The 72,089-nt window shown below is 39.0% G+C and overlaps 2 protein-coding genes across 6 annotated transcripts; one reads left to right on the top strand and one right to left on the bottom strand.

The window, feature by feature from the left end:
• The first annotated feature begins 26,917 nt into the window (after nucleotides 1-26,917).
• On the top strand, nucleotides 26,918-40,486 carry Cdkn3 (cyclin dependent kinase inhibitor 3). Of its 4 annotated transcripts, none has more exons than XM_046461151.2 (8): nucleotides 26,918-27,027; nucleotides 29,297-29,379; nucleotides 31,283-31,338; nucleotides 31,855-31,899; nucleotides 34,168-34,390; nucleotides 37,234-37,265; nucleotides 38,158-38,258; nucleotides 40,127-40,486. In XM_046461151.2, the coding sequence occupies exons 1-8, from the start codon at nucleotides 27,019-27,021 to the stop codon at nucleotides 40,211-40,213; spliced, it is 636 nt and encodes a 211-aa protein (XP_046317107.1). In that variant the 5' UTR covers nucleotides 26,918-27,018; the 3' UTR covers nucleotides 40,214-40,486. The 4 variants fall into 4 exon arrangements, with proteins under 4 accessions (XP_046317107.1, XP_046317106.1, XP_046317109.1 ...); XM_046461150.2 differs by having other exon boundaries at nucleotides 38,155-38,258; XM_046461153.2 differs by lacking the exon at nucleotides 40,127-40,486 and adding an exon at nucleotides 38,478-40,101 and having other exon boundaries at nucleotides 38,155-38,256.
• Nucleotides 40,487-42,001: 1,515 nt separating this feature from the next.
• Cnih1 (cornichon family AMPA receptor auxiliary protein 1) lies at nucleotides 42,002-58,574 on the bottom strand. Of its 2 annotated transcripts, XM_058584649.1 has the most exons (6): nucleotides 58,404-58,574; nucleotides 53,639-53,707; nucleotides 53,346-53,393; nucleotides 49,484-49,596; nucleotides 48,070-48,213; nucleotides 42,002-46,010 (listed from the first exon to the last, which is right to left on the bottom strand). In XM_058584649.1, exons 1-6 carry the CDS (start codon nucleotides 58,482-58,484, stop codon nucleotides 45,983-45,985), a joined length of 483 nt encoding a protein of 160 aa, XP_058440632.1. In that variant the 5' UTR covers nucleotides 58,485-58,574; the 3' UTR covers nucleotides 42,002-45,982. The 2 variants fall into 2 exon arrangements, with proteins under 2 accessions (XP_058440632.1, XP_046317110.1); XM_046461154.2 differs by lacking the exon at nucleotides 53,346-53,393 and having other exon boundaries at nucleotides 58,404-58,566.
• Between the last annotated feature and the right edge of the window lie 13,515 nt (nucleotides 58,575-72,089).

Raw genomic sequence — 72,089 nt, 5'->3', positions numbered from 1 at the left:
AAGCAGAGCCAGGACAGATTGCTTCTTGAAAACCGAGGGAGGAAAACATTTCAAGAAGAAAATAACACAGAGAAATGTTAACTGGATGTGAAGGAGGGTGCCATCAGGGTGACCTTCCCCCAGCATGTCACAAAGATGACAGAGAAGCAGCTCGAGTCCTGAGTGCAGCTGGCATGGAAAAAAAAATGCTTAGTCAAATAAGACCTGTGTTGAGTTTAGGATTCAGGGAGGAGATGATCAGAAATTACAGAAGATTCTACTCCCAGAGGAAGAGCATGTTTAGAATTGTTTCCTTTAACCAATTTATACTGCACTGTTTATGCCTTTGTCAATAAATAATTCACCTTCAAAACTTCATTCCCATCAGCTGTTCAGCTTGAGAACCATCATTTTTTTCCCCCACATCTAAGTCCATCAACCTTAAAGCAAATTCCAATATAAGGAGACTTAAAGAGGCCCAAGCTTACATTTCCTCTTGGATTATGAACAATTGTCCCTATTTTTTCTCCTATGTTGTCAAGAGATTTCATCAAAAGAAAATTCAGTAAAAACAAAACGCAATCTGATTTGGGGCTTATGTTCTTATCCCTAAGATATTCAGCTGGCAAGAAAGAAAAAAAAATCTGGTTTTCATCTTAAGGAAGAGATGTATTTCTGATGTTATGATTTTGTATTTTACTTCTAAAAGAACTTTTACTTGCTTAATTTAAAAAAAAATAAAATAAAAAGAAGTGAGAAAGAGTCTCTGAGTTCAGAGCTTCCTATTGAAAAACTTGGTTGTGATGGAAAATATAATACGGAGCTAGATTTTTTTGGTTTGAAGGACCCTTTTTTGCTTCATTTTTGTGTTTGTTTGAATATTGTAGCGATGCGTTCTCCTGTGGACTCTGAAGAAGCCAATAGTGAAGAAAAAGCCAGAGAGAGGGGAATTGCTGGCATTGCACAATTCCACAGAAGAGAAGGAGTCTGCCTTACAGAAGAGATGCTTCATTCAGACTGAAGGAAAGAGGTCAACTTTGATGTGGCCACATCAAATCAGAGGTGCCCAGAGAAGACCAGGCCACTCACTGGAAAGCAGGGGAAGGGGTGCTTCTTTCGGAGGGAGCAGTGAAGTTCATGGGAAGAAAGGTGGCAAAGGGATTAGAGAAAAGATTAAGTGTACACAAGACTCCAGTCAAGGTGGCCACATTTGCCCTATTTATTCAAGAAATGCCTTTAACTGTCCTCTGAATAAATTGAATAAAAAGAAAGTGAGAAAAAATAAAGGGAATAAGGAATGGACAAGATGTACAAATAAGGATAAGTTATACTCATCCACTTATTCATTCATTCAGCAACTATTAGTAGTTAAAAATCAGACAGAATTCCTGCCTCATGAAGCACACATTCTAATCCTCTTCATTTATACCAAAACTATCTTTGCAAAAGTTCCTAAAGCCCTTTTCTGTTTCTTTTTCCTTTTTTTTTATCCCCCCTCTTCTTTTACCAGAATCCACTGCTATACAGAATGTACAATCTGACAGACTCTCTTCCTGATAAAGGGCGAAAGCACAAACAAGTGTAAACCAGCTACAATTCTGACAGATTGGCCAGTACCCCTTCAGATACACTTGCAAGGACATCTCAGGCAAAGAATGTCATTAATCAGTTTGGAATCTGGCCAGGCCTCCAGACTTAATAATCTCTGAACGAATTAGTGTTTTTTTAATAATCCATCTGACAGGTTATGTTTGAATGTGATTTTTCTGATTAAGGCACAAAACTACTTCTGGACTGAGCAGCAGACGGACACTGTAAAATCAATGCAAGGTCCCCCAGGTGTTTGCTACGGAAGCTGAAAGGGGCACAGGGACGTGGCCATATCCTTTCTGGTCAAGTTTCAGGATAAATAGATTTAAAGGACAGAACTGTAACCAGGATTTGGCTACCTTGGGAAGGAACGTGGTGTCAAACAACATCCTTCCCAGACTGAAAGCTGCTCAGACGTGGATTGTCATTCCAGGCATTTTGGCAAGCCAGCTTATACTAGCAGCCAAGTGCATAATTGCCAGGAACTGGCCAAATCCACAGAGACACCAGTCACTTCTGAATGCTGAAAAATGTTTGTAATATACCGTAATAAATGTAAGCCTGACTCATTTAATCAGATCTGAGTCCCAGCCTGGGAATTTCTGCACGAGAGGGAGGTGTTTACTGAAATCTCACTTTTCTCCACTGCCATCTGCCATTCCAGGAAGAACACAACTATCATCTGGATGGCCTCGCCAATTTCTGTTTCGTATTTTTGGTCATTAGTATGGATGTGTATAACATACATGCCCCCGACTCGTTCTGAATTCACCTCAGTATGAAGTGATGAAAATAATACTTTTCCTCCTTATTTTAGATTATATTTAAAGTGAACTCAATATCACAGAGTTTTGAGTGTCAAACTCTTCTCCATCCCTAGCAAATTGCTTTACCTCTTTCCCTGAAACCAATGAGATGGGGTGGGGAAGATGTCAGTAACTTTCCTCTGTGAGAAGATGCAAGACCTCTAGGCTTGGAACACTGTAGGGGCAGTGGTGCATAGCCCCACTCCAAGAGCTGCCCAGACTTCCTCTGAAACGAAGACAGGAAATCAATGCTGCTGCTCCAGGCTGTTCTGCCCTTCACTGTGGCTTTCCCTGCATGGACTGCCCACCCTGTTGTCTGCCCCACTGCCAGTACAGTTTGTGCTTTGGAAGTCATGTTTTAACAACTTCTTTTCTTTCTCCCAGCTTCTTTCACAGACAACTTTGGTTCCTCCAGTTCATAAATCCGATTTTCCCAGCCTCGGATACTGATTGCTACTGAACAAACTAGGAAATTCTCTCAGCAAAGAAGTCAATTTATGCATTTCATGAGCAATTTCATTCCACGTACTATAGATGAGGGGGGTGGTAATTCAGATATGTCCAAGGTCACACAGCTAACTATGAAGGTAGGACTTGAACCCAAGATTTCTGACTTCAAATCCCCCTCTCTTTCTGCTAGAGCACCCTACTTTCCCAGTGGAACCTCAGCATGCAAGTGCAACAAGAATTTAAAACATGCAACACTCCCATGCCTGTAATCCCAGTGGCTCAGGAAGCTGGGGCAGGAGGATTGCAGGTTCAAAACCAGCCTCAGCAATTTAACAAGGCTGTAAGCAACCTAGTGACACCTGTCTCAAAATAAAAAATAAAAAGGGCTGGGATGTGGCTCAGTGATTAAGTGCCCCTGGGTTCAGTCCCTGGTACAGAGAAGGAGAAGGAGAAAAAGTTAAAACATAACTTCCAAAGCACAAATTGCAGGGCAGGCCAGAGACTGGGAACAAGAAAAGAGATCATCAAGGTGTCGTTAAGGACTAGAATAGACTAGAATACAAACGAAACAAAGAACTATCTCAGGAACACAGCAGAAGCCCAGGAAGGAAAACTGGGCAGAAGGGCCTGTTGGATAAGCCCACCACCACAGTCATTAACCTCTAGGGGGCAGCACCCTACTTTAGTTCTTTCCATCTCTCCTGAGGAAAGGAGAAACTGTGTTGGAACAGAGCAGAGCTGGGCCTGTAGGTGGAGCCAAGAAGCTGCTAGCTGCAGGGCTGATAGAAGGCAAGGGCTGTGTGCTGGGCAGGTCCTGAGTCCGTAATTCTCAACAGTGTATTTCTTAACCACTCTAAAGGGTATTGATTCTGTTTTGCCCCCAGACACTTTCCTAAAGATGGCTTGAGAGAGGATGACCATATAAAATTCACCATCCAAACCATGACCCCCTTGAGAGTGAATGGGTTTTTTCTGAATAATTATGCCAGTACAACAGTCATAAACCAGGTCCAACCCAGCCTGAGCCAGATATATGGTCACCTTTAGCTAGAGACCAAGCACTGGGAACTCAGGCATGCCTGGGCACAGTTGGCAGAGGATGAGGTAATCTTGTAGGATTGTTTACAGGACAGAACAGGGACTCCTGGGAAGTAACTCACCCCCAAGGGATAGGAAAGTCTAAGTACACAAATTGATTTCAGTGACATTGTGTCAGGGCCAGAAGGGAAGATAGCTTCTCATGCCACCCCGTGTTGGCTGTGCCCAACATGTCCCTTGGACCATGTTCTCTGGATTTAAAAGGCCAACGAAATTAAAAAGAGCTCTTTCATTAACATTTCCATAGGACCTTGAAAATGCAAGGGTTAGCAAAATCCCATGCCAGCTTTCAGCAGCAACAGAGAAGGAACAGTTGGCTGCACCCTGGGTGGGACATCAATGGGAAGTCCTAGCGCTAGTCTGTAAGGTGTGCTTCAACTTGACTGCAGGTTTAGGCAGCATCATCACCCCAGCAAGGCAGAGCAGGCGAGCTGGAAGACAGAGGTGTCTTGCTTTTGTATCTCAGAGTACACAACTCCTTGAGGATTTGTTGAACTACGACAAGAAATGGAGAGGACTGCATTTTCACATACTAGACAGAGGGACAACCAGAGAAATATTCTATAAGAGACAGCTATCGAATGTATGAAAGATGATATGTCATGAGCTTTGTAATGTTTTGAACAACCAATAAAAAAAAAGAGAGACAGCTATCGTGACTTTAATTTCACCCCCAAGTTGGTGATGCCTAGAAAAAAATATAATTCTTCCATCACTGATGTTATGTCTAAACTTGATAACCTTAATAGTAGCTTTATAGTTCATAAGTTGGCAATGCATGTGTTCTCTCTAAATACACACATTGCAATGATATGTGTATTTCTAAAATAGCGCCAAAAAATATTTACACTTCGTAATTGGCATATCAGACAGAAATATTTTCTTTAAAAGTCCTAAAAACTATAAACTTTCACTACCTTTTAGAGAAAGGCATCTCCTGATTCTGATGGTCAAGTGATTAGTATTATCAGTCTTTTCACAATCTGAAATTAAAAGCTTCTTTGAAATAAAAAGACTCACCAAAGGATTAAAATGAAAATACCGGCACTATCAAGTGTTGCAAAGAGCCTGGCATAGAGCTCTAACACAGTCCCCGTGGGAAAATGAATTGGTGTAACTTCTTTGGAAAGCTGTTTGGCAGTATCAACTAAAGGTACGCATAAGCACTTCTGCTACTGCTACAGACCTATCAGCAGTGTATACAATATGTTCAGTAAAAGACAGCGACCAGAGTGTTTAATATCAGCCCTATCCATAATAGCCCCAAACCGGAAACTACCCAACAACAGACTGGATGAAAAATTATGGTATACTTATACGATGGAATACGGCCATAAGAACAAATAAGTTCAACCACACACAACACCTCAAAAGAATCTCACAAATACCAAGTTGAGCAAAAGAAGCCAGACACAGAAGATTCCATTTACATAAAATTTATAAACAAGAAAACTGAAGCTATAGTGTCAGAAGTAAAATTGGGCATGAGCTAATGAAAAGAGGCTAAGAACTTTGTTTGTTTTGTTTTGTTTTGTTGTACCGAGGATTGAACTCCGGAGACACTCAACCACTGAGCCACATCCCCAGACCTAGTTTGTATTTTATTTAGAGACAGGTTCTCACTGAGTTGCTTAGTGCCTCACTTTTCCTAAGGCTGGCTTTGAACTTACAATCTTCCTGTCTCAACCCCCTGAGCCACTGGGATTACAGGCATGTGCCACCAGGCCTGGCTTTTTTTTTTTTAACTATAATTCCCATTGTTTTTTTCATTAGATCACTTTTCTTCACTCATTAAGGACCCAGCTTCTTACATGGGCTTTGGTGGAGGTCATGGGGCAGCACCAGCAAGTCTAAAACCGGGTGGAGGTGTTCAGTCCTTCCGGGCTTCATGAGATCGATTCCTTACCACCTTGCTGTGAATGGCACAACTCACAAAGTATTGCAACTTCACATACAGATTGGGAAGCACGTAAGCATCAAAACACTTGCTTTAGAAATGTCCCTGATGGCTGCAGCCTCTATGATGCTTCAAATGGTGAACTTCTTAATGGCCTTATCCTTGGGCAAGTTCATGCAACAAGTGGGCTGCACCTGTCTGCAGCCCTTTTTGACATGACCATTGTTCCCTCTTTTTTTGGTCGTCTTGGAAGTGAGGACCCAAGAGAGCCTCTTTCTTTCCTTCTTTCTTTTTTCTTTTCTCTCTCTCTCTTTTTTTTTTTTTTAATCTGGGTGCTGGTTACATGGGGATGAAAATTAGTTGAGCTTATTATCTGTCCCTTCTGCCATATTCTACTTACTCAAGCTAGCCACAAGGGTAAGCCCATATTCAAGAAAGGAACATTAGACTCCACCTCTTTATGAGGAGTGGCAAAGTCACCTTACAAAAGACCATGCAGAATGAGTGATATTATTATAGAAAATGCAGTCTCTTCTAATCATAAAATACATACCTTCTTCATTTTTAAGTAGTATTTTAAGTAAACCTCATAATCTACTCCAATTATTCAATGCAAATCAGAACTAAGCATCATTCTGGAGTTAAGCTGAAAACTTAAGAAGGTGAAGAAAAAAAAGGAGAGTGCCCACAACCAATGCACACTAGGAAAGACGAATGCTCCAGTTGGGTCACACACCTTCCCTGGATCTAGAAACTGTGATGAGCACACTGATGGATCAGTGAGGATCCCATAACCTAGACCACATGAAATGAGAGAAGGGCAGTTCACCCATGAAGAAGCAATTGGGAAAACAACAGATGTCTACTGCAGACATCATTTACTGTATCTGATGGTCATGACTGGAGAAATTCTTACACCTGAACTGTCAAGAATGAGGAAGTGTGTTCTCTTCATATCACCTTCAACCCTAAGATTCCAGTGTTTTCTCCCTAACACACATGTCAAATCCATTAGTATTAATATTAAAATATTTTTTAAATATGGATTTACTTACAAAACACACATCCAAGTGCAACTACTGAGAGCATTCGTGTGTACTTTCTCTCTCCCTTCCTTTCCTCTTCTCTCTCTCTCTCCCCCCTCCTCTCCTCTCTCTCTCTCTCTCTCTCTCTCTCTCTCTCTCTCCCACCTTCTCTCCTCTCCTCTCTTTCCTCATGTGATGTCCTGAGACACTTTCCTCTGCCACACCCTTCCACCATGATTTTCCACCTCACCTAATGCCCCAGAGAATGGAGCTGGCCATCTATGGACTGAGACCTCTGAAACTATAAGCTTTATCCTCTAATTGTTCTTGTCAGGTCTTCTGATCACAGTAACAAAAAGTTGACAAAAACAGATGTGACTTAACTAGATGGTTCAGCCAGAGATGTTGTCAGTTTGTGTAAGACCCTTTAAAATGAAGGGACCTGAAAGAATTCCCCACGCAAAGACACTTCGCCTGGAGAATTCCAATTTAATTGCAAAAAGCTGTGTTCTTATATAGAACTAAGGGGGAGATGGTAGGGCTTAGATAAATGGCAGGCAACCTGTTTATTGGCAAGTTCTTTCAGATATCAGCTCCGGAGCCCAGGAATTAGTTCTCATTGGGGCTAAGGTTCCCCGCCTGCGAGATTTGAAATTGGCGCCCGCGGGAGAGTTCACAAGGGTGGGAACTTTTCGCGCCACTGCAGAAAAGAAGAAGGTAGGAAGAAGAGGTGCTTAGGCGCCATGTTGGGGTTTTTTCTCTGGGGTATGGCTGCCGTTTATACTTTTCCCAACAGGACCAAGCCAAGCAAAGGAGAACACCTTAGCCTAAGAAGGCCAGCATTGGTGCTTTGCAAGAGGCAGACTCGCAATCGTGTTACTAGAAGAAATTTGTATTTCTCTCATAGACTAGTTCAGGGATGGACAAACTTTTCTGCAAAAGGTTTATACTAAATATGGCAGACTTTTCAGGATTCGTCTGGTTTCTGCTACTGTTACAAATACCTAAGATAATCAACTTAAAAGATTTCAGAGGCTTCATTCCATGGTCATTGGGTCCCATTGCTTTGGGGCCTGTGGTAAGGTAGGGTGTCATGGTGGGAGCATGTGCTGCAGAATGCTGCTTGTCTTGTGGCTCCCCAGAAGCAAAAAGAGAAGAAGAAGAAGAGCCAAGGTCCCCAGTCCAATTCAAAGACATGCCCCCAAGGCATGTAACTTCCTCCCCCTAGGCTCCACCTCCTCAAAGTGCCACCACCTCCCAATAGTACCATAGACTGGGGACCAAGCTTTTAACATATGGGCCGTTGGGGCACATTCAGGATTCAAACTACCATGTAGACTAGACAGTGTTGATTACAATTACTCAGCTCAACTTGTTATAGTGCAAAAATGGCCATAAACAATACCTACTGAATGCATGTGACTGTGTTCCAATGAACAGTCCCGTGGTAATGGCCCATGGGCCATAGTTGATCATTCTCTGGGCCAGACTCCAAAAAAAGGTTATATCACAGAGGTGAATTTTTTGTCATTGGGCAATTAAAGAGAAAACATGGGCAAAGCCCTGCTTATTGAGAGAACAAAGAGAAGCTAAAACACCCCTAGTCTACCCTGGCCCTCCATCCCTTCCTGCCACAGGACCAGACTGTCTCTGCAGAGTCAGCAGGAGCTAGCACACCCACTGAGGCAGAGATGGCAGGTTCTGCCTGATACTCAAAAAGACCAGGGCTTTACTCATCCCTGGGGAGTATGTTCTGAGAAAAATGGATGGGACACTTAATGCTAAAGAATAAAAAGGAGGTCTGTGTAGATAACCCTGGGAGGAATCAGGAGAAGATGAGAGCTCTAGAATGGGGGAGTATCAGACATCCTGAAGAACACTCAGAGAGAACTTGCTCCCCTTTGTCACATGGACCTGGGACTTAGTTTACCTGGACCCTCCCTTGAATCCTTCAGCAAAAGAAGGATTTTGTTTGGGGGTGGGGTGTCTAGTCGAGAAGTTGACCAGCCAGGACTGGGAAGCCTCCTCACCATGCCCTGCTTCATTTCCTTACCCCCTCTGCCTCACCGAATCAGCTCCTGCCCTCTGGCTTTCTGGCCCTTCCTTGAACCCATCAAGAACATTCCCACCTCGTGGCCTTGGCACTTCCTTACTCTCAAATGGAAAACTCTTTCCCTAAATATCCAAGCAGTTCATTCCCTCTTCATATGACATCCGAAAGGTGTCGTCTCCAGCTTTCTTTCCAGAATGGCATGCTGCTCAGGCTCCACCTTGTTTTAATTTTCCTTCATAGCACATATTTGACTCTCTCCCAAGAGCACACAAACTTCATAAAGGCTGTGATTTTGTTTGTTTGGTTCACTCCAGTATTCTCAGCACCTCAAATAGCACCTGGTATACAGATGGTTCTGGATCAATATTTACAGACCTAATGGATGAATCAAAGTCCAACATGCATACGATGGCTAATTTTAGGTACCAATTTGGCTGAGTCATGGGATCCAAATATTTGTCAAACAAATCTGGATGTTTCTGGGAGGGTGTTTTTGTATGAAATTAACATTTAAATTGGTGTATTTTGAGTAAAACCAATTTTCCTCCATAATGTTGATGGGTCTCATCCAATCAGTTGAAGGCCTGAATCAAACAAAAGACTAATAGCACCAGCTCATCTGGGTCTCAGCCTTCCCTGCAGATTTTGGACTTAAAAGCCTCCTTAAATCATGTGAACCAAGTCCTTAAAATAATAAGTGTACACACACACACACACACACACACACACAATCTGTTGTGGAATATTAATAGAACCAGTCAGTTTATAGTGCATTAAGCCAATCCCTGCCTCCTTCCCCATTCTCCTACTCTCAAGAACAACTGGAGATGTGCTATGGGACATAAAGAGGGGACATTTGATTAGCTAAGGAATTGTCTTCAATATTTGTTTTATTTTCTTGTATCAGTTTTTGTTAGAGGGTGGTTGTTCTTAAAGGGAAGGACTTGCCTTATTAATTAAACATGAAGATCATACAGTACAGCTTTATTTCAGAAACCTCCAATGTCGGTGGCTGTTGAACTTTGAGAACATAGCCAAGCAAGGCATGATGGAACCCAGCAGTGGGAAGTGCTGAGGTATATGGACAAATATTTGGCCTACAAAATGTCTAAATGGCTTTTCAAGAAACTAAAACGAGAGAAGGAAAGAAAGCAGTTCCAGCTATGGTCTCCATGCAGGAATACAGATTCTTTATTGCCACATCTGATTTTTTAAAGAAATAACCCCCACCATCTCTACCTCTGTATCTTTTTTTGCTTTTGCTTTTGTTTTTTTTTTTTTTCCTTCTTTCTTTCTTTTTCTTTTTTCTTTTTTTTTGGTTTTTGTTTGTTTATTTTGGGATTGAACCCAGAGGCGCTTAACCACTGAGCCACATATCCAGTTCTTTTTTCTTTTATTATTTTGAGACAGGGTCTTGCTAAGTTGCTTAGGGCCTTGGGAAGATGCTGAGGCTGGCCTTGAACTTGTGATTCTCCTGCCTCAGCTTCCCAAGTTGCTGGAATTACAAGTGTGCATCACACACCTGGCTCTTTTTTAGTTGTTGATAGACTTTATTTTATTTATTTATTTATTTATTTATTTATTTATTTATTTATTTATATGCAGTCCTGAGAACCAAACCCAGTGCCTCACACATGCGAGGCAAGTGCATTACCACTGAGTCACAGCCCCAGCACCTCTCCTTTTTAATGTAGAATTTTTCATCCATTAGAACAGTATGCAGGGTAAATGCAACATATCTGAAGACCAGACTCAGCTTGTTGGCCATCGATTTGCACCCTCTCTTTGATCTTTAATGTAAATCCCATATCTATAGCAATTAAACAGAGGAGGGAAAGTTGAGAAGAGAAGCAAGGAGACAGAAAAAAAGAACAAGAAATTAGAAAAGGAAGCAGAAAGGAGAGAAAAAGAACAAGATTAATATAAAAGGAAATGAACAGAAGTGTGTGTTTATTAAAACGCTACATTTGGGGGTGATCTGTTTCATAGTAATGGATAACAGCCACAACACAGGTTTCAAGATTAGGATATTAAAACCAAACAACATGGAATAAAATGAGATCTTAATGATGATAACAAGAATTTTAAAAGTAAACAAACACACAACAGAGTTTCAACAATCCAAAAGTTATTTGAGAAGAAGAATAAAATCAACTTTCAAGTAATAATAAACGGTACAACACTCTTTAAGTTCTGCATAGCTAGTTGAGTCTCATGAAATATTTTGCTGACTTTTGCTAGCTCCTATAAGGTTGCAAGTGATGAATGAGTTTGGCTGAGGTCTGAATGTTGACATTTTCATTTATGTTAATGAGAAAGAGAGAAGTGAATCAGCCGAATCATCCATCAATCACGTGAGCAAAGTCTGCTGAATCAGACAGCAGTTTTCAAATACCAGAGAACACTTTCTCAACATTTTTGAGCTATTCACAATGTAACAGTCATAGGTATAACATACTTAAACTGAATTTGCACTTTGCCCTCCTGGGGACATTTGGCAATGGACATTGTTATGACTGAGAAAGAGTTATGGGTGTCTGGTGGGTGGAGGCCAGGGTTGCTGCTAAACCTTCCACAGTGCACAGGTCAGCCCCTCAAACAAAGAATTATCTGGTCCAGAATCTTGACAGTGTTGGGGATCAGAAACCCTGCCTAGACTATAAGGGTAAAAGAAATTGAAGTTAAAGCGTAAAAGTTAAAGGGTAAAAGACCTGGTGTTGTAAAGTTTCTAAGCTGCAAGGTCTGAGTTAAAATGTAAAGGATTAGGTATTGTTAGGTTTCTATGCTACCTGCGAAACCTGAAATTTCTGCAGCTGTTAAGACAATGCTTAGAACCGCCCAGTAAACATTTCCCCTGTTTGGTTGTTTAATAACTGAAGGGCTCTGTGTGGTTGCACGTAGGCCTTGCAGGGCCTGAACCAATCAGTTTGAATGTGTACCCCGTTTAGAAATGACCTATCACTCCAGCCTGACCTGTTCCCGCCAATGAATGAACTAATCATGTTTAGGAGTTGTTGTTCAATTTTCCTGTGCCTCATGATGATTTGTTCTGGTGTATACAAGGCCCTCCACCCTCCCCAAAAAGTGTACTTAAGCAGTGCTCAGCCCCTGCTCGGGGCTCTGGGCTGCTTTCCCTTCTTGAGTGGGCACGGAGCCCCAGCATGCTGGTTCAGTAAATCCCCTTCTGCCAATTGCATGAGTGGTCACTTGGTGGTCTCTTTCTCCGACGTTTCGCGGGACACTTACAGACTAATGATACATCAAGGCTTGATTGGTAGTGCTTTAGCAATTCCAGGTCATCTTCAACCAAACAAGGACTGAGATTATTCAAAGTTGGCGTTATACTCTCTGGAAACTGCTCTATGATCAGTTCATTCTTACTCCTAGAGTGTGACCCTTTTAAGTAATTGTTGAAAGCCTGGGGTCCTTAGCAAGCCCCTCATCTTTGACAGCCCCCAAACTCAATTTTTATCCACTGGCTTTATGAGTCTGTGGAAAATTCTGCTCAGTCTCTCCGATTTTCAGTTCCTCTTTCAAAACTAACAAGAACCCTTGGGAGTAAACAACCTCAAATGCCAACCCCACCCCTCTGAGTTCTTTCCCCTCCTAGTTCTCAGTCCTACAGTTCCTCATCTCCTTAGTAGCTCTCTGATGCCTTTGAACATTTTAAGAAATATTTTTACCTGCTTCTTCAGTTGTATTAAGTGGGAATACTGGTCCAAACCATCTACCCAGTCATTGTCAGAAATGGAATCCTGGAATGATCTAATTCTTAAAACACATGTCAGACTAAGGAATATAAGCTATAAGGGGCAACAATAAAATCAGGAAGAAATCAGGAGCTATGACAGTAGTCTAAGAGGGACATGATGACGTGAAATTCAGTGGGGTCATGTGGTTAAATTACATGATTTGGGGTAATGACCGTGTCTACCTTCTAGGAACATAGTGAGGGCTAAATACATGTGAAGTACTACATGAGTCAAGACAGCCTAGGTGATGCCTCCATAACAAAAAAGAAAACTCTCCACGGCTTAAAATGACAAAGATCTCTTCTGGCCCACTTCACATGTCCATGCAAGTCAGGGAAATGTTCCACTCTGTATCATCCTCACCCCAGAACAGAGACCCTCTCTTTGGAACTAGTGCAGAAGAAAAGGGTGTAAAAATCATATGCTGTTCTTAAGGCTATCACCCAAATATGGCATATGTCATTTCCACTATCACTTGTATTGACTAAAATAGGGACTGATCAACTTCCTCTGTAAAAGGGCAAAGTGAACATTTTCAGCTTTGTGATCCACATATGGTCTGCACCATGAACTGTTTTTTTTTTTTTTTGACAACCCTTTAAAAAACGTAAATACCATTCTTAGCTTACAGGCTACAGAATGTAGTTTGCTGACCCTGGAACAAAGCAATTCAATTGGCCATCTCATCTCTAAAGAAGCAAGAAAGCAAAATCCTATCACGGGCCCTGGAAGAAAACTGAAAGTATTTTTGGCATCACCAATGACAACTACAAGTGCTAAGCAGTGCCCATCACTTATAAGATGCTTAATCTCTATTAATTCTTCATCATCAACATAATCATCATCATTCAGATTTTCTGAACATGTTTCTGAGTTTTTTTTTTCTATTTTTCCCATGGGATCACAGAACTTGTCATCGCAGCATGTCACTTAGAGCAAAAGTAGAAGAGAAATGTTTTTAATATTATTCTTCATTATTCTCTAACAAGTTTTTTTTTTCTTCTACGTTGCTCCCACCTGTTTTTATCCCAGATTGCCTATCCTTGGTGGAGACTTGACCATTCTTCAAGTTCCCACTGAAGCAGAATCAAGCAAGAACATGCAAGTCCTAGAAACAGAATTTTTGCTTCAAGCCTAAGTCTACTTAAAAAATAAAGGACCTTGGATAATGAGACGTTAATTCCCTCAGTGTTCTTATGCTTCATTGTAAAAAGATTTTGATAATGTTTATCTCATAGTGCTAGAAGAAATATTAAGTTAATGTATCACTGATCTACTGCCACAAAAAAAAAAAATAAGAAAAAGAAATGCACTGCTACAACCCCAAATCTCTATGGCTTACTTAATAGAGTGATTTCTTCTCACGGATGTAAGGCTGAGCTAAAGATTGGCTGAAGCTCAGATTATCCAGGCTGAGCTTAGCTGAACAGCCCTGCTTATCTCAACTGGGCTCTGTATGTATGAAGGTTGATAGGGTTGTTGGCTGATTTTGACATGGCTCTGCTGGGGAACTCAGCGTTATTCCACAAATCTCTCATCCTCCTCCTAAGATAAGTGTGCTATACCAGAAGTGTTTTTCTAATCATAACAGAAGAAGAGAAAGAGGATAACCCTGATTGAACTAGAATTTTTTAAGCATTTGCCATATTATATGGTGCAGCAAAAAGTTAACACAACAAATTAATTTGCTAACCTTAAAAAGGCCTGCTTGCAAGCTTGGCCCTTGACTGGCATCTGGAAATTTAGATTTGGGGAGAGTTCCCACCATTCTCTGATGAGAAGGTATCATCATGCCTAAACTTTTTTGTACAAACAGTGTGTTCATGCTGAACATCTGTTTTCCTTGTGGGAGTCTGAAATTTGGGTACCAACTAGTCCCCAGTGAAACTACTGCTCATTGTGTCTGAATTTGTCAGCAACAGCAAAGGAATCATTGCATTGAACTATAGCCTTGGACAACAAGACTGCTGAGACTGCCACTTCTGGGAATCTTTTGGTGTGAGGATGTTGGGAGAAATGCCCATTTACAGGTGGCCACTGTTAAGGGGGCAGATTCCATACCTGGTGTGGAATTTATGGGTTTGACAGCTTTAAATTCAAATGCCTGCTGCCCTGGGGTAGAAGAAATATAGGCAGGCACACTCAATAGCCTTGAGGCTCCAGCTATTGAAGCTAGAGAAGATATGAGGTAAGTAGATAAGCTCCAATTACCCCATTCCTGCCCCACTTTGCTTTTGTTTACCTTGAAGAAGTTTTTCTCACAATAAATCCTTTTGATGTTTTTTGCCTATATAATAAAGCATGGGCTCTCCCTCTTTGAGATCAGACCCCACCAGGGCTGATTCCCCCACTAAGCCCCACTTAGTGATAATTGTTCTTAGACTATTGAGACTCGCAATCCTCCTGTCTCAGCCTCCTGAGCCTCTGGGATTACAGTCATTGTCTTTATTTCTTATTTCTAATCCCCTTAGCAATCTGAATCTGGGGAAATTGAGTAAACGAAACTCAGGTCGTGACGTGGGTTTGTCCGATTAAAAAAAAAATGTACCACACATGTTGTCACAACCCATTAATAGGGGAACTAAGATTCTTGGAGGCTTTTTAGTGGTGCCCCCTTCTCCACCAAAAATCTTAATTAAGCTTCTCCAGAGACCCTCACATAATTGTTCTTAGACTATTAGGAAGAATTTCTGTTAGGCTTCCTATTTCCTGTTGCTGTGTCTTGCAATAACTAAATTTGGCTGCAGGCTTCATAATGTTATTTCTGCTTTTGTGATAAAATGTGTAAAAATCTCTGAATAATAAAAAAAATTAGAAAGCAATTTCTGTGAACTCAAAGAAAAACACCTACTTTTATGTAGGCTTGGACTTGGGTTTCAGAGGAAAGGACTGATTAGGTGAAAGCCGCCTCTGAACCGGGTGCAGCCAATAAAACTGCTTCCTGCAACTCCTCAGTGTCCCACCTTCTCTGTCCTACATTAGCTTGAGCCTAGTTTCCTCCAGAATTTGTCTCATGCACATTTATGCTTCCTGATTTTGCTTGATATCCTTTTAATATCTAATAAGTCATAACCATGAAAGGAACCATATACTGAGTTCAAATGATCCTACTGAATCATCCAATCTGGAAGAAGACATATTGATCCCACTGACTCCATTGGTGTCAGAAGTGGGATGTGCTAGAATAATCCTGACTTGCTGGAACATGACAAAGACATTCTTTGGGGAAAGGAAGAATGAAGAAGTAGAAGGTGAAAACTTTTAAGACCTAGATGGCCATGGATATTAAACAAGAGCTAAGTTGCTGTGTGTTTTGAGGTAAGCGTCTACCTATGGAATTTGAAAATGAGAGCTTCTACCCCAGGAGAGCAGGCTCGTTGGATCACCTGGTTGCTTTTGGCCATGCAGACTAAAGTGAAAGGGGGAAAACTGATGCCTTTGCTTTTTGTTCTCTCCTTCAGTTGAGAAAAGAAAGAGCCTAAAAATGTCCAAAGGCGAGTTTTTGGATAGGTCAAAAATGTTAAAAGTTTACATTGCTCTTTCCTCCAGGTGGGAAGAATATAAATGAGTTTCCAAGGCTAGAGCCAAGGTTTAGATAAACCAAGGTGGGAGCATCCCAGTCAGTGGACTGCTGCTACCATAACTAGCTGCTCCTTGCTTTCCAGCCAGAATCTTGCCTGGCAGCTGTAGTATTAACCATGCAATGCTAAATTTACTGCTGGGTGTATCAATAAACTTGCAAAGGGGAAAAAAAGAGGGGACATTTTTTTGTGAGTACTGTATCTGGATGTAATATAGAAAATGATAGACAATGTTATATACTTCAATTTCAATCAGAGAAACTGCAAAGAAAAAAAGTTAATTGAGCACATTGTTCTCTAGTTTTGCTCCAATGGGCAGAATATAAACTATTTGAGTACTGAAGACATAATCAGTCTTCATAACTGATGAGTTTTACCATGATATTGCCTATTGGAGCTGCAGGGAAAAGGAAGATAACATGAAAAGAGAAGCAATCTCCAGATGGGGATACAGTTTTAGAATTACTTTTAATACTTTTTTTAAAAAATATTTATTTATTTTAGTTCTCGGCAGACACAACATCTTTGTTTGTATGTGGTGCTGAGGATCGAACCTTGGGCTGCACGCATGCCAGGTGAGCACGCTACTGTGAGCCACATCCCCAGCCCAGACATCTTTTGTTTTCAAAACTGTTATTGGAAACTTTCCTATCTTCCCAAGCTGCTGCAGGCACTTTGAATCCAAACTCATTCCTGAGCCTGCAATTACAAGGGACAGAGGGGATGGTGAGACAGCTGGATGGCCTTGGTCCTGTACTTTCCACGAATGTTATCCATATTTCTAAGGCACACAAAGTGATGTCCCAGACAAGCAAACTATTTAAAGCTGACTGTCTCAGAAAGTCCCTCTAAAACCAAGGATCTGACCTAAATTATTTGGACTGGAGTGAGAATCCCATGGTGGGAGGCCACATTGGGGTCTTATTAACTTGCAATAGCGACCTTCACTTTTGTGCACTTTTGTGCTGGCCACATGTGCCCTCTGGAATTGTACATTGCTGTGTGTGCTCTCTCATGGCACAGCCTCAACCCTGAAAGGCTTCAGCTTACTGGCCAGAGTTGTGCTGTGTCTGCATTGATGCCTCAGGCCAGAACAAGAAGGTTCATACAAAAACTTAAGGAGAAAATACCTAGCTTTTTAAGATAGATCTTTATGGTTAATGGGATTTGTCTTAACTGACTCTGAGAATCTTGAACCTGGTTCTCCCTGGACTTGGCCCCATGCACCTTTCTCTTTGCTGACTTTGGTTGGTATCTTTCACAAGCTTTTAAATGCAGCTCTGAGTACAATCTATGCTGAGTCATGTGAGACCTCCTGGCAAATTTTTGAACCTGGGGGTAGATCTTGGGAGCCTCCCAACATCCACACCCACTCACACTCCATTGGCCAAGGCAAGTCACAAAGCCAAACCTGAAGTCAAGGAGTGCAAAAACATACTTTACCTCATTAGTGAAAGGATCTGCAAAATCTCTTGGCAAAGGCCATGGATATCAAGAGGGTTACGGACTGTGGCTATGAGTGCTATCTATCACGACTTCTGTAAATATGGAAAGAAATTAGAACAGTCCTTAACATGTTGGATACGGTTAATAAATTATTATTCCACAAAGCTTTCCCAGATTTTTCTGGTGTATTTTGATTTCTCTCTCTGATCCTTTTCAACATGTCACTTACCCATACAATAGAACTGAGCCTTGATTACATAGTTTTATTTCAAATTCCTTACAAAAATATTACATCCCCCAACAATACTATCAACCTCTAAGTAAAGTATCAGATTCCCTGAGTTTCTGGGCACCATCTTGAAAGCCTTCTATGACTAAGTCTGAGGGGAATTGGCTGTTGTGCTAGGCAAGATCTCATGGAGCCATGGCTAATCTCCAGTTTTGCGTTTATTATGTTTTGGATGTGAGGTGTCCCCAAAAGCTCATATGTGAGACAATGCAAATAGGTTTAGACAAGAAATGATTGGGTTGTAATAGTCTTAACCCAATCTGTAAATTAACCCACCAATGAGATTAACTGGGTGGTAAATAAAGGTAGATAACATGTAGCTAGAGGAGATGGGTCCCTGGAGGTGTGCCTTGGGGTATATATTTGTATCTGTCAAGTAGAATCTCTCTCTGCTTTCTGATCATTATGTGAGCTACTTCCCTCCACCACACTCTTCTGCCATGATGTTCAACCTGACCTCAAGTCTTGAGGAATGGAGCCAGCTGTATGTGGACTGAGACCTCTTAAAAACGAGCCCCCAAATAAATTTTTCCTCCTCTACAATTGTTCTGGTCAGTTCTTTTAGTCACAGGAGTGAAAAAGTTGACTAAAACAGTGTTCATTCATGTAATGAATGTTTGCTCATGTTTTCCAGGCAAACAACAGAGAACAAAATGGACAAAACTGAGTTTACATTCCAGTGATCCTGCACAAGGTATTGATCAAACGCTTCAGAACTAAGGCATTCTAACCAAACCAGCAGGAACTCAAACTATAAACTGTTGGCAACAGGTCCACCTTGGCCCCTGGAGCCCTACCTCCACTAGTTTGTTCTGCATGCCAGTGTGGCCAGCTCACAAGGCCATGGCGAACTTGCGGTTTTTCTGTTCCTGCTTGTCCGTCTGAGACATATGTATCCCACGGGAATGCCTTGACCTTTTCTGGTCTGATGGACTTATTGTTAAGGGAGGTTTCGGTACCTGACAATAATAGATGTTGAAACTAAATTTCTCCCCCCTCCCTCCTGCTTTTGGGTAGTTTTCCACTTCTGCTGCTTGGGGTATAAAAAAAAGGTGTGTTAGCAATAAAGATTATTATTGACTCCTGGATGAAGAACCTTGGTGTCCTGTGTGTCTTTTAACCTCGCCGTCCCTCGCCGGACTCGGCTCCCTTGGCCGGACGCGGCAATTGGAGGTCCTACCGAGATCCGGAAAGCAGGGGTAAGCGGACGGGGCTCACCTTCTAAGAAAGAAGGGGGAGGATTGGTTTAAAGATATTTTAAAGAGACAGGGTACGTACCATGGGTAACTCAACAGCAAAGGTTCGTCTGGCCAACGAACTGAAAGAGCTGTTAAATACACAAGGAACAGGAATAAAAACTAAGACTGCAACCGAATTCGTTGAAATTATTGCCCAGGCTTGTCCTTGGTTTCTGACAGGAGGATTTCTTAATAATAGTGACTGGGACCTGGTGAGGCATGACCTTCAGAAATTATTGAGGGACCGGGGCTCGGACAGTGTCCCAGTTGCCACCTTTTCCTTATGGAGGTTGGTAAAGGATGCTTTATTAACAGATAAAGTAAAAATCAAGGATCAGCTTGCTGAATGTGAACAGGCCCTTAATCAGGTGCAGGAAGAGCAAATGGCAGAATCCTTAAAGGATGAGGGTCCTCTTGAGGACTCGGGCTCAGGGGATAGGAAACACCTCCAGATTTCTAAGCCCAAAAAGGATCCTGAGGACCTCAGTTCTCTCTCTGAGGAAGAGGAGGGATTAGAAAGGGAGATAGAGGAACTAGAACATCGCCTTAAAAGGGCAAATGTGAGGGTGCCTAGGGCCCCCTCAATTGCCGCACCTCCTCCCTATAATCCTGATTGGAATGAGGACGCCCCTACTAGACGGGCGGGGGTCCACTGGGGTTCTAGAGCGGCTCAGGTTTTTCCAATGATTGAAAACGCCGATGCTGATGGACAGCCGGCCAGAGCCCATGTCCCCCTAGCCTTCAAGGACATAAAACAGCTTAAGGAGGCGGTCATTAATTATGGACCTCATGCCCCTTTCACATTGACCCTCTTCGAGTCTTTCTCAGCCAGTCAACTGATACCTAATGATTGGCAGCAACTTTGCAGGGCTGTGTTATCTGGAGGGGATTTCTTATTGTGGAAAAGTGAATATCATGAAAGGTGCCGCGAGCTGGCTCAGATTAACCTGAATGCGGGCCATCAACGGCGAAATGCTGAAATGTTGACAGGAACTGGGCAGTATGCCACCATAGGCCAACAAATTAATTACGACCCAGGTGTTTATGCTCAAATAGCCTCAGCTGCAGTCCATGCCTGGAAAGCCCTGCCCGTTTCTAAGACTGAAGCAAAAATTTCCAAGATCTCTCAAGGACCCTCTGAACCTTATTCAGACTTTATAGCCCGCCTAATGCAGGCTGCTGGAAAAATATTCCCTAATCTGGAACAGGCTATGCCACTTATTAGACAACTGGCATATGAAAACGCCAACACTTACTGCCAAAATGCTATTAAGTCCTCCCGGGCCAAAAGTATAGATGACATGATTCGAGCATGCAAAGATATAGATGGGCCTCATATTACTGGTCAGGTTTTGGCTGCTGCCCTTAAGACTGGAATGCAAAAAGCTGATAACAGGGGAACCCGCTCTAAGGGGTGTTTTAAGTGTGGGAAAGAGGGACATATAAGGAGAAACTGCCCGGAAAAGAGCGAGGGTGCTGGCAGAGGGATGCCTGGAATTTGTCCTAGATGTCATAAAGGAAATCATTGGAGCAGTGAGTGCAGGTCAAAATTTGACATCCAGGGTAACCCAATACCGTCGGGAAACGGGAGCAGGGGCCCGCCCTGGGCCCCGGAGGGCAGTGCAGGGACAAAACAGTGCCCCAGGGAGTGGGCGTCTCCGCTGCCTCCCACTGACCAACCCCTTTCTATCCGGGAACTCCCCAGGGGAACACCAGGAAGCGCAGGACTGGACCTCAGTTCCACCTCCCGAGCGGTATTAACTCCCCAAATGGGACCTCAGACGCTGCCTACTGGGGTTTTTGGACCCCTGCCAGAGAGGACGGTGGGACTAGTGTTGGGACGAGGTAGCGCAACTCAGTGGGGCTTGAAGATTCTTACGGGGGTTGTTGATGCTGATTATCAGGGAGAAATAAAAATAGTAGTAGAAGCTACCCAAGGAATTGTTATTCTTCCCCCCGGGGAGCGTATAGCTCAATTGCTGCTGCTGCCCTTAGCTTCCATTCCTGGGCACACCCTCCGGGGTCCCAGGGCGACGGCAGCTTTGGCTCCACTGGAACTCCCCAGGCCTTTTGGGTAGCTCATTTGGATTCGCTTCCCAACCTGACCATTGAGATACAGGACAAGGCTTTCAAGGAAATACTAGATACGGGGGCGGATGTCTCTGTCATTTCTGAAAAACAATGGCCACCTGCCTGGCCCCTCCAGAGTCCCTCAGCCATATTACAGGGGATAGGACAGACCCGACCAAAAAGAAGTGCCTCCTTTTTAAAATGGAGAGATGGTGAAGGACATAGTGGCCATTTCCAGCCCTATGTAGTGACTGGACTCCCCACGAACCTTTGGGGGAGGGACTTGCTTCATCAAATGGGGGCTATTCTCACTACCCAGACTTTAAAAGGAAATAATGACTTTGTTAATGATGCAATGCTAGACATGGGATGGATCCCTGGAAGGGGACTAGGAAAGAGACATGAGGGCAGAATATCACCCGTGGATCCAGCAGAACAGGTTACCCGGCGGGGAAGAGACCGGAGAGGACTGGAAAATTTATCCTAGGGGCCACTGAAGTGCGGCCGCCTCCACTGTCCATTACTTGGTTATCAGATGACCCTGTGTGGGTAGAACAGTGGCCCCTAACTAAGGACAAATTACAGGCCGCTTCCCTATTAGTTCAAGACCAGCTTAAGTTAGGACACGTGGTGCCCTCTACCTCCCCTTGGAATACCCCTATTTTTGTTATACAAAAGGGGTCTGGGAAGTGGAGACTTCTTCAGGACCTACAAGACCAGATAGACTCCCTAGCAGAAGTAGTTCTTCAGAACAGGCAGGGTTTAGACTTGCTTACTGCCAATCAAGGGGGAATTTGTTTAGCCCTTGGGGAGAGGTGCTGTTTTTATGCTAACAAATCTGGCATAGTTCGCACAAAAATTAAACAACTCCAAGAAGACCTAGAAAAAAGGAGGAGGGAATTATTTGAGAACCCTCTCTGGACTGGACTTAATGGATTTTTGCCTTATCTTCTTCCCTTATTGGGACCATTGTTAGGCCTCCTTCTAGTAGTGGCAATAGGACCCTGCATTGTAAATAAGATAGTACAATTCATTAAGGATCAAATTAATATCTTAGCCTCTAAGCCAATACAGGTTCACTATCAACGCTTGAAGATGGATGATCGCCTCTCTGAGATATACTTCAGACCTATCCGAAGATGAGTGTCCTCCTTAAAAGAAGAACTCCTGCCATATCTTTTCTCTATGCATACCTCTCCCTCTTGCCTTCCTGTACTAGGATCTTTGCTGTCTAATCTCTCGGTCCAATCACATCTGCCATTCGGCGGTGACGGTCATGGGTCCCGTGGGTGGAGACGGTTAAGCGTTTACCGCAATAATGTCTTGATAGGTCATAACACCTTGAGCTGATCTTGTAGTACCCAGTGACGGGCAACTTTCACGCTTGCTGTGCGACCTAAGCCAGGGAATCGGGGCCTTCCCAGAGACGGGTAAGCATCGCAAGGGCTGTGAACGACCTAAGACAGGGGCTACTTGATTCCCACTGGCATGCAAAAAACAAAAGAGGGGGACTTGTTGGCAACAGGTCCACCTTGGCCCCTGGAGCCCTACCTCCACTAGTTTGTTCTGCATGCCAGTGTGGCCAGCTCACAAGGCCATGGCGAACTTGCGGTTTTTCTGTTCCTGCTTGTCCGTCTGAGACATATGTATCCCACGGGAATGCCTTGACCTTTTCTGGTCTGATGGACTTATTGTTAAGGGAGGTTTCGGTACCTGACAATAATAGATGTTGAAACTAAATTTCTCCCCCCTCCCTCCTGCTTTTGGGTAGTTTTCCACTTCTGCTGCTTGGGGTATAAAAAAAAGGTGTGTTAGCAATAAAGATTATTATTGACTCCTGGATGAAGAACCTTGGTGTCCTGTGTGTCTTTTAACCTCGCCGTCCCTCGCCGGACTCGGCTCCCTTGGCCGGACGCGGCAATAAACCAAATGCCAACATACCATTTTTAATGGAGATGGACCTTTCCAGTGATTAAAATATCCCTGTGAACATCTATAATTAAGATTTTATTTTTAAGTATTAAATATTTTTTTAAATTAAGCTACATCTTGCCACCAATAGCATCTTAAAATTGCTGCGCTTTTTCTTCTTACTTCCCAAGGTTGAACTGCTCCTTTGCATCAGCTGATGCTCAAAGTATGGAGATGAATTTGTGCAAGAGTCTCTTAGCAAGGTCTAGAAGTGGCACATATCACCTCCCACTCACTAGCAGGAACTCAGGTACATGAACATCGAGCTGTAAAGAAAACTGGAAAAAGTAGCTGTGTGCCTGAGTAGAGGAAGAAATTGTTAGGTGAAACACCAATCTCTGCTATACCCCTCCTGGGAAGGGCAAGAAAAAACATGGACATTTCCTTTTTAGAGTGCTTCCTTAGCTGGACTTCCAGCCAGCTGCCATTTTGTTGGGATATACTTAATACAGATTTAACACTATAGTTACCAAGTTAGAGTTCTCTTTCACATTCAGTTCTGCCTTCTTCATATTATAGTCTGATTCCCCTGATCCTATTTTTGCACAGCTCTGTCTGGAGTTCCATTTTATCTCAATTAACTTCTGCAGACCACCTAGGTAATCTAATATGTGAGCATTTTTACTAGTTTAACACCTAGTATGCCACCTGTGCCCAAGTTCTGGGACACTCAATTGAGCACACATCTAAAAGATACAGACAACAAATTTTTCTAGAGATGCAGAATAGCATACATAGTGCTCAAGAACATCAGCCTGTAGCATCCACCCACCTGGGTCAATTCCCTGCTCTCACTTGCAGTTAACCTTGAGCAAGTTGCTCATCTTTCTGACCCACCTCTTTGGATAACTAAGTGAAATGAATTAAAAGAAAAAGATGCAGTAAAAGATCTTAAAACGGTGCCCAATACATAAAAAAGCTCTTGGAAAATGGCAGTTGTTACTCGTTATTGTTAAAGATCACATAGTTCCAAATGCTTCTACCCAATGACTAAATATTCTGCCTCTGGTAGAGATTCTTTTTTTCAATATATATATTTTTAGTTGTAGATGGACTCAATATCTTTATTTTATTTATTTATTTTTGTATGGTGCTGAGGATCAAAACCAGTGCCTCACACATGCAGACCACCTAGGTAATCTTATATGTGAGCATATTAGTGCTCTTCCACTGAGCTACAACCCCAGCCCTGGTATAGATTCTTATTCCATCAGATAGCCAAGAAGTCTGTATTTTCTTTTTAATGGTGTGTGGTGTAGAAAGCTGTTAACCTCATGGCAACTAAGAAGTAAAAGAGAAACAGAAAGGGCCTGGGGTTCAAATATTCTCTTTAAGGGTGTAACCCTCAGTGACCTAACTTCCTCCCATAAGGCTCCACCTCTGAAAAGTTGCACCATCTCCCAAGAGCACCACAGGCTGTCAATCAGGACTTTAATACAAGTGCCTTTGGAGGACACTTTCCAAACCATAGCAACCAGTTTTTCTCCTTCCTATCCCTTTCTTTGGTCCCTGTTTTCTCTCAGTGACCTTGCAGCAAAGCAAATAGGTCAGGTGCTTCTGACATTTTCTTTTCCTTCAACACACCTTCCCAGTCTTCTTCACTTTAACCTGTGAGAGAGTGGGGTCAAAGCTAAACTATGAGTGCCTCAAATGCTAATAACCAACCTTTACCTCTTTCACAATGTCACCCAGGCCAGACTGGTTTACTTTCAAATATATGCAAATGTAAATGTATTTCAAACTGGGCACAGCCATTGTACTTAAAGTGCCCATGACCATAGTCATACATCAGAAAGTTGGTGCACCTCAAATGCTTGTTGATTATTTGACATAAGTAAGGCAGGACTCTAAGTCTAGATATCCCCTTGTACATAGTACCAGGGTCACCAATTTGAAATATGAACTTGTTGAGAGCCACAGCCGAGTCAGAATGACGCCTGGCATATTGCCAGAGGGAATGGTTGAAAGGTGACGCCATCGAACCATTGAGATGATGATTTGAGTTAAGCTGTATATAATTGCTGTGATGCTAGATTGATTGAGTTGTACATGGACCCTGCTCCGGGGGAATAGGGTGGCTCCGGGAATCTGCCTTGGGCGCCCGCTACTTTGGAGTTCCCGTGGAGTTCTCGCGGGGTGAGGAGAGATTGGGCACGTGGAGCCAGGTGAAGGGTGTGTGTTCCCGAGGAGTGTGTTTGCAGTGCCGGTGAGAGTTGGGGAATAAAGAGTTTCTGTTTGAACCTACAAAGCTGTGTGGCGGCTCGGTTATTTGTGCCCAGCCAGACTGCGGCATGAACTAACAGACCAAACCAATAGTCATAAATCTGTGGTGGATTGTGACCAGTTCCCCAGCTCTACTGCAATATCATCTAAGGAAGCAAATTATATTAAAAGAGGATACGTATGAGGAAGCATTTCCTCTGTGTGTGTGTGTGTGTGTGTGTGTGTGTGTGTTTGATTTTGGAGATAATGGGTCAATACAGTATCATATTGAATAGCAAAGATCTAAAAAAATTCCCTGTCTATAGAAAATTCCAGTGGGTCTTATGATGGTTAAGTTTTGTTAATTTTGAGCCAAATACCAAGATATTTGGAGGAATATAATTCTGGATATTTCTGTTAGGGTAGCTTTGGATAAGATTTACATTTAAATTGGTGGACTTTAGGTAAAGCAGATTGCCGGCATAACATGGGTGAGCCTCATCCAATCAGTTGAAGGCCTGAATAGAATAAAACTGGCTTCCCCAGCACAAGGGGAATTCTTTGGCAGATGGCCGTCAGAGTTAGTTATCTCCAACTTGGGCTCTTCCAGGTCTTACAAACAGACTACCTTTGAATATGAACAACTCTCTCCCAAGTCTCCAACCCACTGGCCTATCTCCTCAGATTGGGACTCACCAAGACTCCACAGGAGAGCCAATTCTTCAAAATCTCTTTCTATGTATTCATGAACACATCCTGTTCATTTTGTTTCTCTGGAGAACCCTGACTAACGCCGCCCCTAAGTCAAACTGTGCCCTTTTCTTTACTACGGAATACTAATAGCTTTATGCCCACTGGCTTTCAGACATGAGCCAGGGAGTTGAAATTTTTGCATGTTTTTCTCAGATGCGTAGGTAATATAGCTCTGGGTGTCTTCCTTTGCTATGGCCAGTTAAATAGGAACTGGGGAAAGGAGAAAATAATCGAACACATTCTGTAAAGATAGCTGATCGTGTAAAAACACTGGCACTGTAAACCCACCTGGCAGCATTTTCTCTTCCTTTCATACAATATTACTTAGTATTTGTGAAGAGGAATGTTGATCTGCACCCTATTACACATATTCCTGCTTTAAGAAAGCAAGCAAAATCTCCCTACCCTGAACCACAAGTACCTCCAGCCATTAGAAAGCACAGCTTTGCATTGACTCAAAGCGCGGGAGCTATCAGAAGACTCGCCCCGCCCCTCTCCCCGCCCCCTGTACTCTCCACGCTCCCAACTGGCGGGAGGAGGACGCCCCCAGCCAATCAACGTTCTGCAGGACCCTCCTCCCGCGCGTCTTTCAAAGGCCTTCTAAGAACCAATGAGCGGTTAAAGGCTAAGCCCGGTCACCTGGAGGCGGAGCAAACAGCAGGTCCAGGATTTGATTGGTTCCTAGAAGACGCCGCGCCCCACCTCCCAGAAGACATACCAATGAGGTGAAGGGAGAGGAGGGGTCCCCGCGGGGCAGCGACTGAGACGCGGGTGCTGAGCCGGGAGGTGGCACTGGTCAAGGCGTGCGGCGGCCAGCGATGAAGCCGGTGAGTCGGGTAGGATGGGACTTGGAGGATCGAAGCTGCAGGGACCGGAGCAGTTCTCTAGGCCTTTCTGAGACTGGGCGTACAGCCCGGGATTGGTCGCGGCGCGACTCGCGCATTAACCGTCCTGTGGGTCGGGGAGGTGTCGCTTCCCCGCACCGGCAACAGTGACCGCTGTGAAGGAGCCAGATCCCACAGACCTGGGTTCGAGGTGGACGAGGGAAAGTCAGACACTCACTGTGTGCCTGCTGTGGTCTGTCACCTGTGGGTTTCTTTTTTTTTTTTTTTACCTGTGGGTTTCTTATAAACCTCTCGACAGCCTTGCAAAAGAAGGCCAAGCCCAGGGTTATGGAGAAAAATGAGGCATAAAGAGTTAAGTGTTTCATCGTATTAATAAGCGTGGTATCCCACCCCTGAAAGGTGTCTGGAGGCTGCCATGAAACCCCTAGGAAAAATCATGAATGCGAATGTGTTGCCCCGGCTTGGGGGCGACATCACAACTGCCGCCATCCCCCAGGAACACTTGGCATTGCATTCCTTTCCCTGAGATTCAGAATCACTGGGGCCAGGGAAGCAGAAATGTCCAGCCTGATTAGGAGAAGTAGAGCTAATGGCCCACACAAATTTAAAATTTTATTAATCAAAATTGCTTTAAAGTAAAGGAAAAACAGACGTTGGCAAGGAGCTGGAGTCCCACCTTGGTTGACATCCTATTGAAGGGCCTTCTTTGAGGTTGAGTTGATTACACTATAGATAGATCCAAAGCAACTCAGATCTTAAATCAATCTGTCATGTGATCTTATAGTAACAAACAGGATCATCATAGAACATAACTTAAGAGCTAAGACAGGGCATTAGGTGTTTACACTTGCTAATCCCTGTTTCCATGTGGGGAGACATCAGCTGTCCTTAACTCCTGGCCTCTTTCTCCATTTGTCCCCAGAAGGGAAGAGTAAGTTATCTGATCTTTGAGTTTCGGAGGAACTGAACACAAGTAGCTCAACCTTTTCTTCACTTCTCTCTCTAGATCTATGTGCCTGCCTCCAGAAAGTGCTTTCTGGACTACTCTTTGTCACACAGGAGCCCTGGGTTGTCCATCAGTGCCTGTAACTGGGAAGATTAGTCTAATTATGGGGTGGAGATGTGGCAAGCTCACTCAACCATAGCTTTAAGCTACATCTTTTGCTTGACAATAACATTTTGATTTCCATGTACCAATCCAATGTCTTATTTCTCAGCTTGTTCCAACTAGGGAGCAGGAAAAGGGTATTTTTTTAATTGGTCTTGTAAATTCATACAAAGTATCAAAGCTTTCATGTAAAAAATTCTGCCTTCAGGATTGAGTTCCACCTGCTTAGATCAGCACACTGGGGCCATCTCAACAATTCTAGTCTAGTGATTCGTAAATTTGGGGGCAGGCTAGTTCGTCTGTACTCCACCCATCCACCACCAAGCTGCCCCCTATATAGGAGTCATTTTTTAAGAAACTACTTCGCTAGCTTCATCTCCTCTGTTTCATCTCTATTTCAACATCACAGTTTCTGAATACACAAACCCTTTCTCTTTTGTCTTAATTTCCTAAACTTCCTCTGTATCTGCCTAGAAACCTTGTTCTTCCTTCAAAATTCAGAGTAAGCATCTCTGTAAAGACTTCTCTAGTTCCTTAAGTTGTCAGTCACTCCCTTTTCCGCTCTGGCATGTGGTTTCTTCTTCCATTTTAGCACTAAAATCGTTCTCCTCCTGCTGGGTGTGGCAAAGGCCTGTAATCCTAGTGACTCAGGAGGCTGAAGCAGGGTCAAAAATTGAAAACCAGCCTCAGCACTTTAGGCAGGCCCTAAACAACTTAGTAAGACCCTGTCTCAAAGTGTTTCTTTTGTAATCTATACACATCTGTCCCTACAACTACACTGAAGGCAAGCTATTTACTTTATGGATCTTCCTATCTCTATAGAGTTTTGGCCACTGAAGGTGTCCAAGAAATGCTTGTGAATAAGTAAACAAATCTCTTCACTTCATATTTAAGGAAGACACATCCAGGATAAACTGAAGAGTCTTGTGTACAATGATCTTTCCACTATGCAGTGCTAAGATTATTAATAGGATGGTAAAATAGTAATCATTTATTATTGATATTGCTGATGTCTGATAGTCCAGATTGGTGACAAAATAAATAGAAAATATGAATTCGGTGGGTGTTTAGGCCAGAGTCAACTATGCTACAGCTATATATAAATTTTCTTTTATAATTTCTAACATAACATTTCTTTTGAAGCCTATTTCAATACAAGCAAGTGAGTTTGACTCCTCAGATGAAGAGCCTATTGAAGATGAACAGACTCCAATTCAGATATCATGGTATGTTAGCATTTCTAATCAGTGTTGTACTCTTTGTAGAACATAATTCATATGTTGAAAACATTCAGTGATTATCTTCTGATTATGTAATTCTAATCTTTGAACTCTGCAATTTATAAGGCCCTTTTGTTCTCTTTATTTATAATTGAGAAAATCTTAATAGAAGCAAGTAAATAAGGAGTAGAGGTAGGATTTTTTAAATGATCTCTCACCAAAATCTACTTATTCTTTTAAGGCCAAAGAATAGTATACCAAATGTAGGATGAGATAATTTTGGGGAAGGGGGGCAGGCGGGTACCGGGGATTGAACTCACAGGCACTTGACCACTGAGCCACATCCCCAGCCCTATTGTATTTTATTTAGAGACAGAGTCTCACTGAGTTGCTTAGGACCTTGCTAAGTTGTTGAGGCTAGCTTTGAATTTGCAATCCTCCTGCTCAGCCTTCTGAGCAGCTGGGATTAGAGTCATGCACCACCACACCCAGCAAGATAATCATTTATTATTAAGTCAAATCTTAGATAATATTTCAACCATTTGTCATAGTAATTCATCTGTCAGTAAACTCTGTTTAAGATAAAATCCAAATATATATAATAACCAAAAAGAATTTCTATAAAAAAATCAACTTCCAAGTGTTAGCAAGTGATTTATGATTTACCAGATTCTCTATAACCAAAAAATGCTTCCTCTCATCCCTGTGAATGTAATTGTCTCTCCTCAGGAAAGCACCATCTCTACAGTAGGAAAGGAGTATTAAATGGTGTTGTCTCTGATGTTCTGTTGTCCTGCCATCAAGTAGCATTACCTTTCATTCCCCTTTTCAGCCCTTTTTAATGTCATACAGTATTTATATCATGCGTCCTGTTTTCCTCTAACTTGATCTCCTGACTTGAAAACAGGATGAACCTCTGTCCCTAAGTACTGCAAACTGGGAACAGATAATATTTTATTTTAATCAAAATCCATTACCACAGGAATGGGTAGCCATGGTTGTCATTATATGAAATCATATCTGTTAAAGTAGTTCTACCAAAAAAATCTTAAAATAGTAATGTAAAATGAATGCTAAAGATGGAATTGTCAGATGGTCATACTTCAGTTCGTTTATCTAAAGTTACAACAGATCAAGCACCCCTAATCTGAAGTCTGAAGTGCTCTAAAATCCAAAACCTTTGAGTGCCAACATGATACTCAAAAGGTTTTGAATTTTGGAATATTTCAGATGTCAGATATTCAGATTAGGGATGCTCAACCAATAAATTCTATGCAAATTAACACAATTCAAAAACTCCAAAATCTGAAATACATCTGGTAACAAACAATTTAGATAAGGGATATTAAACCTGAAATACAAAATATCTCAAATAACATCCCATAGAATAACTTAAGTACCCTGTATACTACCGGGGATTATCTTTAAAGTAAATTTAAACTAACATACCATTTAAGACTTAAATTCTAAGAAAGCAAATGCTAAAGTTTTAAAACTTCTCATTTTAAATCTTTCAGTCTTTCTAAGCTTTTTTGTGATCCACCTATGGATATAACTATTAATTTTTGCTTTGTGACTTCTGTAAAGTTTTAAAACACCCTTATTTGGTGACAAGCATTCATGTTGGTTGAGTTTCCAGTTACAGCTTGTGGGAAATGGTGGGTGGATCCTGGGGATTGAACTGAGGGCCTTGTGCATGCTAGGTAAGTGCTGTACCACAGAGCTATATCCCCAGCCCTTTTTATATTTTAAGAGAGGGTTTTGCTAAGTTCCTTGGAATAGCCTCAAACTTAACAATCGTCTTTGCCTGAGCCTCCCCCCAAGTAGCAGAGATCACAGGTATGCACCATAGCACCTTAGCCATTTATAACTTTTTTTAAAAATGAACTTGTTAAATTTTTCTTTTCAGGCTACCTCTGTCACAAGTGAATTGTTCTCAGTTTCTTGGTTTATGTGCTCTGCCAGGTAGGTTATACTACAGTTGGCTTCCTATTCATATATTTTGGAGATCTTTTTGACTGTTAACACATTATTCTGTATACTGAGCAATGAAAGAATCTCATAGATCTAGACTGGGTAACTCACTTTGGAAACCTTCATGGTTGGTTATAGATAAAGGTACACAGATCCATTCTTCAACCCTTCCAGAGCTGCCTTCAGAGCTTTATATTTCTGATTTACCTATCTTAATAAAACTTAATCCCTGGGGTACAAATGAGGCTGAGGACCACAGCCAGCCACTCATCACAGAAACACAGAATAAAGAGTGCTGGCTTAGGAGTTTCTTCAACTGGAATCTATGAATTCTTGTAATTATGTTCCGAAGAATCTAAGAAATTAAAATTCACATTCAAAATTAAATTGAAAGTAAATGGTCACATGGAATGATTTTCTAAAAGTAGCTATATATGTGTTTAAATGTGCTTGTTATATATTACCAAAAACTGACTTTTTTTTTACTTGCATTATTACTACTTATAGGTTGTAAATTTAAAGATGTTAGAAGAAATATTCAAAAAGATACAGGTAGGTGTAATATGAGACAACCATACTAATAGTTTAAAAAACATTGAAAGTCTCCTTATCAGAAGGAACAAACTATAGTCTCTTCTCAATCAATGTTTGATACTTCAAGTTTCAAAAATAAACTTATTCTAATATGTGAAAATGTATTTGTGAAAGACACAGAGAACTCATCATTTATCTCAACATGGCTTTGCTTTTCACCAACTGCTGTATATTATACATAAAAACTGTATTTGAGGTTAGTATATATGATAGAGGATGAAATTATATAAATAGGAAACTGACTTTTTGTACTATCTAGATCTTTGATCATTCTTTTCCTTGCAGACTTGACTGCGGTAGTAGGAATTAATCCCAAGCTGGGAACCCAGAGGCAGCAATGAAACCATCCATCCTGGATAGGAAATGTAGAGCTAGCATCTAGGGTGAAATCAGAGTGGGAACTGGTTTTCCATGCCCAAGGACATTCAAAACACTATAACTTCAAGTCTAATAATAATTTTCAAAACCTAATCTATCCACATTTGGAATTTTCATATAATACAATACTTATAAATATGAATCTTTTCAAAATATCTTATTCTGATTGGCCTGGAATATCTCAATCCTATTAGTGCCACCAACATCTTTATACTCCAAAAAATAAAGAATGTATGTATTGCTTGACCCTGACCAGTATAGCTTTTTTAAACCTTAGAATCTTTTTCTCAGTGGTAGAAAAAGGGCACTGGGTTCAAACCTCAACACCACATAAAGGTATTGTGTTCATCTACAACTAAAAAAAAAAAATTTTAAATCTTTTTCTGGTTGTTCTAGAATATCAGTTTGCTAATGTACTTTAATTTGCTCCTTACCTCCCAAAAAGACTTAATGAGGCTAATAGATGAGTTGACCCTTGCAGTTATTTATAAAGATTTTCTGCTTTAGACAAACCTACTGTAATAGGAAATTTCTGTTTTAGAGAACATTTAAGTTATAAGCAAAATATAATTTAAATCATTGGTTCAAGACCAAACTTGTACATTTTGGAATGCCCTATTAATTTAGTATCTTTCTTAAAAGGGTTTTCAGTTTTTCCCCACTTTGGTGGTTTGTGGATATAGCCATGGGTTCAGCTGTCAGCATCACAGAAAAACAGGCTTGACTCTCCTTGCATTAGTTACCATGGCATCTCCTCAGAGTCCTTTCTAGGACAGTCTGTAGAAATTTTCTGATGTGTACAAAAAGCAAACAGAATTACTTACCCATTTAAAAATGCTTAGATATATTAATAAATACTTGTTTACCAATTTAAAAAATATAATAGTTTTATCAGGAGCAGCACTGTCTAATAAAATATAATGGAAGCCATATCTATAACTACATTTTCTAGTTGCCACATTAAAAAAGTAAAAATAATTTTAACAATACCTTTTATTTAGTTTAGTATATCCTAAATTATCATTTCACCAGCTTTTAAGTATAAAGCAAATAATTAATGAGATAGTTATTTTTGTGTGCTTAGTCTTTGAAATTAGGTATGTCTTTTACAGTACATCTCAGTTTGGACTAGCCACCTTTCAACTGCAGATCTAGAGGGTCAAGAGAAAAGGTACTTTGTACCTCAGTGGCTAAATGTCCTTGGATTTGGGGGCAGGGGCAAACTTAAATTAGCCAAGATTATTTATTCTGAACTAAATGCTCTGGAGTGAATTGCCCTAAAGAAGTTCCCATGCATAGAATTCGTATAGTAATATTTCTTGGTTCTTATAGTGAAAATAACTAAATAATGTAATTAATACAGTTAATGCTTTATTTTCTAGAGACCTGGTCCATAAAATTAAATACACAATGGTGTGGTACAGAGCAGATATGAGGAGTAATACAAGAACTCTGGCTAGAGGTTTTATATACAATGTTTGCGATAAAATAAACAGCAGAGTGATTAATTAGCAAGTATGGTTGATGTGGGGAGGAAAACAAATGTGCTATCCATTCCTTCTCAAGAGTTTAATAGTATTAGATATTTTCAGATTCATATTAAAGCAGTATTATAAACTTTTTTTGCAAGAAAAGCAATACACAATATAATTGTCTCATCTTGGAATTCAGTACATAGTATTTTGACTTATATGATTAGATTTAATTATTCAGCATTTCAAATTTATAAATTATCACTTGTTACTAGTTTGGCTTAAGAAACTTAACTCCATATTCTCTCTCTTGACCATATTTAAATTTGTAATGTTTCATATGTGTGTGTCTGTGTGTATCTTGGTCTGTTGGCAGAAGAACTAAAGAGCTATGGTATACAAGACATATTTGTTTTCTGCACCAGAGGGGAACTGTCAAAATATAGAGTCCCAAACCTCCTGGACCTCTACCAGCAGTATGGAATTACAACTCATCACCATCCAATCCCAGATGGAGGGACTCCTGACATAGCCAGCTGCTGTGATATAATGGAGGAGCTTGCAATCTGTCTCAAGAATAACCGAAAAACCTTAATACAGTATGTTCTCCTTTTCTGCATACATTACATGAGAAATGTCCCAGTCAAAATGGTTTCTTAAACTGTTCAGTTATTGCCCACCTCATATTTTTATTGTAAAGATTCAAAGGACATAATGCATTGAAAGTGCTGCCACAATGCCTGGTACAAAGTAAGCACTCAGATATTTATTGTTACTGCTTTTCAAGAGTAAGGACAAGAAATAAGTTTAATTGGAAATTTTTAGAATAAGGTCACAGGCTCCCTGCCCCCTGCCCTTATTTTTGTCTTAGACCTTAAGTTGCAATTTGGGGACCACCACCACAAAAAGTGGAGCATTATTGTTATATACTATTCACTTGTCATTTAGGCTATCAGTTAGTTGCTTAGTTATTTTCAGTAGCAAAAAAAAAAAAATTTTTTTCAAAATTTACAGCAAATAAGTCATCCCTAAGCAATGAGCAACTTAAAGAATATGACTTGAAAATTGTTTGATATGCATTTGTTACCAGAATGAAATGGGACTGAGTCAGTGGCTATAAAAAAAATACAAGCTGCTGTTATAAATGTTTAAAACAAAATAAAATGGGTTAAGGAAAGGGAGCGAAATGGGTTAAAAATGGAGAGGCTGGGCAGAAGGATCGCGAATTCAAAGCTAGCCTCAGCAACTTAGAAGGTCCTAAGCAACTCAGCAAAACCCTGTCCCTAAATAAAATACGAAAAAAGGAATGGGGACGTGGCTCAGTGAGTAAGCCCCCCTGGATTCAATCCCCAGTACCAAAAAAAAAAAAAAAAAAGAAAAGAAAGAAAGAAGTAGCTTTGGATAAGGGTACAAGAGAGTGGCAATGGTTGTAGCATTAGAAATGGTACTGTGGATGATAAACCACAGATGACTTTCCAGAAGTGAGACACAGAGCAAAGGAGAGCTAAAGCTAGTCCTTCACTTTGTTTTTTGCTCGTTCTTGTAACTTAATAAGCCACCTCATTTTTACTGAACAAATTAGAGCATTAAAGTGTGATTACTTCAGAAACTCTTAAGGTACTTCAAGTCATTGCTTTGAGCTCAAGGTGTACAGATTCTACCATCAGCTGCATAGGTTCAGGGCCCCTGTGAAATGAAAAATCCAGCGAACTTCTCTCCTTGAACCTCATCTAATTGCACCAATTCCAAAGGCAAGCCCACCAGTACAGAGTCTTTGGTGACATAACACCTTTTTGTGGCCAATCTAAAGTCTGATATAAAGAGAACTAAAGCTTGCAGATGGGCAATAAAGAACTAGAAGCCATCCAACATTCTATGGTTTCCAAACTTTCTTAAGCATAGTCTCTCATCTAGTTCTAATTATAAAAGCAAATTTTCAGAATAGACTCAATTATCTCTGCTTAATTTTCTGGTAACTATAAGCAAAATAGTAATTAGTTAAATATAGCTAGTGAAAAGTATGTTTCCAATTTTTAGACCCATTTTTTAAAAAACTTATTCTGAAACCTTTTTTAATAGCTATGATATATAGATATTTTAATATATAATAAATAATATAATATATATAATTAAATAATATGTTATTTTATTTGGTACTGGGGATGTAACCACTGAGCCACATCCCTAACTCTTGTTATTTGAGACAGGCTCTCATTAAGTTGCTGAGACTAGCTTTGAACTTGTGATCCTCCTGCCTCAGCCACCCGAGCTGCTGGGATTACAGGCATGCACCACCACGCACCGCCAAAAACATTTTTTGAAAGAAACTTCTACTGAAAAGTTTCTGAAGACCAAAGTAGTTGAACACCAACTAGTTGGGTTTTTTGAAGCTTAACAATTTTTACCATTGCAGGTTTCAGCAAACTAAATGCCCTAATGTTTGAACAGAATACAGATGAGATGGACAGGGGGATGGGTGAGCTTGCATATATTGAATGTTTCAGGCTCCCATAAAATACTGCATCTGATGGCTAGAATTTTGCCTTATTCTAGAACTTTCAAAGGTCTTACAATGACAAGTTTGTTTGGACAAAGATAATGTTCTATCATTCTGTTATTTTGAATGCTCATATTACTAGACAGTAAGAGGGTCTGCTAAATTTTTTTCACGGTCCCATTCTCTGCCAGTGCTCTCTGGCTTGTTCTGCTTGGACATTTTTAGTCCTTTATGAACTTGGTGAACACTGTTGCTACTGTTTACATTGTTCCCTTGGGCTATTTGTAACAAAGTACCAAGGATTGGATGGCTTATAATACAGAAATTTATTTTCTCCCAGTTCTGGAGACTAGAAGTCCAAAACCAAGGTGTCAACAGAGCCACACTCTCTGAGACTGGGTAGAAGACTTTCTTGCCTCTTCCTGGCTTCTGGTGGTAGCTGTCATTCCTCAGTGTTCCTTGGCTAGTAATTATCACTCAGGTCTCGGCTTCTGTCACCACAGGATTCTCCTTGTGTGTCTCTGACTTCATGTCGTGTTTTCCTTTTCTAAAGACACTAGATAAATTATTTCTGTGCAGATAGCATTTGTCCTGTAACCACTCAGGTTTTGTCGAAAAGAGAATAATCAAAGTAGCAGTTAGTAAAAATAGATCAATTTCTACCAATCTAGTAACACACTCCATTTCTCAGATGTGGATCTTGGGGTTTAAAGGGGTCAATATTAAGGGGCCTGTTTATCCTGACCCTTGGAGGTATTCAGAATACTTCTCCACAAATAAATAAGCACACTCAACTTTTGATTTGTTAATTAAACAATATTAATGTCTGTGCAAAGTGCTGTGCTAGGCATTGGAGTTAGATAGTAGGCAGGAAAAGCAAGCTTTTAGTCAAAACATTGGATGCAATGACAATATATAAATTTCAAAACTGTATTTCCCTTTCAGCTGTTATGGAGGACTTGGGAGATCTTGTCTTGGTAAGAAACATATTTTCATGATAATATTTTTAACCTCAAAGTAGGTAGACTTCTGTTTGATCCACATTACAAGCAAAAGAAGTCATAAAAGACTACATATCATATGACCATTTATGTGAAATGTCCAAAATAAGCATATCTATAGAAACAGATCACTGGTTGCTTAAAACAGAGATTAATGGGGTAATAGAAAGGTGTGATAGTGAAAAGGCACACGACTTCTGTCTAAAGTGACAAAAATGTCCCAAGATTGACTGTAATGATGGTTGCCACATGTAAATAGACTAAAATTTATTGAATTGTATACTTTAAATTGAGTCTTCTATACTTGCTACCCCCAACCTGTGTGCAGCTGAACCTAAGATTGCTAGTGCAAATTTGCAAGGACACCAAATACAGACACAAATTACCTTTACACAAGCTTCAGGATGGCTTCTCCACTTTCGGCCTCAGGCTCCCCAAGAGGGAGAGCAAGAGAAAGGAGAGAGAGAAAGAAGCGGGGGGTGGCGGTGTAAGGGAGGGAAGGGGAAGGAAGGAGGGAGAGAGAGATCACCTTCAGAAGTGAGCTTTCACTGAGGGGACTCTTGTTCTTTAGAAAGTTCTATCCAAAAAAGGCCAGGAGAGGCAGGGATAAGAGGGAAAGATGAGTGTAACTCAACCCCGGGGGCACATCCCACAAAGAAGACCATCTTACTATCCTAGCTAGAATCCACCCTAACCAGAACGAATGTAGTAGTTGCATTCAGAATCTGAGACATAAGGACTGGAAGAATGAGGTCATTCGTTGTGGCTCCCCACATATACCAACATAAATCTAGTTAGATATCAAATGTTTTACCCTATCTCTAGTTTTTTAATAATATATTATTTTTCTGGCATGTTCTCTTAGTAGCTGCTTGTCTCCTTCTATACCTATCTGACACTGTGTCACCTCAGCAAGCCATAGACAGCCTGAGAGATGTAAGAGGATCTGGGGCAATACAGACCATAAAGGTGAGACACTTGACTCTTACTGTTTGGTTGCAGTTAGGGGCAGTCTGTTATAAGGACAGTGTAATATACAACCAAAGGGCACCAGATGAAAATCCAAAGCATGCTACTGGTCAAACACACTTATTTTTTAAATTTATGTTTAAATATAACCAAGATATCTACAAAAGCTCAGTATTTAAAAAAACAAAGAGATTTTTAAACTTTCTACTTTACTCTTTCAAGATCTACCATTGCAGTTTTTTTCCCCCCATTCAGTTCTAGGAATGGATCATCTCACTTGGAATAATGATAGTTACTATAAATTTGGTTAAAAACTAAAGATCCTATTATATCATCAAAACATTGAACAAAGATTAATAGTTTAAAAAATGTAAATCAGTACTAATTGTTTTTAGCCATGGACCTCTTCTACATTTACCCTGCCCTTAATACTTCAAAAACATTGCAGTAGCAATGCTAAGGATATTATATATTAATCATGATACCAAAAAGAGTCTGTGATTTCACTTTATTTGTAGAACTATGATGCTAATTTTGCCTTCTTTTCCCAAGTACCCTGTCTCAGCTCTAGGACTAGAAGGGGGGTGCGAAAGAATCCTGGCCATTAAAGCAGCTTCCTGGGCTTGAAAGTCCATCTTCCCAGGGCTGGGATGGGTATAACCTAGTATCATATATGGTGAATTACTGTAATTATTGATAAATTCACCAAGCAACTTGATTCTCAAGGATTAAATAAGGTCATTCACAAAACAATCTATACAAGGTCTGCTTCACAGTATACATTCTGAAAAGAGAATTCCCCTTATTTTAAAATCAAGTGTTTCAAATTCAGGAAGTTCAACTCTCTTTGAAACAAAATATATGGGCTGATATATGAATGAATATGCCTGTCTTCCATATTTAATACTGGAAAGAATGAAGCCCACACTATTATGAGCTGTCAATTCATCACCTGGGCATTCTGTGGCAAACTAGTTTTAACCACCTTTGTGCCAATGTAAGTTGGCAGCACATGGTTTCAGTGTCTCAGGAATGCATACCATTGACTTAAGACTGAAGCAGGAGGATAACAGCCTAGGCAACTTTGTGAGACCCTGTCTCAAAATTAAAAAACAGAAAGGGCTGGAGATGTAGCTCAGTGGTAGTGCACCCTCAATTCCCAGTACACACACACACACACAAAAGGAATAATATGAAATGATTGGCAGCTTGGCAGAGTGAAAATACCCTTTGGGAAACTATTTAAACATCAAATAAATTTTAAAAATCTTTTATTTTGCTTATCTGTGTGATTAGTGATGTTTGGTTTTAAAAAATATTCTCTAAGAATTGTTTCAGGTAGAATGTATCATCACAAAAAGCAAGAGACAGAGGCTTCAATAACTCAAGATTTTCTTGAATATGCCATTATTATTTTTTATTTTTTAGTTATAGGTGGTAAAAATATCTTTATTTTAATGTGATGTTGAGGATGGAATCCAGTGCCTCATGTGTAGTAGGCAAGCACTCTACGTCTGAGCCACAACCCCATTCCTGAATATGCCATTATTAATTGCTATAGAAAGTGCCTTCTCCTTCCTTATTTCACAGGGAAAAAGCATTAGCAAATATTTACTGCTTTTAATTTTACTTAGTTCTGCCAATATAGAGAGAAAGGATTCTATAAACTTATAAAACATTCATCCAAATTTCATGCTTTCAGATTTTGAGATAAACTTCCCCAAGTTACAAATGTTTTCTTAGCCAAAAAGATATAGAATTGCTCTTAGCAGTTGTTTTTTGATTCATTCCTCATTCCTGCTAGTATTGTGTATACTTTGGTAACTAGTTTTCTACAATGTATTTCAGTATATTTTTACTTTTTGCAGCAATATAATTATCTTCATGACTTCCGGGATAAACTAGCTGCATATCTATCATCAAGAGATTCACTATCAAGATCTGTGTCAAGATAAAGAGTTTCAAATAGCATATATGTATATGTGACCATGTCTGAAATTTGAGTTCTCTAGCATCATTTGTGTTGAAACCAAACTACCAGTGTTATCCACTTCAACGTAAATGTATATATGCAGATATCCCTAAAGCCTTTATTGACAAAATTGTCTCTTTCACTCATAACACACAGACAGAAAATTTGGTATAGTTTTCCTTTTAGAAATATATTGGCTGCTCTGGTATATTTTACCTATGCTGGGAAAAAAATACATGCAAATTTGTATTATTTATATGTCTGTCTCATTTTTCTGCCGGTTACTATGAGTTAGCATTTGGCATTGGAAGTATGAAGTTTTTGTATGAGTACCCACGCTGAACTTTTAAGTAACTTTCACTCTCTATTCCTCCTGAAATTCTTCCATTAGTTTTTCTACTTCATAGACTTCTAGCATTCTAAGAGATCTCCCAGCACTGGATCAATCAAAACAGGTATTTACCAACATCTGTTGGGATTTTTTTTCAGAGATAAGGAATTCATTAGTTCAGACAGTTGCTCCATTTTTACAGCATTCATTTTTCCACCCTAAAAACTACACAGAATGAATTTTAGTCCTCCTCTCACTTTCACAAAATATTTGGCTACAGATTAATAATCTCTTTCTCCCATTCCTTCACCTCACCGCATACTACTGAAATATTTTCTTTAAATGAGCTACCCGATAAAATCATTTGGGCCATAAACAAGGATCATTTGGGTCAAAGCCACCTCTTTCCACAGATATTGATGGTTTCAGTACCACACCCATACATAGGTCCATGGCTTTCTTGGCTACTAGAGATCACAAAAGTGAATCAGTGCTCATTGGCTATTACCAACAGGCTGCAAACTCATAGGCAGTTCTACAGAAGACAGTTTCATCACATCAAAATTTAAATAATCATAAGGTGCCCCAAAGTTTTCCTTTGTCTCACACTCTTCTTGCTGATGAAATACTTGAATTTCATTAAGAAAAACTCCTCAACAATTACCAGCGCTATTTGTGAACTTCAGACAAGAGCACCAGTATGTTCTATAATACAAAATCAATATTTTAATACTTTTATATATGCCCTGTTGCTAGAACTTAATATTTTATTAATATTAAGCAAGATGGGTGTTCCAGATATTCCACCAGTATTTAATCTTTAACCTAGATTTCTTATCAGATCATAAATGCCAAAAGTTATAGCTAAAGCAGTTTTTGTTTATTTACTTGTTTGTTTGCTTAAGAGTATAGGTTGCAACAACAGATTGGCCTTCATTATTTTTGTATTACAACCAAGTACAATTTAAAATCACAATACCTGTAAAACTTTAGACTAAAACTGACATTTACAAATCTAACATTACCAATCTCCTCATATAAATACAGAGCTTACTCATGAATACTAGGGAAAAAATTGGCATGGATTAATCAAATCCTTTAATAATCAATTGAATTTTCAAAGTGCATGCATCTTAATTTCCATAACTGCATATTAAACCTTCTGTATTCAAAATGCTTGACTAAATTGTTTTAATGCCAAGTATATAAGAAAACATCAATTATTCCACAGCAAGGAAACAAGGCATGACACTATTCTGAAATAAAATTGTCCAGTTAAGTTTACTAACCTGTGATTCTGATATTCTAGGAAAAGTATTTTCTCTGCCCAAACTGTGACAGCCCTCAAAACAACGGGGTGGGAAAGGTGAACACAAACTAGCTGTATTTGATGATATTAACACACAGACTCAACCATTACCCATGAATTACACAAAGAAATATTTGAGACTGTTTTTATTAAATGTACAAAAGCAAAATAACCAGCTCTAAGGATAGTAGGGCTACTTAAGAGCATTTTCTTTGGACAGTGATACAGCACCACCAAGCTTAAGATTTTAACAAATTGTGAGCATACAGAGCTAACCACATTTTATGTTTCTCTTGGTAGTTTTAGGGTCTATCTAATTATCAATCTATTTAAGAAATTTTTCTTCTCCAGAATACATAAACATAATCCAAAGAAACTGTAATATTTAGAAAAAGCATTATAAAATATAATTAACATGAGAGATGCAATTTATTCCTTTACAGGTCAAGATGTCTTCTATATTTGTACAATGTGCACTAAGAACATTAATGCAGAACAAAAGCCTCACTCCAACACTGCTGACTGGTATTCGTACGTGGTTAATACTATTTTCCAAAACAAAAAGTTATTTACTTCTTTTTTAGACATTTATCTTTCTGAATCTTAATCAAAGTAAAATTGTTCTAAGAAATATGGTCAGTATATCCAGAAATAGAGCCACGCTTTTTCTCTTGGCATCACTCTGGGGTATTAGTTCAGAACCATCTCCTCTAAGTTTTACAACTAGTACCAGAGACTTTCTAGCCACTGGTCTGACAAAGATCAATGATGGGTTTGAGCAAAGAACTTAAAATTATTTGAGACTAACAGTTTTCAGAAAGGATGAACATGAGTACCTTTATGAACAATGTTTGACAAGGTACCAGTATTTTTCTTTCCTCTCTAAAATGAGGGAAATTGTTTTTTAATATAAATCATTATTTGAATGGGCTTAATATATCATAGTGCTGTGATATTTTCACACCTAAAATGAAAGCTCACCCATGCAGAGTAGAAAAGATACGCAGATGTCACTTTTTGCTCCATGACAATAATATTCTATGAGCAGTATTCATAAATATATAATTAGAGAAGTGTTATATAAAGAAAAATATTTTTCCACATAGTTTTATTTCCTTTCTATGCAAATATAAGACATACCTTCAAAGTATGTTGATATAGGGAGCAGAGGAGAGCTCTATAAGCTCTTAGCATGAATGGTCCTCAAGTTGAAAAATACTGAACAGACTTTCAAAGAGAATCATGCAGCAAACTGCCCTGTACTTTGTTGCCTGAGAAGAGATCATTATCACAAATGTTTTACTAATACTCGAAAGAGATTTATCTGTTCATTTCCGATTACTTTCCCTTCCCATTAAAAATAACTCAAACTTCTTATTAACAATTTGTCTATAGCCTGGAGTGAAACTCTCCTTTACCCTACAATGAGGAGTGAAGGGGATCAGTTAAACATTGTGAAAACCATCAAATGTCATTAATAACATTTAGATACAGGTATTCAATAGTTTCTACCCCTACGTCTACTCAGTACTAAAGTGACCTATTACCATGATATAGTATTACTCAACAGAATAACTGCTAAACAGACTACATTAATAAGACTTTTAATTCCAGAGACTCTGTAGTATCCATAGCAACAAAGAAGTGTTGGTCATAGCTATAAATGTAGTTACACTAGACGTAATAAAGTAGGTGCAAATAGGGAAAACATCTGAGAGCTACAGAGTTCATAAAGATAAAATGAAGCATATAATATCAAAAGAAATTGTAATAAGGAAAAAATTAAAAGAGTAGGCATTTGATATAAACTGGAAAGATTATAAATCTAGGCTAACTATGCTTTAGCTGAACCTACAGGAATAATAGAAGTAAGACTAGGGCCATCCCAAACAAAGAAGAGAACAAACCCAATTCAGAGCAAGGAAATGAGCCAGTAGAATATTGTCAGGTATAGTATTGTTTCTGCTTTCACAAAAAAAGGCAAAAGTGGGCAGATATTATTAGAGCATCCAGGTACTCAATCATTTAATCACTTATTGCGTAGGCACTAACAATCTACCAGTGAAATGGATGAACCTCACTGTGGAGATCCTTGAGGATTCAGATGAGGACATTGAATTTTTGACAGCATGAAAACATGGCTTCCAACCAAGAAGCTTTTCATTAATCCCAGAGAAGATTATAGATTATTATAAGAATTTTGCTAAAACTTATAAAACAAAGTAGTATTTGCTAAGAGAGCAGGGGTTCATAAAAATACTTTATGACAGGAATACTAAAATTACAGTCTCAGGAAATCTATCTGTATTGTAGACTTGGCCAGATCTTCCATAATCAAAAGTACTTATTGGGGAATGGGGAGTGGATGCTGGTACAATTAAATGGATCAGAAACTAAATGACTGCATGAATCTTCAGTGCCTAGTAAGTGCTCAGTAAATAATTTACTGCACAAACTGAAAAAGTCAGTTCCCTTTAGTGGTTCTCCAGACTATAAATTAAAAGGCCATTAAAGTTTTCCTTGTTATGAAATGGTTTGACTCTTCTCACCCTTCTGGTTCTACATTTTCTTATTCAATGTACTCACCCGAATTACCCAATCCCAAAATGTTAAGTTACTCTCACAAAAGTGAAGGAGGATTATTTCCAAGCATTTTTTCATTTGTAGAGAATAAAATAGCAACTAATACAAGAAGTTCTTAGAATCAGACTTCCACAACATCCATCAACCTCCTTGGTCATTCTGGGAATTTCCACTTATTGGTTATCTTCCTTCAATGCTATGCTCAAGAAACTTCTGAACCACTTACATTATTTCCCATTGCTTTAACTTTCTCATCCCAAATAAATCAGAAGAATGCTCACAAAAGCATACTAGCCATAATTTACTTTCTTCATGAAAAGCCGCAAAAACTCAAAATTTATGTGTCATTTTACCTTAAAATGAGCCATTTCAAAAAGAAAAAATTTAAAATATTTTAACTGCCACAATAATTTTTTCTTTTTTAATTGGCAAGAGAAAGGATAATGCTGCACCATCAATAGTTAGGAATCTTCTCAAATGACAACAGAGATAACGTGCTTGGCCATTTAAAGATCTGGGAATTTTTAGAAAAACTATAATGTAATAATACTCTATTTTTTTCAATGATATTCATGTCTCTAATATGGATCAAGCAAATGTGAGGAATAGCTATTTGTAATCTTTAAAACAATGCACTGAAAATGAGTCAATTTCAGAGTTTTATTGTATTGCACTAAAGGAACAGCAGGATGGTTATACAATTCTCTCTCGTTGTTTTGAAAATCTAAAGTACTTGCAAATTCTTAAGAATACCTTTACCACCAGATTAAAACTGTAAGCATAATATAACCAATTTCTTAATAAGTAATGTCTTACAAATAAAAACACATTTAAAATAGTTTTAAATGCATTCTTCACAAGTAATTCAGTATATATTTTTATATCACGTTCACTTATGCTTAAGAATTAAAGCAAGTATATTACTCTGATGGAAATATGGGAAATCTTTCATTCATGCAATATACAGGGATAATATTCAAGTTGAAGGGAAAAATTCCCACTCTTCTTATTTTTGTAAATGTATCCATATATAATCATCTACATGATAAATGAGGAAACCTATAAAGTTTCCCACAAGTCAGATACATATTTTCAATTCATCAGAAGCACCTGATAGCTACAGCTAATTTATAATTAAATGGTATTTCAATAAAACCAAAATGGGCCCTACAAGTTCCTATAAACAAAAGTTTCCAATGGACTAAGGACAGTCAGTAATTAATGCAATCATTTGAGGATTATGGCTGTTCCTTAAGGAGTGCAAGTTCAAACCTGTCAACACCAAAGGTAATAATTTTATATTAATTTATACATAATTCCATTTAAATTCTTTATCCAAGTATAACATATGAAAACAGTCTTTCCACAAGCAAAAAATGTGGAAACATTTAAAAAATAAGGAGTCATTTTTTAAAGTAACTGATCAGATTCCATAGGCTACTCTTGGAAACAGGATCTTGCTGGATAGAATCCCCTCATTTGGTGGCTGTTGCATGCACTTAACTGCACCAATTCTTCTGTGTGTTGTTCTAAGAGCTCACCAAAACATAGATCATGCTGAAAAGAAGAAAGAAGCTATTAATTCAAACATTCCTAATTATAAAAATTTAGTGCACAAAAAAGTTAAGCATGCCTTATACAGCAAACTAATATGTGGTACCATTCCATCAGAGAAAATGAAAAGACTAATGACAAGTTCAGTGTGATTTTAATTTACATTTATGGACTTTTGCCTAACATGACTTGGCTCAGTGCATGTGCTATAGTTGTCCCCTATTTCCTTTCCAATTTTAGCATGCAGAACAGCACAGCTGAAAGCTTAATAGGGATCCAAGCTTAGAGGAGCAATCTAAAACGCACTCTCTGGAGTTGAGTCTAATAATAGGAATGAGCATCTCTGGAGAGCTCACCGTATGCTGGGCTCATTAGGTCCCTCATATGCATTATCTCACTTAATCCTCCAAGCAGTCCTAGGAGGCAGATATTGTCATTATTCCTATTTTCAGAAGGAAATGGTCAATTGAGGAATATTCCCATTAAAGCCTATTGCTTATAGCCTTTCTCTAATGGGAAAGGGTCTAAGCAGGAGAAACAGGGTTTTAAAAGAGTACAAACCAACAAAATAAAGGCAGTAATAAGCATTTGATTGAGGCCTACAAGGTCCAAGAGCAATTCTACATAAAGAATTATGTGGGAAAGAGACGCATGGTTTAGAAAGCACATTCGTATCTCTAAATGGAAATATAAAGCAAGGAATTGAGAAAACTTGGTAAATGAGTTTTAAAAGAAAACAGATGTTCTAGTGCTACCACATCCTGGTGAACATTTCCCCACAACTGCACATCTCCAAATTTATTATTCAGTAATTCATTTTTTCTTTCTTTCAACAAATACATTTTAAATACCTAGTACATGCCAGCAGTGTTCCAGACATTGTTATAGAAACTTACAAAGTGAAAATTAACAGGAAATTAGACCCCATGAATTTCACTGTTTAGAACCTTTCACTATCTTTGTTTCACATATAGGCAACATCTACAGATGTACTAAGGATATTCATTTTCTCCATCATAACCTCTGAAACAACTTTATTGTAAATTTCAATCTAATACTTCATTCATGCTTTCCTATGATTAAACATTAAATGATGTAAGGAAAAACCTATAGGATAATACTTCACAAAAAGGAGAAGGAATAGAAACTGAATTATTTCAACAATTTCACCTTACATTGATATTTTTTAAAAATACTTTGAAAACAAGTGGAAAAGCCCTCTCCGGTTTATTTATATAGCTTAAAGAAAAATTCTAATTCCACACCTAACAGTGTCCTTTTCTAGTATTAACAAGCAGTCATTTAACTGTACTTACAGTACCCCTCGAACAATAGTTCTCAACCAACACACTTTTGCACCATGGGGCATTTGGCAATGTCCAAAGACATTTTTGGTTTTTACAACTGGGGGAATAAGTATCAGTAGCCTCTAGCAGGTAAAGGTCAGGGGTGCTGCTGAACATCCTATGACCTACAAGGCAGCCTCCCACAGTTAAGAATGATCCAGTACAGAATATCAATAGTACCAAAGATAAGAATTCCCAACCTTGAGGAACAAGGAGATAAGTCCATCACTGTATAAAGTAGAAAAAAATGTTACTGCAACTGTAGTGTACAACTATTTTTATTTTGCTGGTCCCATTCAGATCAAGCAAACCAGAAAATAAAGAGTAGAACATACTATTTATAAAGAATGGTAAGGCAAAAAAATTAAACATTATACCTGGAGAGATACTGAAACCAGGGAGAAATACTTATTTTGCAAATTTGCAGTCTTATCTTCTCAATACAATCACTTTGCCATGGAGAACAAGGACTGTTGTTTACCAGTTAAATGTGTCTGCAAATTTAGGAAGCAGTATCTCTGCATGCCAATTTGCTGCTTTAACATGTACCTGTGTATTTCTCTTTGAATGTGTGGAAATTTGCTGGTGTGCACTGTGTTATTAACAGTTATCACTATCCAAGACATTGAGTTATTCTTCAAGTAAAACCCATATAATGTCTACAAATTTCTTAGGCGGCATAGTAAAATCATTTTCATTTTCATATTTATACTTACCCATACAGGTAGTAAAAAAATGCTAGAAGGTAAAAAGCTAACTTGCACCATCCTTCTTTCTGACAGTATGCTAAAATATCTGCATTCATGATGGTTGTAGGGTCATAGAGTCCCGGTCCACTCATCACTGGTCTACTCATGTACCTGGAATAAACACAGTCCATTAGCTACTCAGAAAGGGCAGCAAACCTTCTGGACAGGAAGAAGGATTTCTCTGCTCAAACATTTTGTTACAATGAGAGGTCAGATAGGGAATCAAACTTACTTATAGGAGCAATTCTTTCCTTTATCATCTTAATTTTAAAACTAGAGCCCCTAATAAGCCGAACAGGATAGCTAAACAAATCATCTAGTATCTGTATTTTCAGAAATTCAAGAAAAATAGAATTGTAAAGAAGAAACCAGGTCCTTCTAACTTTTATATCTTGCTATAATTTTAGACAAAAGTGTATAAGAATCCTTCACCCAAACATTCCCATTTACCTCACCTGCATTATCCTTCTCTCTCTCATTTTACTTCTAACCATGAGTGCCTTTTTCTTTGAACCACTTCAGAATCAGGTACACACATTATACCACCTTGCTCCTAAATATTTCTTTAGTGTATACTTCCTAAAATCAAAGGCAAAGAGATTTTGGCTTGTCTATTTAAAGCAAAAAACAATAATTCCAGCCGGGAAAAGTGGCACATGCCTGTAATCCCAGCGCCTCAGGAGGCTGAGACAGGAGGATCAAGAGTTCAAAGCCAGCCTCAGCAATGGCAAAGGGGCTAAGTAACTCAGTGAAACTCTGTCTCTAAATAAAATACAAAATAGGGCTGGGGATATGGCTCAGTGGTTGAGTGGCCCTGAGTTCAATCCCCAGTACCAAAAATAATAATAATAATAATTCCATACAGGGTAGATATAAGCATTTGAAGTTATAAAATATGGTTATCTTCCGTAAGTACATAAATGGTTGTAAAGTCAAAGTAAATGTGACGAAAGAAGAAATGCACCGTATATTTTTATTTATATGAAGTTTAAAGACAGGCACAACTAATCTAAGTAGACAGAAGTCAATGGTCTTGGCAGGTTTGGGAGTTACTACCTGGCACAAGGGAGTCTTCTGGAGGCTGAAACTGCTGTATGTCTTGATCTGTGTGGTGTTTCACAGATGTATGAATACATAAAAATTCATTAAGTTGTACACTTTGGGCTTGTGCTCATTACTATACAAATCATACCTCACCTATTTAAAAAATCCTTTAAAAGGTAATGACGTAAGCTCGTAAGAAGTATTAAAGTTATTTGTTAATCCATTTGATATTTTTAAAAATAAGTGCTAATTTTCAACTGTCATTTAGGTGAATAGAATACCACAGTATAATTAAACTTTAATTAGGAAAAATATTAAAAGTATATCTAAATATTACCTCCAAATATGATATGCCAAGAGGGGCATATTGAGACCCAGTGTAAGCCACTCTGCTGCACAAAGAAACATGACACAGAAGAAAGCATGGATGAGGTACTCTGGAAGTACAAGCTGGAAGAAAAATACAAGTCCGTTATGAAAATGTTTTGGCAGTAGATCAACTGATAATCTGAAAAGCAGGAGGAAACCAAATTTCCAATAATTAAAAAAAAAAAAAAAAAGCACTGTTTCCTTAGAATCAGAAATGAAAGATGCTACTGAGCTTTATCTCCATATTTGGCTTTTTGTCAAAAGCAGAATTGCAAGCAAACTGACCAGAGGATACATAGTTTGTACTAAAAGAGTAAGATATGACTTAAAATTTAAAACCCAAATTCTTACAGCAGCACATTAAATTATAGAAAGTAACCATCAGGGTTGTTCAGTTACTTGCTAGTCAGTTGGAATACTTTTTATTTCCACAACTTAAAAAATGACAAAAATACAAAAATGAGTTATCTGATCACATGCAACATGATTTTTTAAAAATCCACAAAAACAAAACTCCCCTTTAGAAGTTTATACATTAGTGTTTTTCAGCCTTTAACAAAAACCAGGAATGCTACAAATACAATGTCTAGCAAATCACATCACATTACCACAAAAGTAATTTTTTAATGGAAAGCCAACCAGCCAATAATCTCAGCACAGGGGGGAGGAACACTAATATGCACAAATGCAAATGATGTGCTTTCTGCAATGTAGGAGGGAAAAGACTGAATTTTTAAACATAAAATTAGAATTTTCCAGGTTCCTGAATTCTCATCCTTACATTGCCTTTCAGTTCCTTTACTCCTGCTTGCCAGCAAAATGCTACATGGCAGAAGACAAGGAGAAATTCAGAACTCGAAAAAAGCATAAATCTTTTGAAAGTAAGTAGTATTGAGTGAGAAAAATTAATTCAAGCAAAATGCTTTTTATAAATGACCAAGACTTACTGCTTTATTTTAAATCATCTTTCTCATCCCAAAGATTTCAGACTAATGATTTTGTTAAATAAAAAGACCAAAACCTTTCACTGCAAGTTTCAGCCAAAAAAATCTCCCAAAAATCACAGCTACAAAGCCAGTTTCACAAATGCTCATTTCATACCAAATTAAAATCATATGAATTCTCCACATAATCAGATCTTTCCTGAAGGGAAACTGTGGCTATAGAAATAATATAATTACACCACACATTGAAGTCCATTTTCTAACACTCACTCCCAAATTTTCCAGTTGAAAGTTAGAGTGAACTATTTTTTTTTTTTTTTGATGGTGCTGGAGATGAAACAGTGCCTGTGCATGCTGGGAAAGTGCTCTGCCACCTATAGTCCTAGAATGTACTTTTTAATGAATACTATCTTAAATGAAATCTTGGTAAAAATCAACTAATCTATGCCACTAACCAGAAGTTTTCTTCAAACTTAAGCAACAGAATAAATAACAAAGGTAAATTCTGCATATAAACTCATAAATAAAAGAACCTTTAAGCCAGCATCTATTTAAGATCAAAGTTCTCTAAACAAGTGTCCACAGGACATCTTTGAAATTAAATAACTACAGCTAGAACATACCAAGAAAAATACATATTAGGAGCACCATTAAAGTTGCTTTTATAATACTAATTTAAATTACAGGATAAAATATAACAAAGTCTATTTCAGTCCTCTAAGATCAACTAATACCTAACAATACAAATTATCTTGTAAGGTTTTGCCCTACACTTGCAGACTGAGGTATGGAGAAAGAATGATTTTGAAATCAGGATGACTCCCATTGCACTTAACCAATTTTAAAAAGAGTATTAAAAAGGTAATTGTGACTCTACCAGTCAAACATGAAACAGGAAACAAATTTCACTCCCTCCCTACTCCTTACAAACAGTCCAGAAACATATTACACATTTCTCACAAAAACCAGTCCTTCTTCAATGATAAAATTTCACCACAAGTACAGCAAACATTTTTCTACTCAGGAACCAAAGTGTACACAAAAACTAGTATCCAGATAAAAAAATACCTCATGCAAATATGGCTGAAATGACAGAACTTAAAACATGCAAAAACATAATATTCTCCTGTTATAAAGTTCACATTTTAAAAAATAATATTTGTCTTCCCCCATACTTTGGCAGAACTGTCAAAACAAATTAAATAGGGAAAACTGTCAGATGCACTGCTGTTCAGCCAATTATCGGCACCCTATCCAAAATGCAACTTGTGCTGCTATTATACCGCCCTTCAGACCTCCTGCAGGATCATGATGTCCCCAAGCACATGTCTTTTCTGAGTGAGAATTTCTTTCCATTAAGAAAAGCCAGAAATCACACATTATATATTATAATGAAATTAGTCCCTCTTAAACTTACAGTAATTTAGGAAAACACAAGAACATCAGCTTCAAAAAGTCAGGCTGTCTGGATTCAAATTCTGGTGTCTACCTTAGCTGTGTAACCTTCAGCAACATGCTTCAATCTCACAAAACACCTCAGTTAAGGGTCCTAATCATGAAAATAACAATACACCTACCTATTAAGATTGTCATGAAAACTGAATGAGAAAAGAAATCCAGAGAACGTGCATATGAGCACAGAGCCTGGCACCCAGCAGGCTGATTTCAGCTGAACTGATTTCAGCTATTTAATATGCTCATCATCAATTGGTTATTTCAAGTAATGCAAAGTCAAAGGTCATACAATGCTATTAAGCAAAAGGAGAAATTTCAGTTTCTTAATTTCTTGGTAGCAATTAGTTTCAATTACTAAAGTAAAAATGTTTTACAATACACAGTACTTTCCAATCAGGAGAGTCATCATCTCATGTTTTGCTTCCTAAGAGCAGAGAAGCAGCTAGTAAGTTAAAACTTTTAACTGTTCCTACATCAAAACTGTATACTATAACAGGGCCGTAAGAACAAAGTAGAAATCTATTCCATCATTCACATTTATAAGAAAGTAGCCAACTGAGTTTATAGGTGCTTTTCCAAATAAGACCCTCTACTATGCTAGAGCATTAGAGTTTGACACAACTACAGTCTACACAAATTCTAACCTTCAGTAAGAAATTTTTAAAGATGAATTACTGTTTTCTATTACTTGAAGATATACCCACTAAAAACTTTTCAGTTTCTGACCAATCAAGCAAAATCAAACCTAGAAATTAAAGACAACTCCTCCTAAATGAAGCAAAATATATGTATATAAAGCCCCTAACAATAACAGCCACAATATTACTAAATCCATAGCTCAGAACTTAGGATAAAAAATTTAGAGTAGATAGAATACACTAGAAATAACTATGTAAACATTTAGAATATGAATTGTTATCTTTAAAATTCAGGCATCTATAGAGTCCAAAGGATAGCATTACAAGATTCCAGAACAGAGCTATCTACCTAAAAGTCTCTAAATAAACATCAGTTGAAAGACCAAACTAGTTTATTCAAAAACATACATAATTACAGATAAAACTAGATATGGCCGGTGAATCTATACTACATTTGCATACTACTTCATAAGTCACAAACCAAGAATAAACTCACAATCTATTAAGTCATTTTATGTTAACCAACTTCCAAATACAGCACCAAATAATTTAATATAGATGTGCCTATGGCCATAACAAAACAAAAAAAAAATGCATAAGCATTTAACAGCTTTCCCTACTTGACTGGGCCAGCAAGCAAACATTTGCATAAAACATAAAGTTTCATGAAATAATAAACCTCAACAGGCATATGAATGAGCACACTGAACAGAACAGTACAAATACAAATGCCCTAACCCTCCCCATGAAATGAATGCAGCATTAAAACATTAAACTAAAAAGCAGTACACACCTTTAGTGCAATTTTGACTCTTTTAATCTTTTTGACCTTTTCAACTGTCTTTGGCCGACAATGTAAAAAGCAGATTGGAAGAATGTTAGTATGACAGCTGATAAGATCATCAGTAGATTAATAATTGTCAGAACAGTCAAGCATGACAGGAAAAGAATATTTTTCAAATTCTGCCTACTTCAAAACATACAAATATATCATGCTACTGAGAATATTGGCCATTTTCAAAATATATCAAGTAAAAAGCAAATACATTTTAATAATCTAAAGATACATCCTATATTACAACTTACAGGATTCAGGGTATTACACTGGTCTATAGGATTCTTGTAATCAGTCTTCAGCTCATCAAATGCTATAATCTAAAATAAAATTTAAAAAGTTAGAACCACTCATTTCAATAAAAGCAGGAACAAACCTGCCCCATCATCAAATAATTACTGAATAAATAAAGCAAAGGTGCATTTACAGGTACCAAATTTACAGTAACTTCAATATATGCTAAATAATAGTCAGATGTATCAGAATTGGATTTAAAGAACTTGTAATACTTTTATGTCATGACTATTGAAATGATCTGATAAGTAGCTGAGCACGGTGACATATGTATGCTATTCAGGAGGCAGAGCAGGAGGATCTCAACCTCTGCAACTTAGTAAGACCCTACCTAAAAAAAAAAAAAATTAATTTTTTTTAAAGGACTGGGATGTAGCTCAGTGGTAGAGCACCCTGGGTTAAATACCCAGCACTCCCCCCCACACACACAAAAAAAGATAATAATATTAATATAAAGATCTGATATCACTGTGATCATTCTTTAATTTTCAATTTCTTCAATGTCTCTGTTCAAGGTTTTTTTTGTTTGTTTTTTAATTTAAAATGAACTTTCCCTCTCCTACACAACTATTAATACAAACTCCTCTTTATCCTAAAAACCCCTCTTCCTGTATGGACCCCCTCTCTGAAAGTTTTCCTAACTCCCTTGCATAGAAATAACTGCATCCCTGACTACAACTCCATGTTGATAAGGCTATCAATATGGCATTTCTCACAATAAAGAATAGTATAGGTTTGTTCATCCCACTTAACAAAAATGGAGTATCATTTAAAAATATCTGTACATGACCCTGCCCCCCCCAATCACAGTGTTTAGAGAAACACTTGAGATGGACACAAACACTTCAGTGTATTCCCATTTGTGTCCAAACACATAAATTTCTAAGAATACGTTCGTCCACACTATGGAATAATATGGCTTTAACATTAAGGGTTACTAAAACACAGAACTTCAAAGTCAAAATGTACCAATAGAGGCTTTATACCACTCTGTCGCCTTAATTCAGGTGTTAAAGAAACCAAAGCAGCAGGTGTATGAGGGAGCTGTTTTAAGTTGCTGCCACAGGTCACGCACAGGACACGGAACCTAACCTACTTAACCTACTTCCCCCTGGTGGTTTAGGAATAGTATCTATAGATGTTATATAGTATTACTCAACATTATCAGTGATGAAGAGTTATAACATTTCTAGCTTTTAATATGTTTATTTCCCTAAAGTTCTTAGTTTTGTTTTAAAAAAAAAGATTTTTTAAATCTCTAGTAGAATTTTATAAAATTCATCAATCTCCTGTAATAAAAACTCCAACCAGGGGCTGGGACAGTAGTAGCTCAGTGGTTGGAACCCAGTGCCACATATGTGAGGCACTGGGTTCGATCCTCAGCACGACAAAAAATAAGTAAATAAAGATTACGTCCATCTACAACTTTAAAAAAAAATCCAACCAAATAAGAATAGAAGGAAAACAATTAAACATTAAAATGTAATCTTCAGGGGTTGAGAATGTGGCTCAGTGGCCGAGTGCTTGCCTAGCACATATGAGGCACTGGGTTCAACCCTTAGTACACATAACAAATAAAATAAAGGCATTTTGTCCATATACAACTACAAAAAAATTTTTTTTTTTAAAGAGAGAGAGAGAGAGAATTTTAATATTTATTTTTTAGCTCTTGGCGGACACAACATCTTTGTTTTTGTATGTGGTGCTGAGGATCAAACCCGGGCCACACGCATGCCAGGCAAGCGCGCTACCGCTTGAGCCACATCCCCAGCCCCTCAAAAAAAATTTTTAAAAAAAAAGTAATCTCCGGGAGAGCAAAGACTCTGTACTACTATGTCCCATGACCTAAAATATAATATAATACCTATATTTTATAGGCCTGTTTTATAGTGCACATATTTAAGTGTTCAAAAAATTCATTCATTCACACACATTTAAGTGTTAAATGTTCATTTGTTGAATGGCAGGGGATAAAAAAGTGAAGGAAAAAAAAAAACTAGGATAATTATATGAAAAAGTACAGAACTCACCAAAAGGGATTTTTTTTCTTTTCTTTCTTTCTTTCTTTTTTTTTAAGGTACTGGAGATTGCCACTGAGGTATACCCCCAACACATTTTATTTTGAGACAGGGTTTCACTAAGTTGTTTAGGGCCTCACTAAGTTGTTGAGGCTGGCCTTGAACTTGCAATCTTCCTGCCTCAATCTCCTGAGTCCGAGGGATTACAGGTACATGCCACCTCGCTCAGTGGAATTTTCCTTTGCTAATGACTACTAACACAGATAAAAGTTAAATGTATAAATGTGTAATTAGAAGAAAACAATTTCTGATTAGTTATGAATATTGGTCAGCTACATGCTATTAGCTATGATATATCCCGAATGTACTTTACTAATAAAAGTTCAAAATGAAGACTATAATTGCAACAAATGCAATTACTTGCTTAAAACAATATTCAACTTAATAGCAAAATGAATACAAAACTTATTTTTAAAATTAACTTTTCTGATTGGACACTTTCTTCTGGTGATTTTAAGGTCTTTTGAGTACGTTGCTGAACAGATTCCTATTTGAGTGCTGTATGCTAAAAGAGTTTTCAAAATTCTTCTGAAAATATTTTTAAAACTAGCAACTTTTAAACCTTTTGCAGCTGTGCAACTGAACAAAAACATTCACAAAATATTTCACAGAAGTGTAAAAGCAATAAAACAGATAAACCTTTAAAGATGCCAAAGCACACAATTCAAGGTATCTTCAAATTTGATAAAAGCCCTGAAGGAATGACTTCTGCATTTTGGGCTTTTGAACCACCTAGACCTCCAACTCTGTACTACACCAAGCGGATATTTAAACTATCTTAAAAAATAAGGTTATATGGGAAATAGAAAAATTTTAAGTATTTATTTTAAATTGTTTTCAAAAGGATGAAATAATTCTCTGAACTAAGAAATTCCTAAGCATAAAAGTTCTCCACTATTCTGTGATACAAATTTTAAAAATTCTATTAATAGGACTTAAAATTATCAACTTCATCCAGACACACATTCCTTTCAAAGTTGAAAGTAAATCACCCATTTTTTTTAAAAAGTGCAGGTCAGGTTTTCCATAAGTCAAATACAACCTGGTTTAAAAATGTGAAAACATGAAAAAGGTTATCCATAGCTCTCTTCTATGACTCTCCATCATCCTAGAAAAAAAGAACACCCATCAAGCAGAAAGTGATTTAAAGCCATGTCTGTAGATGGAAGAGAACCACACATCTTAGTTTCATCAGAGGCTAAGGCAGGGCTAGTTGGCATCTCACTTTATATTGTTTTTGGTCCTGAGGACTGAACCCACAGGCGCTTTACCACTGAGCTACATCCCCAGCCCTTTCTATATTTTGAGACAGGTTGTTAATAAGTTGCTGAGGGCGTTCCTAAATTGCTGAGGCTGGCTTCTACCTTGAGATACTCCTGCCTCAGCCTCTCAGTGAAACTTAAGATGCTCTTTAAGCTTTTGGTTTCTAATGACAAGATTTTTAGATAGCAGTTACTTCTGACACGTGAACAACCTATGCATGTGGTACATAAGCAGGAGGTTTTAAATAAGTAGAAACACACTTTTAGCAAAAGGTGATGGATGTGATAGCCCTCTACTTTTGAGGCTTTTTTTTTTTTTTGCATATGATACTGAAGCAATTTAATCATTCTGTCCAAGTCTCACAAGCATGGTTGTCATGAAACCTGAGTGAACATGCTCAATCATTCAAATTAATACGAATATCCCAGAAGGTACTAGAACATGGGGGAAGACAAAAGCAAACATGAAACAATTTTTTACGCATGCTGATTTCCAGAAAGTTCTCAATGCTAATTTTATGATAGAAAAACAGAAATCCTTTTAAAAAGTCTTCTTGTAGAACTATGTCACAGTGAACTTAAGACTTGTTCCTTATAGGGCCCAGTAAAGATGTGCAACATGATGCAAGTAACAGAAATAAAACTGTTCTTGAGAAGCTTAAGGTTTCTGAGCATTTTCAAAATCTAATTAAAATTCCCTCTACTAAATCAAGCTCCCCTGAATACAGGGGTGGTTTGGAAGACTGTCTCTTCAGAAACTCTCGCGGATCAAGTAGTATTTAGTGGGAAAGCTCAAGGAGATGCAATTAACAAAGCAATCGATCCAACCGGCATCAAAGTTCACCAGGAAATAGGGTTCCGAAAAATGATGATTCTGCTTGAAAGGCACCCACCAAGTGCTGAAAAGTAGAGTTGGAAATTCATCTAAAAATAGGTTATAAACTATCCCATCATTTGGCCAATGCTCCTGCGGAAACCCTAGAAAGACAATCTACACAAGAATAAAAATTCAGAAAACTTGACGTTAAGTACTCTGTGCGCACCTGACATCCTCCCGGGATGCGGGAAAGCGGGCCGGCGCTGTCCCGAGGGCCCCTAGGCACCGAGGTTGCCCCACCCAGCCTGAGAGGAGTAGCGGGGCGCGGCCTGCGCCCCTAACACCGCCGGCACATCCACTCCCGGCCGCATGCCGGGGCTCTCCTGAAGCCGCAGCCCCCGCCCGCAGGAGAGCGCGCGCAAACCCCGCACTCGGGGCCCTAGCCGCCCTGCCCCATCCCCGGTGCGCGGACCTCGGGGAACCGGCACTGCCGGGACCGCGGGCCCGAAGCGACAGGAAGCTGCGCCACCGCCTCGCCTTCTTTCCCCCGACCCCAGCTACTCACGTGCCAGATGGCGAAGAAGATGAGCGCGGCGGTGAGCAGCAGCGCCAGCATGTAGCAGAAGGCCGCGAACGTGAACGCCATGGCCGGGAAGGAGGAGCTGGCAGCGGCGCCGGTGCCAGCGGAGAAAGGCGGCGCAGGGCCCTCTGGGTAAAACCATTCACTTCCCCCGGCCGCAGCCACGACCGCCGCCGCTACCGCGACGCCCGCCTTCCCAGCGCGCCTGCGCACCTTTCCAGTCGCGCCGGCGCCCTCTGATGGCCGGAGTCTGCGTCGCACCTGGGTTGTCCACACAGTTGATTGATTTGTCCTTCATTCTCCAATGTGTTTTTGAATAAATATTTATTGAATGAGTGTCTAGTTTGCTGATTTGTACTGTGTTTATACTTGAGATACAAAAATGAATAAGATACTACTTGTATCGAAAGAACTCAGTTTATTACCGGAAATGAACAACTAAATAAATAATGATTGTATTAAAAACCGTAAAGAGATCTCTGTGGGATGCTACCAAAGGTCTAAGAAGGGCTCCCAGCCCACCGTGGAGCTTTTAGGTTAAAAGTATTTCCTAATCCCAGACTTACACGATGAGTAGTCGTCATTCAAGCAAAGAGATGGTAGAATTGGCAAGGCAAGGAAAAAGTTCCCAATGAGCAAAGACACAGAGATTAAAAAAAAGAAAAGGAAGAACAAAAGTTAGGTGTTTTAGGTGAAACCAGAAGCATTTCTGTATTAGTCAACATTATTGCAAGATAGAGAGTTAAGAGTTAGAAAAGAGTTAATCGAAGATCAGTTTATAGAGAATGGTAAATAACTGGCTAGGAAGCTAAGATTCATATTCCCTAAGCCCAAGTTTTTGAAACATTTTTTGTTCATCACACACAATTAGAAAGATTTCTTTCATTGCAACCTAGTGACATCATAAACACATCACATTTCAGAGAGATGGACATCTTGGTATAGAGACAAATAAATATAAACAGAACCAAAACAAAAATTTCACAAAACAGTACTAAAGAGCCTATAAGTACTTCCTTTTTTTCTATTTTGTTTTTAATTTTGGTGGTAACCCATAATATTGATTCACCATCCACTGATTGCTAGTAATGGAAGTGGAAGACATTGACAGGCAAGAGACCGGCATGTTTAGATTTGCATTAAATATTGCTCACATAATAAACTGTATAGAATGGTTTAGAAGATTGGTCTACCCAGTATTGTCCAATAGAATTTTCTGCAGTGTTGAAAATTTGCTATACCAGTGCTGTCCAATCAGTAGTCAGTAAAATTGAAATTTTAAACTTTACATTATTTAATTTAATTAAAGATTTGACGGGGGCTGGGGATGTGGCTCAAGCGGTAGCGCGCTCGCCTGGCATGCGTGCGGCCCAGGTTCGATCCTCAGCACCACATACAAAGATGTTGTGTCCGCCGATAACTAAAAAATAAATATTAAAAATTCAAAAAAAAAAAAAAAAGATTTGAAAGCCACATCCAGCTAGTGTCTATTGTACTGGACAGGGTACGTCTATACCACCAGGATTAAATGGAATCTTTGTGCAAATTGTAAAGGTACTTTCTCCAGATAGATAGAGGTCCAAACCAGAGAAGAGAAATGTAGGCTATGCTTCAACCCCACTAACTTCCTTGGCCAGACACCTGTGTGCAGGATACAGTTTGATAGCAAATTGTTTGGTTGTACATGGTGACCCTGAGTAATGGTCCATCAGAAGTGGGCTCACAGCAATTGTCCAAGCAAAAGTTGCTGTGAATCTGAACTAAAAACAGTGGAAGCTAAGCCCAAAAATGAGTGAACATATTTGATAGTATTTGAGAGACAAGCTCAGCAGGACTTGATTAATTAAATTTATGGTGAGAGAAAGGAGTGTGTGTGAGTGTGTATGTGTGTGTGTGTGTGTGTGTATACCAGGGATCTAACCCAGGGGCACTTTACCACTGAAGTACCCTCAGCCCTTTTTTATTTTTTATTTTGAGACATGGTCTCACTGTGTTGGTGAGGGTCTCACTAAGTTGCTGAGGCTAGCCTTGAATTTGTAATCCTCCTGTCTCAGCCTCCCAATTTACTGGGATTATAGGCATGTGCCACCACACCCGGCCAAGTCCCAAAATTCTTTGGAATTTGCATTAATTCTTTCAGTCTGTGGGAGTACTTTTACAATCCTGCTTCTACCAGTATATATGGATAGGGTTAAATGATATTGCAAAAAAAAAAAGATTGATCTTATATACTCCTTTTCCCTTGCCTTCTTTTTTTAATATTTACTTTTTAGCTCTAGGTGGACACCATATCTTTATTTTATTTTTATGTGCTGAGGATCTAACCCAGTGCCTCATGCATGCTAGGCGAGTACTTTACCTCTGAGCCACAACCCCAACCCCTTCCCTTACCTTCTTTCTTCTCTCTTTTTCCCTTCCTTCCCTCAAATTCCTTTGTTTAAATTGTCATTCTAGCAGTTTATCTCCACAGCCCTTACTGACCATGCCCCCAACTTGGACACCTAAACACAAATCAGGCCCTGGAGACCTGAGTAATAAAGCCCCAAGCAAAGCATCTAGTCTAAGAAAAGACCAAAGAAAGTTCAAATATACACCTGAGAAATGTTCCAGCTCCCCAGACTAGATAAAGAAAGCCAGCATTGAAGAAAGGGGAAGGGAAGTACTAAGTAGTTAGGAGAATGTGAGTTTAAAACATCTCCAGCCTCTAGGGGAACAAGCACTACTTTGCCAGATTCCAGGGAGTCACTTGGAAGCTCAGATCAATTTTTTCTTTTGGTTTCCCTTGGCGCCCTGTGGGTATCAGTTAAGGGCTGCCAGTTGACAGTGGGGCATAGGATACTTAAAGACAGGTGGTAACATAAAAAGGAAAGCCCCATGCTGGAAAGCCCCATGCTGGTTGAATGACCTTCAATCAACTCAGGACTCCCACAGAAGTAGAAGGCTACAAGTCATCCCAGTTATAAATATTATGAAGAGCCCACAGTGCTTTGGGAGGATCTCAACCCTTGCCTTGAATAAGGCATTTCCAAGAGGAAAGAACTCTGAGCACACAAAAAAAATTATGACCAGCAATTCCTACTCTTCCAAAAGAGGTTTACGTATTTGGGGAAGAAACTGTCTGGATTAGGAATGTTTGTGGGTGGCTTATGGATGTAGATTATGTGCCTATGACTAAGCCTTGTAAAGAATAGCTAAGAAGCTGGCAAGAATGGGATGGATAACAGAAAGTATGAGTTGTCCCTAAATCCACCCCACTCTTCCTTATTCATAGAGATTAGAGTTTTCTTAAGGGTTCATGACCCTCATGCTATATGCTCAGAGAAGGTCTTGGGAAAGGTAGCCTTAATCCCTCCAGAGTATAATAGAATATGATATATGACTCTCATTTGCTTTCAGTGTGTGCTGAACTGACAATCTCTGTCGTTCTTTTTTTTTCTTTCTTTCTTTCTTGGTAATAGGGAGTAAATCCAGGGGCGCTTAAACACTGAGCCACATCTCCAGCCCTTTTTTGTATTTTATTCAAAGACAGGATCTCACTGAGTTGCGTAGGACTTCATTAAATTGTTGAGGCTGGATTTGAATTCATGATCCTCCTGCCTCAGCCTCCCAGGCCCCTGGGGTTACAGGCATGTACCACCATGCCAGGCTCTTTTTATTTTTTATTTTGAGACAGGGTTTCACTAAGTTGCTGAGGCTTACATTGAACTTGTGATCCTCCTGCTTCAGCTTCCCATGCTGAGAATACAGGTGTGAGCCACTGTACCCCGCTATTTTCTGTTCACTAAATACATGTCTAAAACATCAGGCTAAGACTGCATTCAAGTGGCACGCATAGCCAGGTGCAGTGGCACAAGCCTGTAATCCCAGGAGTTTGGGAGGCTGAGGCAGGAGGGTTGTGAGTTCAAAGTCGGCTTTGGCAACTTAGTGAGGCCCTAAGCAACAAAGCAAGACCCTGCCTCTAAAAAAAACATAACAAAGAGACAGGGATGTGGCTCAGTGGTTAAGCGCCCCTAAGTTCAATTCCAACTACCAAAACAAACAAACAAACAAAAAATGGAAACCATAGAACTGTCCAGCAGGGTGTGGTTTCTCAGTATTAGTGTGAATCAACTTGGCCTTTGCCCTCGGAAGGGCTGTTACACACTCATTATGAAGGAAATAGTGCATAGAAATTACTGAGTCAACAATCTCCCATATACAAGAATATGCCACCTTGATGTTCTTATTTTTTTATATGCGCTCTTTTTCATAAAGTCACATAAATGGACAGTTTAAGGATGGTGAAAAGCATATCTTAGCAAGTGTACAATTTAAGGAGTTTCAATACCAACACATGCACATACCCATGTGAAGACTCCTCCCCACGCAAGGTAGAGAATATTGCCATCACCCCACAATGTCCCCTCCCCAGTCTTCAGCAGAGAACAGATTCTCCATGTTTTTAAACTTCACTAAATGTAATCATCTGATTTGTATCCTTTGGTTCTAGCTGCTTTTTTTTTTTTCTGTCTGCCTAGTGTTCTGAGGTTTCTCTTTGAGATTCATCCATCTTGCTACATGTATCTATAGTTCATTCATTTTTAAATCAATCTTATTATGATTTACATAAAACAAAATGTACTCAGACTGAAGGTACAGTTAATGAGTTTATATAAAATTATAGACTCAGACAACCACCCACAATCAAAATGTTCAACATTTACAACATCCCAGAAAAGTTACACCCTGGTCTTTCCCAACCCACACTGCAAGGCAACCACTAATGTACTCGCTGTCATTATAGACAACATTTTTCTTTCCTAGAGTAGCATCATTAAAATTATGCGGTATGTCCTTTCATATCTGGTGTATTTCATTGAGTAGTATATTTCTGAGATTTATCCATATTGTTGTTATTAGTAGTTTATGCCTATTTCTCTGAAATATTCCAGCGTATGAATACATCACAATTTGTTTATCTATTCTCCAACTCTTGAACATTTGGATCTATTACAGAGAAATTAACTATAAACATTATTGTACAAGTCTTTTATTTCTGTGAACATTTATTTTCATTTCTCTTGTGTGAATACTTAGGAGCAAAATTTCTGGAGAAGGTTTTATGTTCTTTATTGTGTTTAATTTTTTTTTTCTTTTTTCCAATTCCAATTTCAATTCCCTTTCCCCTGGATTAGTGAAAACTTCCATCTTAGTCTTACAACAGTAGAACTGGCAGATGGTAGAGTCTTGACTAAAGTTGGGAACTCTGATTCCTCCAGGCCCCCCAGGATTGACCTCTCTATTATGTCACCAAGCCCCAAGTTCTACAGACCAAACAAAGCACATGTCTTCACTGCCAACAAGACCCACAGAACTTTCTGACCCTTTCCCAGTTTAGGAGAGTAGCTCTTCTTTCCTCTTTCTCCTGGACCCCAAAAGCCTTCACTCACCACCTTCCTGCTGTGTTTGTGGTGCAATAAGGGATTTTGCAAAAGGCAAGAAAAGCTGTTGATGTCAGATGGCTTCTTTCTGTCTTGCCTGCAAAAATTCTCAAGGTAAAGCAGTCTAAAGAACTTGGCTATCTTCCTATTGTGGGGAGGGGGATACAAGAGAGAAAGTACCAATAATTATTTTTTATGTAAATTTTTTATTTATGTATGATATCAGAATGCATTACAATTCTTATTACATATATAGAGAACAATTTTTCATATCTGGTTGTATAATAGTATATTCACATGAATTCATATCTTCATATATGTACTTTGGATATAATGATCATCACATTCCAGAAGATGGAAATATCACCTTGTTCATGGATAGGCAGAATTAATATTATCAAAATGACCATACTTCCAAAAGCACTATACAGATTTAATGCAATTCCAATCAAAATTCCAATGACCTTCCTCATAGAAATAGAAAAAGCAATCATGAAATTCATCTGGAAAAATAAGAGACCCAGAATAGCTAAAGCAATCCTTAGCTGCAAGAGTGAAGAAAGTACCAATAATTATATTGAGAATATTAACTACCTGTAATCACTGAGGATGGCTTAATCTTCTTTGTGATAATTTCACACATTTGATTTCCTGAAGTTGTAATCTGAGTGTCCTCTTTGCTGAACTAAGTTTCTGAAAGTTTTTGTTTTGTTTTGTTTGTTTGTTTCAGAATAACAGACATGAGTTTGCTAGAAGGGATAGGAAAGGGGAAAGGAAGACACTCTCAGGGAGAGTGGGTCCTACCAGAGAGGAGGATCTGAACTAAATCTCTGCAGGAGACCAGATGGCTTTATGGGATGTTCTGCTCTTTAGTGTTTTTTTTTTGTTGTTGTTGTTGTTGTTTGGTTTTTTTTTTTACCAATATGATCTGTGAGTGGGCTAGTCAGGCCGGTTGGGGCTGCAAGGAACAGAGTGGTGCCCAAGTGTCATAGTTCTGTGAAAGTTTACCATTAAAGATATGCTGGGAGGCAAAGGTGCTAGGAAGGAACCATAGCCTTTGCAAGTCTTTAAAAGACTCCATAGTAGGCTGATGCCCCCAAACCTAGGAACTTCAGAGCAACAAGCATGTGATGCCCTCATTCTAGGGCCACAACTTTATAGTAACAGCATCATCTCAGGTCCAACGTCACCGCTCAAGGGTCACAGAATCAGAGACTCCAGATCACACACAGGAATCTGGACACACATTCGAAAACTCAAGGCCACGAGCATTGTGTGCCAATTGCTGAACTTAACCAAAAGCCAGCAGCTTGCAGAGCACCTAAGGATACAGAGTCTTCCATAAACATTGATTCATACTCTAAATTTTAATTTTGATCACATATGCAACCAAAACCTAAAAACTCCAACTAATAATAAAGGTTCCTAAAGGCTTATGAAAATTCCAACCCATTGAGCAAGGGACAAGACTATGTAAGACCTTCTAGAAGATCTCCTGGAGCTAGAAATAGAATAACTGAGCTACATACAGCCTAAACTGTCTCAAGCCACATGGGCTGACTTACCACTGGTTTCTTTCTAGACAGAAGAACTACACATTGACCTTGGAATTTATTGTGGAAAGTACCCTGACCAAGCATTCAAAGGCCAATGTAGCAGTCAGAAATCCCTCCTTTGCTACTTCCAGCTCTGGAATGACCTTGGGGAAGCAGCTTTGCCTCTCAAAGTCTTCATTGCCTCCTCTAAGGAAAAGTGTAGATGATAATAACACCTACTTCATAAAGTAAGGATTCAACGAGATGGAAAAGCACTCAACTTGGATAAATAGAAGAGACAATAATCCCTGTCAAGAAGAGGATGGATTCAATATGTTTGATAAAGGAAAACTAAAATGCAAAAGAAAGAAGGGAAGTGAAAGAGGGAGATTCAGAGCCCAAGTGAAAAAACTCAAAGAGAAAGGCATTTATTCATACCAGAAAACAAAACAGGGACATGATCACTAACTTGAAGAGAAGTTGATCATGTTCCGAAGGCTTGCCAAACTCATAGCCTCTTCTGGGAAACTGATCATGAAACTACAATATCCTGTCACAGCTGACTGCACCCAAGCTTAGACTTTGGCTGAGCCCACCAAGCAAGTCCCCAGTCATTCAGGAACCAAGGAGGTGGCATTGGGGGAGGCCACCTAGCTGATACCTCTGCCTCACAGTGATAACATCCCCAATGGGCCACATGAATTCTTTGCTTCTCAAGAACTTGAATGTGAGACATAGGAAGACATTCAGGAACTGAGAGCAAGGCACAAGTGAAGAGTTGTTCAAAGAAAAAGCTGTCAACAGAACCCAGAAGTATTCAGAACCCCAGAGTAATTTAAAAACATATATAAAAGAAGTTATGATTAGGTCAAGCCGTACTTAGGCATACTTAGGGTTAGGGTTAAGGTTAGGGTTAGGGAAGTAGCCACTTCCCCCATAGGCACTTCCTTCCCTTCCTAAACAAGAGTGGGAAGCTATCCAAATCATATAAAAGTTCAATATTGTTCTAGTCCATTCATGATACTATAACAAAATACCATAGTCTAAGTAGCTTATGAACAACTTTATATCTCACAATTCTGGAAGCTAGGGAGTCCAATACCAAGCAGCCAGCAGATTCAGTGTCTGGTGAGGGCCACATGCTGGTTAAAGTGATAGGATTAGGATATAGCCTTCTAGATGTGTCTTCAAATGTGGAAGGGATGAATGAGCTTCCTTGGGCCTATTTTATAAGGGCACTAATTCCATTCATGAGGACTCCACCCTCAATCTTCTTCCAATGGACCTATTTCCTAATCCCATCACCTTAAGGTTTAGGATTTCCACATATGAATGGGAGTAGGGCGCAAACATTCAGACCATAGCAAATATATTTGCTCTTTAATTGTTCCTTACATCCACTGTCTGGATCATCTTAAGCCAACTAAACATCACAGAACCTGATCTTGAGAGTCCAGTTCCTCAACTTGCTTAGAAAAAATAAAAATGAGCGAACTTTTGCAGATGTAACACAGATATCTGGTGCATGGATGTGCCATTCAGCTGATGGCTGGGCACCATTCTCTATACTTCTACATGTGGTAATGAAACTAGATAACGAGCATATGGTTGTTTGTTTTCATCACTTGTTAATTTTATGCTTCTTATTAACTTTAAATTGTATACCTTTAAAAATTTTTGTGTACTTTTATTATTAGGAACATTTTGTAATTTTTAAAAAAGTAAAAAGCTAGCAGGGCATGGTGGCTCACACCTATAATCCCAGCAGCTCTGGAGACTGAGGCAGGAGGATTGTAAATTTAAAACAGTCTCAGCAAAAGTGAGGTGCTAAGCAAATCAATGAGATCCTGTCTCTAAATAAAATATAAAATAGGGCTGGGGATGTGGCTCAGTGGTTAAGCACCCCTGGGTTCAATCTCTGGTACCAAAAATAAATAAATAAATAAAAAGCTTATAATTTTAAATGAAGAGTATATTTTTCTCTGATGTTATTAAACTAACTCCACTTCTGTTTCTCAGAGAGGGCCACAAGATAGAACAGTCAAGAAATTATACCTCCCACCTCCAAGATTATATGGATTCTGAAGCCAAGCTACAACCTGAGTAGGCCAGGCCTGGGACAGAGGCTAACCCAGGCATGCACCACCTTGCAATGCACTGAACCACTTGTAAAGGCATTGGCAAAGTGAAAGGATATTAACAAAGGATGGTGTAGCACACTGGGCCAGCAGTAACCAGGATCCTTAACCACACCCAGATCTAAAGAATTGTAAAAAAAGAAACCAAATTTGAATTCATAATCCAAGAGTAACTGAAGGATATGGAAAAACAGGCGCAGGGAACTTCCCTTATCAACAACTGTTCCCCTACCTGCCCTCCTGCCATGTGTGTGGGGAGATATCTGTAGTAAATTGGTGCTTTGGTCATTGCAGCAGGATAAAATAGAAGCCCAGGCCTCAGCTGGAGGGTAGGCAGAAGGGAAAATGGGAAGAGCACAGTAGGAAATCACACCTGGCCCCCACCTATTGCTGAACTGGCTATCCCCAGTACTGAGCACCCGTGATCTCTATCCACACCCTTTGAAGGACATGGGAAATAGCAACCCCCAAGGAAAAAGGGAGAGTAATGGGCTCTGAACTTGTTGCAATTTTCCTTATCTACAGCTGTTCCCCTGGCTGCCCAAGGTCTCCCTTCAGTTGTAACCAACACGTTTCCTGCCAAGACTCAGCCCCTCTAAACCCTATAAACTCAGACCCTTATTGTAGCTTGTTGCCATTTTTCCTTCTTGAAATGTGCCCCTCTGTTGCTTAATAAAGCATGACTGGTCCATTGAGGTCGGCCTCCATTTTCTTTTTCTTTTTGTGTTCCGTTTCAGGTGTTTTCAGGGGCTACAAGGCACGCAAGGCTAAAATAGACCATGAAGTGAAGGGGAGGCCAGTCTCTTTTGAGTAAGCCAAAGCAAGAGGTAGAGAGATGATTAAGCAGAATGGAGGGTGAGTGTGGGAGGCCGCCCAGCCATAAGCTAAGCATCCTCTCTCAGCCTTGAATAAGGGGGTGTTGGTCTGGCATCGCTCGCCTTATGCTGTGCAATACAGGTGGCCTCTACCTTCACTGGCAAAGAAGTTTGTTTTAGCCCTGGACTTGGGTGTTACCCAATGGGATTGGACAACCCCCTTGAAATCTTATCCCCTACCTTATTTGGTGAAGAACATTATATTGAAACTCCTTTGGGTGTCCCCCTATAAAATAGAGACTCTGGTGCACGCTCTCTTGCCTCCCTGAGTGGAAGAGGACCCTTGAGGTCACAGAGCAGTCCCGCCTTCCATATGAAAATTACTTCTGTGTCCTGTGCTTTTTCGCCGTTTTCTTAGCTTAATGTTTCAGCCAGCTCTTTTGAATCCAGTTATCTTGTCAGCACTTGTCGCTGGTGAGAGGTGGGCTGGGGTCTAACTGCAATTAAACTAGATAGGGAGATGATGTGTGACAGAGGATTGAGAAACCTCTGCATTTAAGATGAAAATCAGAAAAGTCAAGTCTGTACAACTGGAAGTAGATCCTGCTAGGTCCCAGGACATGTGAATTTCAACAAGGCTCAGCTATGCAGCCATCTTGGAGCTCAATCTAATCTCATAATTCATCTCAGGACTAGAGATTGCCCAAGTGAATCTTTTTTCTTTTTTTTTCCCCCAGTACTGGGATGGAACCCAGGGGTTCGCACTGAGGAGGCAAGAGCTCTACCACTAAGCTACATCCCCAGCCCTATTTTTTTTTTCCAGTACTCAGAATTGAACCCAGGGGTGTTCTACCACTGAGCTTCACTCCCAGCCCTTTTTGTTTTTTATTTTGATACAGGGTCTTGCTAAATTGTCACAGCTGGCCTTGAACTTGGGATCCTCTTGTTTCAGCTTCCTAAGCAGTTTGGAACAATAGGAATGTACCACCATGCCCAACTCCAGGTGAATCTTTATTCCTGGCAATTTAAAAAGCCTGATTAAAGTGAATAGCCAGAAATTTCAACAAGGTGAAATTTATGAAATGAATATATGAAAATACGTTCATTAAAATTTCAAATAAATATTTGAAAACAAACAGGTAAAAAGCAATTCACCCTATCAGATTTGAAAATACTTTATAAAGCTACAATAAGTATGGTTGAGGCACAAAAATCAGTCAGATTAATGAACAAACAGATCAATGTATTAAAATAATTATTCCAGAAAAAGACCAACTTCCACATAAGAATTGTTTTGTTTTGTTTTTGGTACCAGAGATTGAACCCAGGGGAGCTTAATTACTGAACCACATGCCCAGCCCTTTTCATTTTTTTTATTTTAAGATAGGGTCTCACTAGGTTGCTTAGGGCCTTGCTAAGTTGCTGAGGCTGGCTTTGAACTTGCAATTCTCCTGCCTCAGCCTCTCAAGTCACTGGGACTATACCACACCTAGCAAGAATTGTATAATTTTAAACATTGGCATACCAAATTACCAGAGAATATAATTTTACAGGTGTTAGACCTTTGTTGAGATAAAAAAAATAATAATTGTTGGTGTATGGTGCTGGGGAGTGAATCCAGAGCTTCTTGTATACTAAGTATGCACTCTACCACTGAACTGCACCACCAACCCTACATCAATAATTAAAATTCTCTCCATATTGCAAATAGTTAGGTAAATCCACAGCATAAAATGATAAGAGAACAGAAAGAAAGTCTAAAAGCAGTGAACTGTATCACATACAAAAAATAGATTTAATTTTGCAAAAAAATTATAAACAAAAAAATTATCAAAATAAAAATGAGAACTAAAACATTATCAGCAAAACAAAAACAACAACAAAAACAAAGGGTTAATAAGCATATTGAAAACTCACTAAAAATAAATTCTAAAACTACTAAAACCCCAATTGATGATCCAACAATTTATGGTTGTAATTGATTGACAAAATAAAGACAACCATTTTAACAATCAAATTAAGCAGTACTTAAACGAAAGTATTCAGTGTTAGCAAGAACCCTAGTCTGTAACTGCTGGGAATCCAGTTCAGCATAATAAGTCTTTTGAAAATCACCCTAAGTGTGTTTTTCACAAATATATTTCTAGTACTTGTGTTTGTGTGTTTTTTCAGAGTGCCGAGGATCAAACTCAGGATCTCATACAAACCAGGTAAGTGCTGTACCACTGAGCAACACTGCCAGTCCCAGATATGTTTTTGAAAACCACCAAAATATCCAATAAGGACATTTTTAAGTAAATCATGATTTTTGTGCTGAAAATATTAAAAAACAAATTATGCTTTTAAGTTTTTAATGGAGAATGCTTATATAATATTACTCATGATATGAAATTGTGTACTTATCATATACAATATCTTTTGTGTATAACAATTGAAAGAAAACTAAAGTATGTTAAAATGTTAAAGTGATTATTCTAAAGGGTGGATAATAATCATTTGCTCCTATTTTTACATTTATATGTTTACCATATTTCCTACAGTGAGAAGTACTTTTAAATAAATTTCATTATTATTGTTTTAAGAACAAAGAGAATGTAGATTACTTGACCTCTATCCAGAGGTTATCTGGAGGGAACCTGGGGTTATTGTCAAATATTTATTTTTTTAAAAGTACACAAATAATGTTTAAACAAGTGATAAAATTGGTATTACTCTGGAGCAATTACTCAGTGGAAATTCAATGTTCTTACATAACTGATTCTTAACTTTATTCAAAAGATTGTATCATTCCTAAACTTGAACCTTGTTATGGTTTGGATGTGAGGTGTCCCCCAAAAGCTCATGTGTGAAATAATGCAAGAAGGTTTGAAGGAGAAATGATTAGACTATAGCTTTGTTTAATTGATTTTATTTTTTAAATACATGATAGCAGAATGCATTACAATTCTTATTACACATATAGAGCACAATTTTTCATATCTCTGTTTGTATATAAGTATCTTCACACAAATTCATGTCTTCATACATGTACTTTTTAAAAAATTTTTTTTTAATATTTATTTTTTTAGTTCTCAGCAGACATAACATCTTTGTTTGTATGTGCTGCTGAGGATCGAACCCAGGCCGCACGCATGCCAGGCGAGTGTGCTACCGCTTGAGCCACATCCCCAGCCCCATACATGTACTGTGGATAATGATGTCCACTACATTCCACCATCATTGCTACCCCCTGCCCCCTCCCTTTCCCTCCCACCCCTCTGCCCTATCTAGAGTTCCTCTATTCCTCCCATGCTCCCTTGCCCTACCCCACTAAGAGTTAGACTCCTTATATCAGAGAAAACATTCAGCATTTGTTTTTTTGGGATTGGCTAACTTCACTTATTATTATCTTCTCCACCTCCATCCATTTACCTGCAAATGCCATGATTTTATTCTCTTTTATTGTTGAGTAATATTCCATTGTGTATATATGCCACATTTTTAAAAATGATTGGGCTATATCTTTAACCTAATCAGTGAATTTTTTTTTAAAAGAGAGTGGGAGAGAGAGAGAGAGAGAATTTTTTTTAATATTTATTTTTTAGTTCTCGGAGGACACAACATCTTTGTTTGTATGTGGTGCTGAGGATCAAACCCGGGCCGCACGCATGCCACGCTAGCACGCTACCGCTTGAGCCACATCCCCAGCCCCCTAATCAGTGAATTGATCCCTGATAGGATTAACTGAGTGGTAGCTGGAGGAGGTGGGGTGTGGCTGGAGAGG

This window comes from Marmota monax, unplaced genomic scaffold (assembly GCF_021218885.2).
Source record: "Marmota monax isolate L192 unplaced genomic scaffold, Marmota_monax_Labrador192_F-V1.1 WCK01_AAM20220418_F8-fsc00001, whole genome shotgun sequence".
NCBI classification, from domain to species: Eukaryota; Metazoa; Chordata; class Mammalia; order Rodentia; family Sciuridae; genus Marmota; species Marmota monax.
Note: the sequence above shows the minus strand (reverse complement) of the source record. Positions and strands in the feature narration are given on the sequence as shown.

Excerpts from the sequence above, each read along its gene's own strand:
- Cdkn3 (XM_046461153.2), top strand. Across the intron at positions 34,391-37,233 it reads AACCGAAAAACCTTAATACA|CTGTTATGGAGGACTTGGGA; the intron begins GTATGTTCTCCT and ends TTTCCCTTTCAG. Across the intron at positions 38,257-38,477 it reads TGGGGCAATACAGACCATAA|AAGATCTACCATTGCAGTTT; the intron begins AGGTGAGACACT and ends CTTTACTCTTTC.
- Cnih1 (XM_058584649.1), bottom strand. The coding sequence starts at position 58,484 with ATGGCGTTCACGTTCGCGGCCTTCTGCTACATGCTGGCGCTGCTGCTC. Across the intron at positions 53,394-53,638 it reads AGTGTAATACCCTGAATCCT|ACAGTTGAAAAGGTCAAAAA; the intron begins GTAAGTTGTAAT and ends TGTCGGCCAAAG. Across the intron at positions 48,214-49,483 it reads TTGGCATATCATATTTGGAG|GTACATGAGTAGACCAGTGA; the intron begins GTAATATTTAGA and ends TGTTTATTCCAG.